We start from the raw sequence: 72089 nt of genomic DNA on the forward strand, positions 1-72089 counted from the left end.
TAGGGTTTTTGCAGGCTCCCGAATTATATCTCAAACAAGTGACCTGGGGACAATCATCATAAATTTCTCTTTGAGAATCAGATTAAAATTTTGTAAAAAGTTACCGAAAGAGGACAGACTGTAGTTATCATTGTATCGTTTCCAGGTCTGAAGGTCAAAACACTGACACGTGGCACTTCTTACAAGTTTGCTCTACTAAACTAATCTATAATCAGGCCATCGTGGGATATTTGGAATAACTCTTCCTTGGAGAATCAAATCTTGATCAAACTTGTGGGGTTGGAAATAGGACTCAGAGGGATACTACAAGAAAAAATTTTAGACCTTGGAGATCTAAAATTACATAGATACAACAGATTCAATATCGAGCTCCTACAAAGCGAACAAAAGTGTGTAGTATTTTTAAAATTTTGCATAAGTTTGGTTTGAAAAATTAGTTTGAAGTAATTCACAGGGCATAGTGAAGCATAATTATCGTTAATTGATACCCTGAAGAAAGAAAATGGAAGCACCTAGTAAGCAACTTGAAATCTCTACCATGACTCGTTAAGAAGAGGAAGAAATGCAACATGATATATCAAAATTACGAGACCAAGTGCAACAAATTTCATTCTCACAAAAAGTAACAGAAGCTAAGATGGATGGTTTAAAGAAAGGCATGGAAGCTAAGATGAAGGGTGTGGAATCTAAGATGAATGGCATGGAAGCTAAGATTGATGGTGTGGAATCTAAGATGGATGGTTTAGAAGTAAACATTGAAGATTTGAAGAAAGACATGGAAGGTTTGAAAGGAGGTTTGACAAAGTTTCTTCAAGAAATGCTTCCTGATGGCGAAAAGGTAGTAGAGAACACTCATGATGAGAACAAAAGAAACGTTAATCATGATTCCATAGAATCTAATGTTTGATTTGAGACCCACCATCTTACAAAGATAGATATGAGGAAGTTTGATGACAAGGATCCTATAACATGGATACTACAAATTGTGCAATATTTTGGTCTCCATAATGTGAAAAACACACAAAATGTACACATTGCAACTATATATTTAGAACCCAATCAGTTTCTATGGTATCGATGGATTTTCTCTCATAAACAAATTGTCACTTGGTCAATTTTTCTGTAGGAAATGATAGCACATTATGATGATACGAAAAGAAACACCTTATTTAGTCAATTGATAAATCTCAAACAAAAGGGTTCAATGGTGGAGCACATTCAGGAATTCCAAAAATTAAATATAAGGGTAAAAAATATTCCCAAGAAGCATAGAATTGATGTGTTCATAGGGACTTTAAAGGATAACATCCAACATGAGGTTCACCTTTGGAAACCTGATCCATTGGAGAAGGCATTTAGGTTGGCAAGAAAAATTGAAAGCAAAATTATGGCAACAAGGAAGCCTACCACTCACAACTATAAAGATGGAAGTGTTGCTTCCCCTAGCCTTCCACAACCTACATGGTTGACACCACAACAATTGGAAGACAAAAGAGCAAAATGGATTTGTTACAGTTGTGATAGAAAATACACTAAAGGTCATAAGTGTGCTGAGAAGAAAATATTTTACATAGATTGTGAAGAGGATGACGAAAAGGAACAAGAAACATCAAAAGAAGAGGATATACACTAGGAACCAACCTTAGAGAAAGAAGAAATGAATCTGAACATATCTTGTAATGCATTGGCAATAATTACCACTCCTCAAACTCTCAAGATAGAAGGACATATCAAGAATAAAAAGGTAATAGTGTTGATTGATTTGGGCAGTACCCATAATTTTATTCATTGTAAGATAGCCAAGGAATTGAATTGCTTCCTATATCTAGCAATAGAGTGTCAAGTGATGGTTGGAAAGTGTCATAATATCAAGCTATCCATAGTAGAATATGTAATGAATAGTTCAATTCTTTCCATTCCAATGGGTGGTGTTGATGTTGTACTAGGAGTCCAATGGCTACAATCTTTGGTACAATAGCTTTTAATTTTAAGAAATTTTCTTGAAATTTTTTGGGAAGGAAAGTAAGTTGAATTAAGGGGTATCGCAGGGAAACCGAGAAAGATAATCAGCTCTAACAACATGACAAAGCTTATAAAGAAAGAACAATGGGGCGTAATTGCATAATTATGTTCAATAGACTTTCCCACATCGAAATCATCTATTTCTCTAGATCTCCAAAAAGTTTTGGACAACCATTCCAAGGTATTTGAGACTCCCAAAGGCCTCCCACCTATTCGTGATCATGATCATGCTATTCATTTGATTCCAAGAAGTGTTCCCCCAAACATCAGGCCTTACAGATATCCATATGCCCAAAAGAGTGAAATTGAACGTATGGTTGCAGAAATGTTAGAGGTTGGTATAATTCAACCTAGTCAAAGTTCTTTCTCTGCTCCAGTGGTATTGGTACACAATAAGGATGGATCATGGCACATGTGTTTGGATTATAGGGAGCTCAACAAGCTTACTATTAAAGATAAATTTCTCATTCCTGTCATTGATGAATTATTGGATGAATTACATGGAGCAATTTACTTCACCAAGTTGGATCTTCGTTCAGGATATCATCAAATGAGAATGAAGACTGAATACATTCCAAAAACAACAGTTAGAACTCATGAGGGTCATTATGAAATTTTGGTCATGCCTTTTTGCCTTACCAATGCACCTTCTGCATTTCAAGGTTTGATGAGCTCCATTTTAAAACCCTTAATTAGAAAATATGTGTTAGTATTTTCTTATGATATACTAATCTACAACAAGTCTTGGAATGATCATGTTCAATATGTTGAAAGGGTGCTCAAACTGTTGGAGGAGAAATAATTATATGCAAAATGATCCAAATGTTTCTTTGGAGTACAAGAGGTGGAATATTTGGGTCATATTGTATCTCATGAAGGTGTTAAGGTAGACCCTAGCAAAATTAAATCCATTAAGGAATGGAAAATTCCCACATCCATAAATAATCTTTGAGGATTTCTCGGGTTGACAGGGTATTATTGCAAGTTTGTTAATAATTGTGGGAGAATAGCAGCACCTCTAACAACATTACTAAAGAAGGATGAATTTTCTTAGACTCCAAAAGCAACGAAGGCCTTTGAATATCTTAAAGAGGCAATGTGCCAAGCACCGGTCTTAGCTATGCCAGACTTCAGAAAAACCTTTATTGTGGAATGTGATGCCTCAGGAAATGGAATTGGTGCAGTTTTAATGCAAGAAGAAAGACCCATTTCTTTTGAAAGTCGTCCAATCAAATGAAAGTATTTACACAAAGCTATTTATGAGAAGGAAATGTTGGCAATATTACATGCACTTAAGAAATGGCGACCTTACCTAATGGGAATACACTTCAAGATAAAAACGGATCATGATAGTCTTAAATACTTTTTAGAACAAATATTATCTTTAGAAGAAAAAAAAATGGGTCACAAAGATGTTGGGTTATGACTTTGGAATCATTTACAAAAAAGGGAAGCAAAATGTTGTTGCATATGCACTCTCAAGAAAGGACGAGGATGTGGAAGCATTGTTTTGTGCCATTTCTATTATCCAACCAGATTGGATTAACGAAGTAAGGGATGGATGGAAGAATGATGAAGAAGTGTGGGCACTTATTCAAAATTTGTAGCAAGATCCCAGTACATCTGATACATTTAGCTAGAAAAATGATTTGTTATGGTACAAAGACCGCCTTTGTAAGAATTCCCAACTCAAACAAAATATTCTTTTGGAATTGCACACCCCTCCCTTAGGAGGGCACTCGGGATTTTTAAAAACTTACCTGGGGTTAAGAAATATTTTTTTTGGGATGGCCTTAAATCTGATATTCAAAATTTTGTGGCAGAATGCTTGGTTTTCCAACAAAATAAAGTTGAGACAATTAAGACCCAAGGTCTGTTACAACCTTTATCCATTCCAAGTCAACATTGGGAGGAAGTTTCAATGGATTTTATCACAGGTTTACCCAAGTCCGAAGGAAAGAGTGTCATCATGGTGGTAGTTGATAGACTTACCAAGTATTCACAATTTTGTGCACTAACTCATCCATTTAAAGCCAGTACATTTGCTACTACATTTATGGAAACAATTCAAAAGATGCATGGAAACCCAAAGATTATTGCAAGTGACAGAGATCTCATTTTCACTAGAAACTTTTGGAAAGAATTATTTTCTTGTCTGGGTATTGAGTTAGCTCATAGCTCATCTTATCATCCTTAATCTGATGGGAAAAATGAGATAGTGAACAAATGTTTGGAAGGATATCTTCGTTCTTTTATCTGATAAACATACACAATGGGTCAAGTGGTTGCCTCTAGCTGAATGGTGGTATAACACTTCCTTCCATACTGCAACAAAAATGACCCAATTTATGGCACTTTATGGATATCATTCATCGTCCATCACATCATCTTTAAAAGAAAATTATAAGGTTTAAGCAGTGGAAGATCACATCAATCATCAACAACAAGTTCTCAAACTCTTAAAGGATAACCTCACTTTGGCGCAAAATAGAATGAAACAACAGGCAGATCAACATCATAGCGAAATAAGTTTTGATGTAGGTGACTGGGTATTTCTACGACTACAACCTATAAACAAATGTCCCTCAAGCAAGCTAAGAAGGATAATAAATTATCACCAAAGTATTATGGTCTGTACAAGGTGTTACAAAATATTGTTACTATGGCATAAAAATTGGAGCTTCCTACATCTTCCTGAGTGCCCTAATTTTCCATGTTTCATGCTTAAATAAGGTTATAGGTGAGAAGATCCCAATTCAAACAATATTCTAGAACTTGACTTGGAAGAACTTACCCACTGAAGATTCCACATGGGAGGATGATAATTTTATACAGAAGCATCCAGAACTACTCAATCGCTGAGGAAAACACTTTTTAAAGGAGAGGGGCATGTTAGGTCCCTACACTACTAGTGTGACCCCTATTATTATTAGTGCAACCCCCTTATTATATTATTGTGCCCTATAGAAGCCCACTAATGTTATTGTTGTGCCCCTACAATATTATTGTTATGTAGGTCCTGGTTGTATTTGGACCACTTAGGCTCCTATATATAGAAAGAAGGCCTTGTCATTTGTATCATCAAATAATTGTTCATTTTTGTAATGTAGAGGAGGTTTCCCCCTCGAAGAGGCTGATTTTGAAGTCGTTGATCTATATTTTCTTCTATTTTGTGAGTTGGTTGCATAACAAGCAGATATAATGGTTGGTTACTTATGTATGCTAGTGGATGTTAACTTCTTATACGGGACTTCAACAAAGATATTGGGACCAAGTTAATGTTCCCAAGTCAAGTTTAATGGGGGGAATTGTTATGGTAGTTAGGGTAAACTTGAATTGGTCATCGAGACTGTCAATTTGAGAAGGTCATTAACCAATTTACCATTGGCAGTTTATGAGCTCGAGGTTTTGGTAGTCTATGGTATTTTCATGTAATATAGCATATTTAAGGGCATGATGACTCCATTGTAAGATGTCTTTGGATTGAAAAATAATAAACTAGTTTTTAAAAGTTTCCACAAAAGTAGTGTCCATATGTTATTACCTTTATATATTACTATTATGTTTTTATTTCGCTCTTTTTATAATGAGTATTATAGATAGATAAATAAATGAATGTTGGATGAGTTTTTCATATCAAATTTAACTATAATATTTATTTTTAATACTTTAACTCATTTTCAAAATTAGTGGTTTTATATGCCATAGTCTAACTAGCCTCTAAATTTACCCGCAAAATCATGGAAATTTTGGCACGATTTTGATAAAATCCGGTAGGAATTTTTGTAAATCCAAGTTACAATTGTTAAACTTCAATATTTTGGGTGCCCCAGCGGTTTTTGATGTTGTTGAGTCCATTTCCGCCATCAAAAAATGATTCAAACACTGCTACTGCAAGATTTTTTGAATTTTTTTTGGCCGGATTCCGACTACCTTTTACCGCCCAGACAATTCCTCTACCTCAATAAACAACATCATTTTATACATTCTCATAAAACAATCATACTTTATAGAATATTGCTAATTTTTAAATATACATTCTTCTCACACTCTTATTTTTGGAAAAAATAAAAATGAAACATTACCTTGTACAAAAGCATGTCAATTACCCTAAATGTATTATGTAAATGCTTTTATGCCTTTTTTACAATTTTCTATCAATTTGTTTTTGTACATGTAGTGAATGGACACCCTAAACATACTCCATGTCTTTCAAAGGGTGTAATAATCGTTACATTAAAATTGCATAAATCCTATGTAAATGGACACCATAAACATATTCTATTTCTTTCCAAGGGTGTTGTAATAATTGTTATATTAAAATTGCATAACTTCTATCAAGATTAGAGTAACGATAGAACAATGCTTAACTTCTAATTTGTGTTAGATCTGTGCTGGTTCATAGTGCTTAATTTCTAGTTTGTGTGAGATATATGAAGGTGCATAGTGCTTGCGTTAAGAAGTACAAATATACAGATTTTTGAAATTCATAATTTTTCTTTTTGTTATTATTTTAACTACTCATCGTTTAAGAAACACTATTAATTGTTTTGTTGATCATGGTTGCAACTCATGTTTTTGATATTTTTTTTTTGGTTCTTATTGGACTTATCAACATCCTTAAGTTTGGGGTTGCAATTGATGAATTAGAAAAATCTTGAACTCGATTCCACTGTAATAGTAATGGTGAGAATGAAAGTTTGTGGGTGTAATACATTTGGAACAAATTTCATAAGAAAAAAACAAATTTATTGGGCACAATATTCATATACAACTTTGTAAGTAATATTGTGGTATTTATAATTTCACTTTTAAAAGAAGAAATTTAAAAGTGTTATTTTAAAATTGAAATTCAAAGTGATGTAGTTATTTGATATTAATAATTATTTGTATATTATGATTTGTAAATTATTATGGATATTTCACTAGATAGTTCATCGTAATAGATCTAATAAAATTGTGTTTAAAATCTGAAATCTATGCTATGAGGGTTTATTTTTCCTTAGATTTATGGATCTATAAATTATTGTTTATTGCATATTCATGCAAATTGTAATTATGCAAAAAATATAGAACAACAAAATAAAACTCACAAACCAAAAATGAATATAAGATATAACCTATGAAACCCTTTCGGGAAAAAACCCAACTAGAAGGTCAGGCCAATCTGCTCTCTTTCTTTGAATGGAAAAAGGATGCACATACGAAGAAGTGAGGCATGTGACCCATGGGATGCTACAATGCATAAATCCCCTTTGTTTTCTTTCTTCGTATCCACTCTGGACTAATTTTTTCATCTATGGATCAAAATACACTTAAGTAGAATGGAACGCCTTTTCCTCCTAGTGGCTTGGTTGTAACACAACCTAATAGCCTAGTAGTGGTTAGGTTTGACTCCTTCAACTGTTAAATAGGGTTACAATATAGACTCTTCTAGATTATTCTTCATCATGATAATGTGGCTAGCCACTTTTCCATGAATAATGGGGGTTGATGTGGCATCCTCTCAAAGTATGGTGGTAAAGAAGGAAGGTTGACTTTTGAGTGGCATAAATTTTCAATACGAACTCCAATTGAGGTAATTCTTATACCATTCAAAGGATCTTTGTTTGTAGAATAGAATAGAAATGTGTGAAACTTAAAGTGGAAATATTTTTGATCCAGGGGATTAAAAATATGCTAAAAAATTAAAGTTCTCAAAATCTCCCAAAACCAACACCAAATCATAGATCTCATCGTTTTGATTCCAACGATGCATGAATCACCTCAATCCAACACTGTATGAGGAAGTTATCACGTGGTTGAAGTTTTTGGAAAACAACTAAAAAGTCAACTTGCAAGGTTGATTGTGCAGTGTAGGGATGCCATGTGGTATTCTGTATGATGACGTCATGCTGAAATCATCCTACTGACAGGGTAGTATGGGATCCAATCAAGAATCAACACGTGGCGCACATGTATTTAATTATAGGTTCCTGAGATGGGCCAATCTCGGGCCACCACATGGGCCAATCAGAGGGTGCTACATGGCTCAATGAGAGGCTACCATGTGGCCCTGGGATTGGCGCAAAAAAATGGTTTGATCGACCGACAAGCCTCCATGGGTTTCGACCCCATGACTTCCCAAATGCATTACGGACACCTGACCAATTAGGTTATACAATGGTTCTTATTAAACACAGTGGGCAATTTATATTTCCTGAGGTATGGTCTGGCGGTTAGGGGAGAGGGTCAGGACGGCAGGCACACCCAACTGGCCCAGCCCTAGGTTTTATGGCGTAATCTAACTCCCAAAAGAGTAAATTAAGGGGGTAGTCATGTGGCATCGTTCCTGCGCCAAAGGAAACGACCCCTAGCCATATCACAATTGATGCGAACATAGGTGGAGGGTTGAGAGGCCTTGGGGCATGTGGCATCACATCACGTCGAAGGACAAAGGCACATGCCACTGAAGGAAACAAGAATGGATGAGCGGAGGGCGCATGGCCTATGGCGCAAGACCCTTGGTCACATGTGGCCCATAAGACTAGGAGTGTAGATCCAGGAGGGGGTTGTAGCCCACGTATAAAAAAAATAATATATATATATATATATATTTATATTTATATATATATATATATATATATATATATATAGAGAGAGAGAGAGATATATAGATATATATTAAATACAGAACACTAACCCCATTGGGATATGTGGATTGAACTCGAGACCTCCGAGTTTCAAATGGTGCCCAAACCAATACACCACAAACCATTTTGTTGCCAAGTTTTGCACAGGAAGCGTTTTTGTAGAGCAGTTAACATGCAACTTTAGAAAAATAAGCCTAACCTGGTCATTTTTAAACCCTTCTTGGCCCAAGAAGAGCTTACACAGGGATTTTTGGGAATTTTGGATGCAATGGCAGTGTTATTTTTGTAAATTGAGACTTTTATGTTGATGTATTGAGCATATAAACATATAATAAAAAAATTCCACCATTGGAAGCTGGACCCAGATACGTAGCTTAGGAGGGGTGAAGTTCGTCATCAATTTGTTGTGTTTCGATGCTACATGTTGTCCATTTTAACTGTTAAAAATTTGCAAAAATTACTTTAGTTTGTGTGATTTTGCAATCGCAATCCATTTCCTAAAATACATAAACTAGCTTGCAAATCATTTCATGAAACCTTGATTTTTAATTTTGGATTAGGTTGGTATCAGAGCATGGTGTTTGTGAAGGTTTGACAGAATTTTCAAGGTTTTTGAATGCTTAAAAGGTCTAAATTGAGAAGAGGAGAAGGATTAGTTGAAGAGCCTAAACCTCAAATTGGCTCAAGGAGGTCACAAACTCCATAAGTCATGTCACATGAAGAAAGACTAGGACAATGGATGATGTCTGAGGATGAGGGATTTTAGAAAGGCTTTCTTTGATATGACTAAGATGTTGAAAGTGTTGTACAACGAGAGAACAACAAGGTTACAAGGAGAAATTTCTAATTAGCCAAAAGGTAATGGTGGTAATGGGAGAAAGCCTCCACCTCCTCCTTCACCTCCATGTACAACTCTATCCTCACCTCCTTCATCCCATAGGCCTACTCCTCCTACATCTCCAAGAGGACATCCTAAGTCTCCTTTGATTAAGGTTGATGTCAAGTTTGAATTGTGAATGTAAAATGGGGAAGTAAATGCTGAAAATTTAGATAATTGGGTTCATCTAATTGAAGTCTATTGCAGGATTCAAAAGATTGATGGTGATGTCACAATGATCCAGCTTGCTTCTCTTCGCTTGGAATGTGCAACTCCCATATAGTGGGAGGCTAGAACTCAATAATATTTGAAGAAAAGTGGTAAAAATATCTCTTCTTGGAATTATTTTATAGCTACATTAAAAAGACAATTTTATCCATTAGCTTACATGCAAAAAAAAATTATGGATTGGCAAAATTTTAGACAAGCTAAGGTTCAAAGTGTCGAAAGTTACATTGATCCATAATTATGCAGGAATGCAACAAAATACAAATATAAACGTAAACCCAGAGATGCAGCAGAAATAAATTTTCATTTCATTAATATCAAAGAACTGAGAATATCCTTACATACAGAATGGAAATAGAATAGCTCGAGCGATGGTAACTTATCTCTTAGAAGAGATGTGGTCGATACATGCCTATGAATTGTGTTACAGTGAGGCTCCAAAGCCTATTTATTATTAAGAAACAATGGAAAACCCTAAAAATCCAAGAACATAACCCTAGGAGATGAAGCGCCAAAAGTTTGTGGGCCCCATTGGGTAAATTGGTACATCAACTTCCCGGGGTCATAACTTTGGAATACGATCTCCATTTGGCACATATGATACCTCATTTGAAATATTTATCTGAGGACTGCAACTTTTGACTCCATCATTAGTAGACTTTTTCATTTTACCATTTTCAAAAGAAAACATCGTTTAGGGCCTCAAAGTGGCTCTGGAAGTTCAGGACCCCAGAAACTTCCAAAAATAGTAAACTATGCTCCAATTATGGAAAATGAAAGAAATAATGGTGGGGGTCCAAGTGGAATAGGTGGGTGGCCACCAATATCCACTTGGGTTAGTCCTCCCCCCTTAGGAAGTAATGGTCCCCATTGCATTGAGTGCCTCCAAGAGATGGGGAAATTTCTGCTAAACTTGGTCCCTTCGGAGCCACTTGACTTAGTGTAGGAGTTGATCATCTTTGATAACCCGATACGATTGGATCTTATGCTAGCAAGTGTTCTTGATTTGCATGTCCATGATCCGATAAATTGTGGCATGTTCCATGCAGTCTAGGGTTAGCGTTGTTGGTGTGAGTTGTTCTGCAATGTTTGATGTGTCCAACAATGGGGGAAAGTATGGCCGCAGTCATTCCACATTGAATATTGGGTGAAGGCCAAGGAACGATGGAATTCTAAGCTCAAAATAATTGTCTCCTACATCCTTAGTAATGGTGTAAGACCCATATTGGAGTGGGTGAAGCTTGCGGTGGGCCCTAGTGAGCTGCTCCTTCTGCAAATGTAACCAAAATTTGTCACCCACCTGGAACTTGTGTGGCACCTAATGTTGATCATGACATTTCTTTTACTTAGAATTTTCTCTATCCAATATGTCATGGACCTATTGGTGGATGTGTTGAATGCATTCAATGAAGATGGTATCTTTTTCAACTTCAGAGTGGACATGAGTTGAATCTATCTGAGTAGCTACAAGTGGTATGGAAACATCAATGGGACATGGTGGCTAGAATCCCAACCCCACCTGAAACGAGTTGCGACCAGTTGAGCTATGGAGAGCTTTGTTGTAGCTATGTTGTACATAGGGGAGGCTTTCATCCCATGTGAATGGATGATTCGAGTTGTGCATGTGCATGATGTGCACAATCATCCTATTGATGACCTTTGTTTGGACATCATTTTTGGGGTCGAAGGTCATGGAATTAGTGAGCTTGGTATCCAACAACGACCAGAGGCTTGACCATAATGTACTTAGGAACATGTTGTCCCAATCTGAGATAATGGACTGTGGGATCCTAAAGTGTATCCACACTCATTCAAAGAAGATTTTGGTAGTGGCTTCTACTGTGAAACTCTTCTTGTAGGCCGTAAGAATGCCATCTTAGAGAATCTGCCGATGACCATGAAACAATAGTCAAATCCATGCTTGATAGAGGGAAATCCTGATATGTAATCCATGGATATGGATTCCCAGGTCCATCTCGGAGTAGGAAGAGGATCATATAGGCCTTGATTTTTTTTGCAGGTTTGGCAATGACAGGTGCAATGCATGATATTATGTACTTCCCAACATCATGTCGAAGGTTCGGCAAATAAATATACTTATGCAACACTATCATTTTTTCTCTACCCTAAAATGTCTGGCAACATGACTATAGTGTACTTACCAAATCATCTTGGCATTATCGCTTGCAGGAACACAAAGGTGTCCCAAGTGGCATAACAGTGCACCTTGGAGGCAAAAGTCTACAACTTGATTTCCTTCCAAGAGCATCTAGTATGTGGTGTCGAATTATGGATCACTCTTGTAAATATACGGCCATCCCAAAGTATTGTGTCCACAAGAGTTGAGCACAATGGCGAACACCATAACTGGCGGTCAGTTGAGGCAATATGCAACATTATTAGTGTTTACCTTCTTGTACTTGATTTTCAAATGGAATTGTTGCAGATATGTGGACCATTTTTTATGGTGATCATTCTGCAACTTTCCTTGTGCTAGTATGAACTGTAGGGGTCAGTGGTTTGTGTGGATGACTGTTTCCTTCCCCATAATGTAATGGTTCCATTGTCAGTAGGCCTACAAAATAGAATACACATCTTTTTCATAAGTGGGATACTTTCAGACTGTCTCTAAAAGTGTCTCAATGTGTGTTGTAGTGGCTACAACCACCCTCCAAAATTTTGGCCTGCACCTAATTTCGAAGCCTCCCTTGAGAGTTTCGCTTGATGACTGCGTGCCCTCAAGTCCACTCCGTGAGCCCGTGGGAGTCTTTTCATTTGCCTTACTTGTTCATTCCACACAAGTTTCTACATGTTGGTGTCTAAGTCATGCTTGCGACTATGTTCTAGCTATGCGCAAGGTCTTTGCTTCGTGTGTACTTGTTGTGTTCGCTATGAAAGCATCTGTCGCACTCACACATAGAGTCACATCCACTGTTGCACAAGCTTCGTCATAGTTGATCAACGATCAATCATGAGTGTCGCACTTATCACTTGCACCATCGGTCAGTTGTGTTGAACATGTATGTCTGAATGTTTTGTGTCATTTCTTTGTCAAGTCATGTGAATGAGAAACATGGCTCTGTTATAGGTAATGTTGTCCATTCGCTCAAAGGCTAATGCTTAGAACCTGGTTCTAGAGCCATTTCCCTCAACCCTTGATAGGCACAAATGACCATCCTTGACAACCTTCCGAGCAAAATAATTACCCTAATCTATGATGAAAGAACCCCATTTGTTGGATCAAGTCCTTGAATTGTGGTCGTTAGATTGTTGTCAAGTGTTTGAAGGAGCCCCCCCATATCTGGAGGGTACTCTCGGGATCAAGAACAATCCACATCATATTAAACAACATATAATGCCATAAATTTGAATAACAAGCTTGGAGGACTAAATATAGATGAGAAATGTAAAGTACATAGATAATTTTAATTAAATTTCCACCCACTGTTGGATAGAGGGATGGACACGCGTAGGGCGTAGATGGATTAGGTAAGAATATATTTTTCATGTCGAGAATGTGTCGTAAGGAGCTGCAGGTCTCAAGATTGCCACACACTGTTGGATAGATGGATGGAAGCATATAAAATAAATATGCAATAAAATTATTTCTCTTATAAATGTTCTACTTGGAAGCATAGAGAAATGTGTAGGGATGTAGTAAATCTGAGACACTTTGAAATGTGTACTCAATATGTTGAATTCTTTTAATTTTTTCAAACATTTTAAAGCAAAATAATCACTGACCATACTTTTTCTTATTCAAAATACTCAAACAATTAAAACCATTTTTAATTAATTACATAATTATTTAATTATATTTATTTAATTGCATAATTATTTAATTATATTCAAATTACAAATATAATATAATTATATTTAAATTAAAATGTTATTATGAAGGGACACATTTACTTTGGTAGATCACATCAAAGAAATACATGCCAGACTATCCCCATATGACATAATAAAATATTTAAAAGATTATATATATTTTTTTTAAATATGCTCTCTAGTTTTATGGATACTCAACACCATATTCTCACACGTTTGGGTGAACCTATTCAATTAGTTGGTGTGGTGAGTTGTAGATGGAATTTCTTCCCAGAGATATGCATGAAAACAAAACACTTAAAAGGGGTTTTAAGGCAACAACCACATCTTAGAGTGTGTATGTTTGAAGAATACATTGTTAATAAATATTTTTTGTTTTTAATTTGAGTTGTAACAATGCATGTAGATGCTCCATTAATATGTGATGGTGATAGCATTAAACAATTACTATAAGGGGACAAATATATATATATATATATATATATATATATATTTGAAGAGGAAATATATTGATTTGACATATAATTATAATTATAATTTTGTCTTTTAATAAATAATCGTTTTTTTATACCTTTGTGGGTTAGAAGAAGTACAAGAACATTTTCAAGCTTATGATAACTTCAATATAACCCATGAAAACTTCAATATAATTACAAAGTTTCGCTTTCAGAAATATAAATTTATCGTTAATCTCCATTTTAATATTATATTGAAAATGTTATGTATCATGTGGTCATCTAAATTATTTTTTCACTATGGGGGATGTGTCCTTCTTAATATTGAAATATTGAACTTTTGTATTATTAGATTATTAATATTGAAATAATGAACTTTTGTATTATATTGATTATTAATATTGAAATAATGAAGTTTTCTATTAATAAGTAGTTATCATTAAAAAAATAGGCCACCTTAACAAGTATAGTTACAAACTTTTTATGTTTGTGTCGATCTTATGATAACTTCAATATAGTTAATAGTTTTTATGTTTGTGTCAAACTTATGATAACTTCATAAATTGAAAACTTTGGCTTTCACAAATATGAACTTATCATTAATATCCATTTTAATATTATATTGAAAAGGTTTTGTGTCATGTGCTCATCTAAATCATTTTTTAACTATGGATGATTTGTCCTTGTTAATATTGAAATACTAAAAAATTTGTATGAACTTTTGTATTATTTTCATTATTAATATTGAAATAATGAACTTTTGTATTATTCTTATATATATATATATATATATATATATATATATATATATATATATATATATATATATATATATATATATATATATATATATATATATATATATAGATATATAATTGAATTAACAATGAGGGTAATTATCATATATTTAACTTGCCCATCTTTGAGAAAAATGTTTCAAAAAATCGTTCTTGCGCAGTGGTTATAAATTTCAATAATTTTGGATTTTTAAGTTGCACTATTTTGTTTAGTCTAATATTGAAGTATATAGAAAGAAAGTAAAGATGAAAATGAATTGTTTTCCTAATCGATTTTCAAATTAAAATAAACAATGAATGTTGTTCCTATTGTCATTAACATTTTTCTTCTTTTCTTTGCAGTAAATTTGGTAGCTTTTCCTTTGTTGCCAGCAAAGGTTGTTGCTTTTGGTATGGATACTGCTATTTGGAAATTTCTCCCCTTTGACATTATTGAGCTTCTCTTTCATTGGCTTCCTTTGTCAGTGTTGATGAAATTTAAGTTGGTTTGTAGACAATGGTGTCTTGTTTTGGAAAACCTTCTTTTTCTTATGGCTTGTGATCGATGTCGTGAGAAAGAGTTAGGATTTATTTCTTTGTCCACTTGTTTTTGAAATGATTTCTTCCTAGCATCATACCTTAACAATGGTGGTCGCTTGTCGACTATGGTGTTTCCTTTTCTTCATTCTGCATACAAAATTGAATGTACAATGGGATCAATGATTCTCTTCAGCACGCCTGGAAGTTATTTTCATACAAAAAACTATTTCATTGTCAACCCTTTTACAAAGACGTTTAGAAATGTTGGACTTCTTAGTGTTGGGGAGCGAGGATTCTTCTCTTTATTTCAAAAATGCAGTCCAGGAAATTATGAATGGGTGTTTTTGAAACATGTTTGTGAAAACATGGACTCACATTTTCTCATTTGTAGTAGTGTTGACAATGTTTGGAAGAGGACAAAGCTTCCATATGGTGGTGTAACTCCACCAAAGGAGGCTATCTTCTTTGAAGAAAAGTTTTATTAGGTATATCTAGACAGAGATTATGAAGATTACCCTACTTATGGTTACACTATCTATTGGTTGGAATTGAATAGAAATAATTGGGGTTATTTGTTTGTTCCTATTGTTGACATACAATGTATGTCATTAGGGTTATATAAGAATCAACTTGTTTGTGTTGTTAATAATGGTGGCACGTCTGTTTGGTCACTTGAAAAGGTAGAGAATTTTGAATTTGGTCGACTATCGAAAGAGAAAAGTTTGGAATATTTTGAAGATGATTGGGGACACAGATGGTCATTGCTTGAATCTGTCTCTTTGGATATAAATACTAAATGTGCAGGGTATGTACCTTTGCGCATAGTTGGAGAAAAAGTCATTAGGGGAATTTTGAGGTCTAAAATGGGCCTCCTAAGAAAAATGTACAACCAAAATAAACATTATAAGAACCAATAGGATTTAAGATGATGATGTCAACCATGGGGGATGATTCACCATTTTTTGAGTAGAAAAGTAAAAAGATTAAAAAATAATAAAATAGTAAAACTACTTTTTCAAATCGTATTTTCAACTTATCTCCCTAAATGTTTACTCAAATTTCAAGTAGGAGTACTCGTTAGATGCAAAATTTAATTCCTCATCCAAGGAGTACCCATGTTGCATACTTTCGATGGACCCTGCTACATGAAAAAACATGATTGCAACCATGTTTTTCATGTATTTCTCATTTTTCGTGTAGCAGGATGCATCTAAAGTATGCAACATGGGTACTCCTTAGATGAGGAATCAAATTTTGCATCCAACATGCATTGTCGCTCGAAATTTGAGAAAACCCATAGGGAGATAAGTTGAAAATACGAGTTGAAAAAATAGTTTTTTTCCTTTAAAAATTGATGATGAAATCTAATCTTATTTTATTATTTCCACTATTATTTTATAATTTCCTTAGGAGGCCCATTTTAGACCTCAAAATTCCCCTAATTCCTTATGCTCAGTTGGTCTGGAGTGCAGTTAAAGTTGTATGATTTATTGAGTGGAATATGCAAAACAAAAATTCTTGATGGATTGTCCATGCTTGAAGCATCATGCTTCTATCTACAAACAGTTGAAGAATTTGATGATGTCATCGAAAAAGGAAAAAAAAACCACTCATTCCTAATGCATATCCTATTGTTGACATACCTCCACTACCTGTGGATGTATTCAATTAGCGTTTGAGGCATGAAGATGTTCTTTTTTGTGTATTACTGAACACCATATGTATGTTTAATGTTTTTAAATATTTTTTTGAACATAATTGTAATTCACATTTTGAAGTTATATTAAGGAGATAGCCTCATGGTTCTATCTACAAATGGTGGATGATTTTGATGATGTCATTGAAAATGGAAATGCATTTCCAGTTATTCATAATGGAGATTGTTTTCTTCACATAGGTGCAGTGTGTGTGGATGTATTGATTTAGCGTTTCAGGCTTGAACATTCTTGTTTTTTGATAATGCAGAAGACCTTTTGTATGCTTGTATTTCCTTGTTTTTAATTTCTTGAACTTGTTGTTATATCGATTATGTGAAAGGGGAACAATTTTGTATGTGTTCCAAGTTTTCCATGGGAAACATAATTTCTCAAATATTTCTTCTCTATACTTTTCTTAGTTTTGAGTTATTTCAAGATTGTAGAATATGTATTAGCGTAAAACGGAATTGAGAAACTACTTTTCAACTAAATTTAACTTTATCATAGAGATTTTGAGTAAAATAAGAAGCAAGAGTGGTGTGAAAAAACCTCCCTCTGCTGCTACACAACAACGATTAAGTGAATACCAATGACAGTGGTATCAACAGAATAAGGAAGTCATTAAATCATGGGGAAGACTTATGCATCAATGAAAGAAAAGAGCTTTAGTGAATGATAAAGAAGGAGGACCTGTAAATCGTAAGTATGAAAAGAGTGGTGAAAACTTTGTTTTGATTTTCCTTTCATTGCATGTTTATCATCTGAAAGAACTTGTAATTTTTGAAGGTTTACTAACTTTTCCCTTTTTTTCATAATATTGTGTTTATAAAGAGATTCTTCATATGAACAACAATGGTATTTCCTGTGAAAACAATGAAAGGAATGCAGTTTTTGGAGTTCATGAGAACTGTAGGAATGAGGAATTTCTTGAAATGGTTGAAAAATTGGGAGACAGTGTTGGTGAAGAGGGTCAGACGTTTCTTGGTAGTGACTATATTGTTAATATAGCTACCCCTCCTGAATCTGTATGTAATGTGTTTGTTGGAACAATGTAGGGAGTTCAATTTTTTTTTCTTTTGCATTTTCTTTTCTTCTGCGTCTAAATTTTTTATTGTTCTTCTTTTACCTATATCGTTTTTCATAATAGTTTCAAAATCATTAGTAACCGACAAATAGATTCAGAAGTAGTCAAACCTTTATTTCTTCTTGAATGTGAGAGTCAACAGCCAACTTTTAAAACTTTAAGAAATGATGAAATGTACAATGACAATAATCGTAAGTTTAGAAAATTTTGTAGGTACATAGCAGAAGATTTTGTTTGCATTTTTGTTTGATTTGTTATTGTTTCTCTCGAAATTTTGGTCTTGTTCCATATATCTTCTCATATGTTCTATGTTTCTGAATATTGTGTTTACATATGGACCCTTAACAGAGATGAGAACATTAGGGGCTATGGAAATGGTGCAACAGATGTTGTAATGGAAGATAGGGAATCTGATTCCAAAGAAGAAGTTGCTGTGTATGATGTTTTTGGTGATAGTAATATACTTGCTAGAATGGTTGATGATTTGGGAATTGTTGGAACCAATTATTGTCGATGTAGCTCTACATAGATTATTGTTGAAGTTGAAGAATATGAGAATAATTTTCCTCTTGGCAGAGCATAGGTGCTTAATGCATATTTATTTTCAAAGGTTTAGTGGTTGACAATGTTAAATTTATATTGTTTTACGAATGTCTTTGTTGATGTTTTTTCGCAATTTTTTTTTCAGATGAATACTAGTCGACAAAGAAATTTGCAAGCAACGCAAGCAATATCAGTTCACCCAATTGCACATGGAATATGAAACAATGAATAAAATGTAAATTATTTTTTGTTATATTAATATAAATTTTATTTTTTGTGTAGATATTTCGTTCTTACAAACGTTATTTTCTTTGCTCGAAGCATAATTTGGTCAATTGTAATGAATATAGAAGAATGATTTCCCATTCTGTTATAGAAAGAAATGATATAAACAATACTCCAGTTCCACGAGTTGTTTCACATGATCGCCAAGCTAGGATGGTGTTTCAAAGAGAAAATGAAAGTGTTCAGTATCATTTTAGTGAACAAATGGTTGATGTGCATAAAAAAAATTGGTCAAGGATTGATAGTTTTTCTTTTGTGCATATGTGCCATTTATGTAATGAATGTTATCCTGGTATACAAGTTGTTATATTGCACGAGGGATCCATTTGTAAAAGATGTAAGTCTGAGAAAGGTGCTCATCGCTTTTCTCACTTTAACAACATGGATCCAGGTGAGCAGCCTGAGGTTCTATTAGTTTTGACACAAGTTGAAGAGATGATAATAGTGCAGGTAAATCCAATATTGCAAATAATGCATGCTCGTGGTGGTCAATATAAATATAGCAGCCACACGATATGTTTTCCACAAGACATTTCTTTGATTGCAAAGAAGCTTCCACGACGTGTTGAAGAACTAGATTTTTTTATTGTAAGAATGTGAGGTGTACAATTTGAATACTATGAATGCTATGTGAAGAGACAAAGTGTGATGGATGTGTTGCGTTATAAAATTGAAATGGACAAGTACTATAGGGATGTCGAAATTGACATGGATTCAGTTTCTTCTCTCCCGGAAAGACCTACTAATGTTTCTAGAAAGTTATGTTGATAGTCATGTTGATGATATACCAAGGATGGATGCAGACATTGAAATAGATGGGGCTAATTGTTTGCACTGTCACCCATTATCCTTTATTCTCGCTTAGCTAATGAATCCTGAGAAGTTGATTGAATCATAAGATTTATTGAAAATGGAAATAACACATATGTTGAACTAATAGATTTGCCAAATATTGGTACATCTCCCATTAATGAATATAATAACGAAGTATTACTGGATATGGCGTTCCCCACTTTATTCCCTACAGGTGATGCTAATTGGTTGCATCCTCGAATTTGAAATGTTCAAATGCATGCATATGGTTTGCATCTATTGAGATTTTATAATCAGAGATTTGGAATCCATCCTCGCTTTTGATATTTCTTGTTGAATATGATTATGCAGCATTGTAGTCAAGGAAAAAATCATTTTTTTGAAGAAAAATATTCATGAAAATGTACTTGCAACTATTCATGAGTTGCATCAACAACTTTCTGATTTGCCAAATAATAAGTTGGCTGAGAAATTAATGCATTTTGGATCTTGTCTTAGGGGTACAAGAGCTTATTGGACAAAGTGTCATTCTGAATTAACTGATATGATCAACCAGTTGGGTTTCCCTACTTTGTTTTTTACATTGAGTGCAATTGACACAAAGTGGCATGATTTGCATAGTGTTATGCCTTCAAGCATAGATTCTGATCGACAAAGTGAGCATGCCAAAAAGATTCAAAATGTTATTTGGTACCCACATATAGTTGTTATGTACATGTACCAAAGATTCAATATCTTATGTGACATAGTCTTGCATAGATATCTTGGTGCTAGAGACTTTTGGTATAGGTTTGTTGTTCTTCCTTTCCGACAATTTTATAATGATTTGACGGAAAATGTATGTTTTTATGATTGCTTATTGTATTTTAACTACATGTTTTCAATCTTTTCAGGTACGAGTGGTAGCATAGAGGTTCCGCCCATATCCACGGTTTTTTGTGGTTGCCTGAAGCATCGGATATGGAAAAATTTTATTGGTCTAGTGCAACTGTTGTTGGTGTAGAGAAGTGGTACTTTGACAAATATGTTACAGCATGGAATTTGCGTGACATACGTCACCGAAATTTCATGATCCCTCGAACTTTAAATGATGATCCATGTGTTTTGAACATTGAATATTTTTTTTCTTGTACTATTGAAGAAGATTATGAGAATTTAGTTAACTCTGTGTAAAGGCATACAAAATGCAGTGTTGATTTTTGTTAAAAAGGGAGAAAGAAGTATGAACCAACACAAAATGATGATCGTTTAAATGTTCACAATGTTGATATTTTAACAATGTGGCAATCAAATGTTGATTGTCATCCAGTTATTTCTCGACATTAGGTTTTAAAGTATATTGCAAAATACGCTTCAAAGGTAGATAGAAGATCTTAAATTTATCACAAAATGTTGACCAGATTTGCTGGTGGGAGTGCGTCTAAGGCTCTTGTATTATCTAAGTATAGAAGGTTCCTTGCTGAGACACTTGTTGAGAGTGACGTTGGAGCTCAAGGGACGTGCCATTTATTGATAAAGATGCCTCTTGTTGTCTGTATTCAGAAATTATTATCCTTGAATGTTGGCAAGAAAGTGTACCAAAGGGTTTCACAGCATTCTGATGAAGTTTTGTACGGAAACAATTTCATTCAGGTTTATCAAACCGACTTGTTATTTTTGGAACATTTATGCTTGATAGAAGCATTAATATGGTAGGACAAATGGAGGCCATGTGATAAGCAAGCTATCATTCATGTTTGGCAACGGCTTTATGTTGTTCCTAATGAGGGGTCAGAAGAGTTTGAAACATTTTTTTGGAGTGATTTTCTTTTATACAAGTCATTTTGTGACATTGGTTTAGATATTGGGTTGTCTACTGAATGTATTGTTGAGAGTTTGAGAAATTGGATATATCATGCATGGCATGTTTATCAAGGCCCTTTGCCAAATGAAGGTGGTGAAGAGGATGTGGAGCCACTTATACATGAAGAAAATTTTGATCGATATTTTGAAGAGTAGCATATTTTTTCGTGCTTAGTTCCTCCAAGTTGTGTAAACATTTCAAACCTTGATAATGTTGGCCGAAGGGACTTTGATGTTGATTATAATTGGAAGGAAATGATGGTGTCAAATGATTTCTTAAAAGAAGGGGTTAATTTTGTAAAACATGCATAGTCTGCAGGTGTTTTGAATTTTGGGTTCATTGCAGTTCGTCTCTATCAGAAAAACAACTAGTTGCTTTTGTAATTATTTTTCGACACTTTGCTAATGGTGAAAGTGATGGTGCTTGAAAATGATTATTCCAATTACTACTGGAACATGGAAGTCATCTCTCATTGGGTGTATTTCTCATGCTCTTTCTAGTGAAACAACGAATGGAAAAAGTCCATTGTTATTGCTTGCTCTAACTAGTATTGCTTCTTTTAACATACGTGGGAAAACAATACATTTTGCTTTAAAAATTCCTATAAAAGATATGAAGCCACTGTGTGGGAAGGCTTTGGCAGTGTTCCAAGAGAAAATGAGACATGTTTGATATATATTGATTGATGAGATGAGCTTTATAGGTCCAAGGCTATTCATACAAATAGATTCTCGTTTGCGAGAAGCCTTTCCTGAAAATAAGGGTTGTCCTTTTGGTGGTAGGTCCATCATTATTGTGGGTGACCTTGCCCAGCTGCCTCCTGTTAAGGATAAACTGTTGTATGCAGGTAGAACAACTGGAAAAGTTTTGTGGGAAATCTTCAACATTGTAGTGGCTCTAGAAAAAATATATATGCAACAAGGAGATGATCGCAGAGAAGCATCTTTTCGAAATCTTTTAACCAATATTAGAAATGCAAAGCCTTCTCTTGTTGATTGGGATTTTCTTATGACTCGTGTTGATACTTTCTTGGATCGAAAACAAAGGATTTTGTTTGATTCTTTTGTTCACTTATTTGTGGCGAATAATCTCATCAATTTGCATAATTGAAAAATGCTTAAATCATTAAATTCTCCTATTGTGAGATGTGTTGCAGAAAGTAGTAGAAGAACAAAAATAAGTGATAGTGATGATGATATATTGGAGCGTGAAGTACTGCTATGTCATGGAGAGTGTGTGATGTTAACGTGTAATTTGTGGGTTGAAGTTGGTCTCGTTAATGGTGCACTTGGATATATTGAAAATATTTTCTTTGCGCCTGGTTCAAAGCCGTCGAAACTTCCACAATTTGTTATAGTTATGCTTGAAAAGTATTATGGAGTTCTATTTGATAAGGATTTTCCGATTCTTGTACATATTCTGCCTGTTCTTAGGGGAAATATGAGGCAAATTCCTTTGAAAATGGCATGGGCATTGACAATACACAAATCATGGGGGGTGACTTTGAAACGAGCCATTGTAGATATTGGAGACAGAGCAAGACAAGGTCTAACATTTACAGCTATATTGAGAGTTAAATCAATAGATGGTTTGTGGATTTCACTGCCTTTTTCTTTTCAATGTTATGCAAAAATGAAAGATAGTGCATATGTTACACTTAGAAAGAAAGAGGAGCAGTTAAAGTCAATATCATTTTTGGGGTATTTATCTTCAATATAATTTAGTGTTTATGAATTATTTTTTAAGTAAATTGACTATTTCAGAGCAATTGTTGTTTGATTTCTATCCTTCTTTTGAATCCTTTTATATTTATGTTTCAATATGAAATAAGCAAAATCATAAATGAATAGTTTTGTTTCTGTTAATTTGTTGTCTTTGAATATACTAATTTTAATTCTATGTTTTTGTCAATGATTCACAGATATGGAGAACATTTATGGTAATTATTACATCAGAGCGATTAATTCAATTACAAAAACCATTAGTTTTGTTACTTTTATTTGTGCAAGGTTTGATAGAAGACATAGCTTCCATCCTCATTTTGTCGATGAGCATATCTGTGTTTTGAGTGGAATGAAATCAGATGTTCAAACTTTATATCATTTGTGCCAAAGAGAATCAATGAGGAAGACGAGAAGGGACTGGCTTGAAAGCATGAAGTAAGTATCGTGATCATTATCCCGTTGATTTGAATTTGTGTTACTTTTCCCACTACTCTGGGTGTATTTTAGAAGAGGCTGCTATGAAATAATTGTGTTGTGGTCGAGTGTTGAGAGTTGAATTTTGTTGTCGAATGTGGTGTTATTGTTATTATTATTTCTTTCAATGTTACTAAACTTTGGATTGTTGTCATTGGTCTTGTAATGTTTAAAATGTCATCTCATTTTTTTGTTGCATTGTGAGCAACATTGTTAGAATTGTCCTTTCTTAACTATCATGAATGTTTGTTAGTGACTGACAACAATTGTTGTTGATGTTGAAATTTATGTTCTCTTCAATGTATTTAGTTTTTCCTATGCTTATACTTAATTACATTATTTTATATTTTTAATTACTAACATTATTTTAGCAACAATTCACATTCGCTAATGTTATTGTTTTGTATTTCTATTTCAACAGTTAATTTTTATCATTAATATTTCATTGTTAATTTAATTGTTTATTTTAGTTTCTATTATAAATAATGTTATATATTTAGATTATTAATTTTTATTAATATGTTATATTTAACTATTGAATTGAGGCTTCTGTGATCCATATCAAGTTAATGAGAGATTTTTTCGGCATAAATCACATGATATTTCTTTTGTCGACGCGTTTCGAACCAACCAGTGTGGTTCATCATCAGGACAAGTTGAAAAATCAGATCTGGATTGCATGTTAAATAATCATAGTAGAATCTCCAATGGCTATAATCTCTAACCAGGCAACGGCTATATTGACTAACTAACGGCTATATTGACCCACTAATGGCTATATTTGACCAGGAATCGGTTAGTAGGACCGGACTCAGGAAAAAATAAATAAATAAATAAAATAAAATAAACTAATTATTAAATTAATAGTTAGTTATACTACTAAAAGGTATTAATAATTTACACACACACACACACACACATATATAAAGAGTATAACTCATTAATATTTTATTTTAATCTCATTTATTTTATTTTTATTTTCTTTTTTTATTTATTTTAATTTTAATTTAATTAACTAATTTATTTATTATTATTAATAATATTATTATTATTAATTATTTTTTATTTTTTATTTTTAATCATTTCAATTATAAGGTAATAAAAATATATTAACATAGATCGATTAAAATATTAAAGTAATTATTTTTCTTTTATTAATTAAGTTACAATTAATAGCATAAACTAAATGTAAATAACACATCTAAAAAACAAAGGCAAGGGGGGAGGGGTGGGGGGCGGGGTCGGGAAGGCCAGGGGGAGGGGTGGGGGGCGGGGTCGGGAAGGCCAGGGGGATAACGCAGGGATAACTTACTAATGAGAAAACCACAACCAGATATAAAAAGAGGGAGGGGAGGAAAAGAAGAACGATTAGGAAGTGAGGGTTGGGATCCAACAACTACTGATCTTTCAGCCATCCTCCCTATTGAGATTGCTCGGCCTTTTTTCTATTTCAAGGGCTTCCCTGAATTTACAATGATGGAATTGTAAAACCCTAGCAATAACACTGGCCTCCTCTATACAAACACAATGTTTGGTTTTTTTCGCATGCTCTACTAAAGCGGAAGACTTGATTCTCCTATGTTTAAGGTCAGCTGCGTGCTCACTAATCCTTTGATTAATGGAGCGCCCAGTTTCACCAATATAGGGGGTCCCACAGGAACATGGAATGATATAAACCCCCTGTCCTTAGGGTCTATAGGATCCTTCACTGATCTGAGGGACTTACGAATGGTGTTAAGGGGTCTAAAGGTCGAGGGAACATTGTGCTTCTTAAGGATCCTCGCAATCCTATCTGTGGTCCCTTGCACAAATGGAAGATGGACACCTGGGGCCCGCTCTTTTGGTTCTCTTTTAGCTACCGAATTTTTGGCAGCTTTGAGGAAAGCTTTCTGACCCAAGTATCTACTATAACCATTTTCAACAAATACATTAAGGAGGTGGGATTTCTCTTTCTCAAAGCTCTTTTCATCAGAGATCCTTAGGCACAAGGATAACACCCAACTTCTGAGCCAAAAAATGGTGGGAATTGGCATGAAAATACTGCTCCGTATGTGTTTTCTTACAAAACACTTGGAAAACACATACGGAGCAGTGTCTTCATGCCAGTTCCCACCATTTTCCGACTCAGAAGTTGGGTGTTCTCAACACCCTCGCCACTCGTGCCCTAAGGATCTCTGATGAAAAGAGCTTCGAGAAAGAGAAATCCCACCTCCTTAATGTCTTTGTTGAAAATGGTTATAGTAGATACTTGGGTCAGAAAGCTTTCCTCAAAGCTGCCAAAAATTCGGTTGCTAAAAGAGAACTAAAAGAGCGGGCCCCAGGTGTCCATCTTCCTTTTGTGCAAGGGACTACAGATAGGATTGCGAGGATCCTTAAGAAGCATAATGTTCCCTGGACCTTTAGACCCCTTAACACCATTCGTAAGTCTCTCAGATCAGTGAAGGATCCTATAGACCGTAAATACATGAACGGGGCTTATATCATTCCATGTTTCTGTGGGACCCCCTATATTGGTGAAACTGGGCACTCCATTAATCAGAGGATTAGTGAGCACACAGCTGACCTTAAACATAGGAGAACCAAGTCTTCTGCTTTAGCAGAGCATGCGGAAAAAACCAAACATCATGTTTGTATAGAGGAGGCTAGTGTTATTGCTAGGGTTTCGCAATTCCATCACCGTAAATTCAGGGAAGCCCTTGAAATCGAAAAAAGGCCGAGCAATCTCAATAGGGAGGATGGCTGGAAGATCAGTAGTTGTTGGATCCCAGCCCTCACTTCCTAATCGTTCTTCTTTTCCTCCCCTCCCTCTTTTTATAGCTGGTTCTGGTTTTCTCATTAGTAAGTTATCCCTACGTTATCCCCCCTCTCTCTTTTGCCTTTGTTTTTTAGATGTGTTATTTACATTTAGTTTATACTATTAAGTGTAACTTAATTGATTAAATTAAAAATAATTACTTTAATATTTTAATTGATCTATGTTAATATATTTTTATCACCTTATAATTGAAATGATTAAATAATAATAATAATAATAATAATAATAATTAAATTAAATTAAAATAAATAAAATTAAAATAAAATATTAATGAGTTATACTCTTCATTCATTCATTCATATATATATAAAATTTATTAATACTTTTTAGTAGTATAACTAACTATTAATTTAATAATTAGTTTATTTTATTTTATTTATTTATTTTTATTTTATAGAGTTCAGGCTTTTGTGATCCATATCAAGTTTGTGAGAGATTTTTCGGCGAAAATCACATGGGATACCATTTGTCCATGCGTTTCGAACCAACTAGTGTGGTTCATCGTGAAGACAAGTTGAAGAAACAAATCCAGGTTAGCAAGTTAAATAGTCTGAGCAGAGCCTCCAACTGCTAACTTGACCAACGGCTAGTTTGATTCTAGGACCGGGGTCAAAATTATTTTATTAATTTAATTAGTAATATTTAGGACAAATCCCTTAAAAATATAAAAAATATTTTTAATGGGTATTTAGTTCAAAAAAATATTATTAAAATTATAAGTTAAATAGTATTTAAAAGGAAATTTAGTATATTTTATTTTTGTTCGTGAGTCCGGTCGTTGGGATTCTATTATAATTATTTAACATGCAATTTAGATTTGATTTTTCAACTTGTCCTAACGATGAACCACACACTGGTTGGTTCGAAACGCGTAAACAAAAGAAATATCATGTGATTTACGCGGAAAAGATCTCTCATTAACATGTTATATTTAGTTTCATATTTTGTTTTACTAAATTGTATTCAATTATTTTTTATAATATTTACTTCTATGTATTATTATTAATTTCTGAAGTTATTTTAACCTTTTTTATTAATAATAATAATAATAATATCCATTTTTAAGGTCACAGCCAAGCCAGACACCAAATTGGTGTATGAGACCCCCTTGTTTGTGGGACAAAAAAATCTCTCATTAACATGTTATATTTAGTTTCATCTTTTGTTTTACTAAATTGTATTCAATTATTTTTTCATAACATTTACTTATATGTATTATTATTAATTTCTAAAGTTATTTTAACATTTTTTTATTATTAATAATAATAATAATAATAATATCCATTTTTAAGGTCACAGCCAATCCAGACACCAAACATTAACATGTTATATTTAGTTTCATCTTTTGTTTTACTAAATTGTATTCAATTATTTTTTATAATATTTACTTTATATGCATTATTATTAATTTCTAAAGTTATTTTAACCTTTTTTTATTAATAATAATAATATCCATTTTTAAGGTCACAGCCAATCCAGACACCAAATTGGTGTATGAAACCCCCTTGTGCTAAGTCTGCTAAGACTACGAAGACATACATACTCTAACCCCCTTTGGTTTTGACAGTTTGACCTCTTAGGAGGAAACACATACTCTTAATCATTAAGCCCACTCAAACTATAATAATATAAATTAATATTATTAATAATTTCAATATTAATATTAATTTAAATTATTATATCATATGCTTATCATTGTTTATCAATCACATTTATATTAATATAAATGTGATTGTACTAATATAAAATAAAATAATACTACATTTTAATTTTACTTAAATTATTATTTTAATTTCTAATTATATAAATAATATATTATATATTAATTTCTTCACTTCCGATAATTTTTTATTTACTATGTTTCTTCTCTCTAGCAAATCCTTTCTATCATGCAGTAATATCTTTTTGTGATATTACAAAGTGATATAATTTCTTATTTTCATTTCTTAGATGGATATCTTTCTATGATGTAATAATATCCTTTTGTGATATCTTTCCGTGATGTAATAATGTTTTTTTGTGGTACTATCAAAGTGATGGATAATGCAATAATCTTTTGTGATATTAATAAAGTGATATTGGTACGATCTCTGATATTATCAGAGATTTTATAATTTGAATTATTTTGTTATTTTTTTAAATTTATATAAATCATATATATTTAAGATTATATGATGTGAGTTTAATAATTAATTTTTTATAAAGATGATAAATATTTTTTTAGAATAATTACATTTTCAAGATTAAGTGGATGTTTCAACCAGCTAATATGATTTTTTTATAACCCAATTAAATTAAAAATACTCAAAACCATAATTTTTTTCAACCAAACTGAATTAAAAATGCTCAAAAGCAAACCAAATTATGACAAAAGTTATATTATTTATAATGTTCAGAATGATACAGAGATTCTTCTTTGCGTCAATCGAAACACATACGCTCTGCCTTACCGTGCTTCCTCAATCTTGCAGAAGATATTTGAAAAAAAAGCATACAGGGTACAATGGCCGCTTCGCCGAGTACAAAATTGTTTATACTAACACCTTGCAAGATCTGGTCGCCGGATCCCACATAGCCGGCAGGAGAAATTCCCGCCCATTGAGTCCATACGCATTGTAACTTGCCTGCGTTCTTTTATCCACCAGTAGATCCCGGCAACCAATAAATCCCATGCTATTGGGTTTTTAAGACTCTTAAGAGTACATTTGGTCAACCGAAATACATCTCTGCATTCGTATGGGCATGAACATGGCAAGCGATATTTAATGTGATTTTTCAGCGTTGACGTGACATCCATTTAGATGGTAATACATACATGGCATAACATGTATGAGAGATGGTCGGCTTTCTTGCCGAACTTTCCGATGACCGCCAAAACAATCCCCGATACTGTCCACGTTTCCATACGCCGTCAGCGCAGACCACCGCAATTAAAGCATTAATGTATGGATCAGCGACTATTCGTAATTTAAATTTTGAATTTTCAAAATGCCGCGCATAGCTACATGAACACTAGAGAGACAGGATTTTTTGGCCTGGATTTTTGTCAAACATAGTGCCCCTGTTTCAATGGCTCGGCTGTTTAGTCTAAAATGAACTCAGAATTCTGCAGGAAGGATATATTGAGCGCTCTGCGTAGCGCTAGCAGTGTTGAATTATATTGATGGGGTTCAGAGATCGATCCCGCGGCCGTGGAGATTATGACGAAGAAACGCTGTATGGAATCATCTTCGAATTTAGCATAGGCGTTCCCTAAGCTGCCATGCGCCGGCAGCCACAGCGTTGAAGAATTCTTTGCTCTGCTGCAACGGATCGAGGCCACCCAGAGGCACTACTGGGCGAGAGATTATAACCCTACTTTTGCAATGATGTATTTAATTGAGACATTCCTATTTCGTTCGTATGTGTTGTTTATTATAAGCTTATAATTTTAGATTAGTTTTCTATTCTCTTAAATTCTGTTGAGAAGTCGGTCAAAAGAGAGCAACATATCTCTCTTGTTAGAGCTCCATTTAAACTGTGAGATACAACAACAAAAAAATCATATGGACATATTTTTTTTTGCTATACAGAACCAAAACTGTTTTATTTCATGGAATTTTAGATTTTGTTTGCCCTGAAACTTTTGCTTTTGCAAAATGTATTGCTTTCATGTGCATGTAATCAGTGTCATATTCATCAAAGTTTGAGAAAATAAACAACTTTTTTTAATATATATAGTGTAAAATATTTAATGAATGGTAAATCTACGGGTTTTAACATTAAAATTGTAAAATTGTTTGAATTCAATTTATCTTATGACGATACTCATCATATGTGTTATGAGTCTTGAACAACAGGATTCTCAGCAGACACGCAGGCTAAAACGCTCTGAGATTTCATATAAAATCTATCGTGAGTTATTCAAAACCGTATTATACCTTTCAAATTTATATACTTTGTATGCCAAACGGCTTGCAAAATTTGAATTTTAATTTGAAATTCTGTATCTCAACTTTTTAAAAGTTACAAGATTTATATATTTTTCTAATTGAAAAATTGTGTTTTGTTGGGCGTTAAAAGTTACAAGATTTATTAATAAGATTATAGATAAATGGAAGTTGATTTTGCACCCTTAGAACCATCTCATTGGTTACAAATAAAACTATTTTTTTTTAAGAAAAGGTGTATTCTTATTTTTAAATATGTTAATCTTCGAATTTTAAAATATTATTTTTATATAATTAAAAATTTAATTATTAACTAATTATAATTTTTTATTTTTTTTATTTTAATAGAAATTTTTAAAATATATTATTATATTGTATTTTAACAATTTTATTTTTAAATTTAATATATTTACATAATTTAAGATACATTACAAAAATACAAAAAATTAAAGAGTTTGACGTAAGTAAAATTGATTCCAGAGAGACCTTAAATTTATTTTTTGAAATTGATTTCAAATTCTTGAATAGTATGTAATTGAAAAATTAATTTATGTTTTAAATATTTTGATTTAATTAATAATTTTTCTATTAGTTAATTAATAATTTATCATTTATTAATTTATAGTTTATCTTTTAATAATTTAATAGTTTATTAATTATTAATAATTCAAATTTAATAATTATAAATTTGATTGGTTATTTAATATTTTATAAGTTGAGAATCATATAATTTTTTAATAGTTTATTAATATTAATTGGTTTTATGAGACCTTAATATTTTTTATGTTTTAGTAATTAATTAATATTTAATAATATTCTTATTAATTATTAATACTTTAATAGTTTATTGTTTATAATTTAACTTTTAATAGTTTATTATTGTTTTTTCATTAACTTAGATCTTAATTATGAAATGAATAGATTTAATATTTTTAATAAATACTAACATCTAATATGAAATAGCCCACGGGGCTTTGGATTGACGGTGAATGGGTGCGCTGTTAAGGCACTCCTTGCGATAGGTCACTGGTTCAATTCCCCGTGGGTACTTAGTTTAGTCTTAACCTAGAAAAAAAAAAAAAAACATCTAATATGAAATAAATAAATTTAATATTTTTAATAAATTTTAACCTCTAATCCCTAACTTCTCTCGTGACATCACAGTTTTTAAAAAAGATTGGTATCTATTTATCTTCTTCTTTGCTCCTGTTTCATATTTTTAAAAAAAATGTATAACCATTGTTAAATATGTATTAAAAAATAATTAATTAATTATTATTATTATTATTATTATTTATTAATATTTTGTATTAATATAAATATTGTTTTTATAAATATTTTTTAATATATATATTTATTAGTATAAATATTGTTTTTAAATAATCTACATTAATAATTTTTAATTAATTAAATGCAACCCAAGGACTAATATTAAAACCCTATGAATAACATTATACCTTATGAATATCAACCCTTAGAGTAATAAACTGAAGGGATTGATATTATAAACCCAAGGAAATAATAAACTCAAAAGATTTATTCTAAAACCCCAAGGGAGTAATATTAGACCCAAGGGAAGATATCTTATAATTAAATATCCTTCCTTAATATCTATATTATCAAATAAAGCAGAGGCCTATAGACAGATTTCTATCCCTATACTTGTTAAAAATATTAAATTTATTTATTTATTTCTTTAATAAATTTTAACCTCTAATCCCTAACTTCTCTCGTGACATCACTTTTTTAAAAAAGATTGGTATCTAGTTATCTTCTTCTTTTCTCTTGTTTCATTGTTTTTAAAAAAATGTATAAGCATTGTTAAATATGTATTAAAAAATAATTAACTAATTATTATTATTATTATTTATTAATATTTTATATTAATATAAATATTGTTTTTATAAATAATTTTTAATATAGATATTTATTAATATAAATATTGTTTTTAAATAATATATATTAATAATTTTTAATTAATTAAATGCAACGCAAGGACTAATATTAAAATCCTATGAATAACATTATACCCTATGAATATCAACCCTTAGATTAATAAACTGAAGGGATTGATATTATAAACCCAAGGAAATAATAAACTCAAAAGATTTATTCTAAAACCCCAAGGGAATAATATTAGACCCAAGGGAAGATATCTTATAATTAAATATCCTTCCTTAATATCTATATTATCAAATAAAGCAGAGGCCTATAGACAAATTTCTATCCCTAACACTAATTAAATGTTGGAGAGGTACTAATTTAAACAAATTTTTTAATTAGCTAATCTCAGTGATGATAATAACTTTGTAGAGGCTATCAGGGAGATCAAAACTCAACCTAGCTTTATCCAGTAATTTTGTTTTTATATCAAATATATGAAGAATAACCAAAATGATTACACAAAGGAGACTCATATGAACACAAATGCTGCTAGAAATTGAAGCCATGAGCCTTTAATTATCTTCAAGATTTCCAAAACATAATAATGTGGTTGGTTCTATCAAAGTTTCAACCCTTTTTACTTCAAATTACAATGTGTATATATAGAGTGTAATTCAAAAATATTAATGTTTTACAACCTTTTACATAAAATATGTTTTATCCAAAATAATTTAGATACTTCTAATTACTACAACTCAAAATAGAAATTCTGGCACTGATTTGTTTCAATTTGTACATTATTCTGTTGGAAATATTGAGAGGCGGGTGAATTTGATTGCCTCCATTGCCAACTTATGAGTGAATTTGATTGCCTCCATTGCCAGCTTGTGATGAAGAACTACTATTGTTGTAGTCATTCCTATTGGTGAATCTGGATATAGTGGGAATTAAATAGGTGGTTGATTCAACCATTCTTTGTATTCTTCCTCTCGATTCGTGATTTTAATGCACATTTTTATCGAGTTGACTTTGTGGTGGGGTGCACTGCAACATGGTAGGTGGGTTGCTCTTCATCGCTAGAATTTTAATTTCAAAACTACCAATGTTATTAGTAAGCACATCAATGCAATTGGTTTATTGAAATTATATTATACCAAACAATTATTACCATCGTTGATCCAGGATTGCGGTTGGAAGATGCCATGTTCTAAATGGCAAGGTGAAAAGGCTATCCATTTTCATCTACCAACCACTTGTGATATGCTGCTTTGGTGTTAGGTAAACTTGACTCGGGATAGAGTCAAAAGTTGACCAGGGTAAACACTGATGGTTTTGGGGCACATGGTATTGTGCACCCATGGTATTACGCTCGTGGTATTATATGTAATGGAGCCTATAAAAGGCTGGAAGGAATTCATTGTAATGAAAAGGTCTGGAGGTGAGTGGTGAAGGCTCACTTGGCCGGATTGGCCAAGGTTTTGGCCAAGGATAATGAAAATTCATTATGATTGGGTTTTTCCCCGGATTTGGGGTTTTCCTGGATAAACATGTGTGTTTATGTGTTTATGGTTATTGCTGGTTAATTTTATATTTATTCCTCTCAGTATTTATTTATGTTATGCAGTAAATTTCTTAACAACTGGTATCAGAGCTAGATATTGGCTTCAAAGGGATTCTTTGATGCCAGGGGTTTATAGTGCCTAATGAGATCAATCCAGCGTTTTTCCAGATCTAGGTCTGGAAAATAATGGTGGAACAATTGTACGCGGAAGAACCTCGAGGAGAATGTGCGGAAGATAGTGTCGTAACCGCCAGTCACAGTGCATTTGTGATATTTACCAGTTTGGAACATTCTGATGAATTGTTCATGGTTCATGCAGCTTCAAAAATTGTTCGTTTTCTGCTACGTGAGGCCACTGGTGCTGGAATCTACGAGGTTCTCATCAGGCTCGCAGTTGGAGCGGTTTGATAGAAGTTTTTGAGCAAATCAAATTGAGAGAGGATGGATCAGAATCACAACAGCAAAAAAAATAAAAAAAATTAATGAAGTCAAAATTATTGCATGTAAATGGGCATACTACTATAAGACCTGGTAAGGCATGTGTACCCCTTGGTGATCACCGGTAAAGTCTGGGTTAGACCTAGGTGATAGGGGGGATGTCGAGTTAACAATACCCCAAGTAAAAACTCTAAGGGGGTAAGAGCTAGAGTGAGCGGGATTGGCTCACTTAGCAGGTTTGGCTGGAGTTAGTCAAGGAACCCCAAGTCAAGTTTAAGGGGGGAATTGTTAGGTAAACTTGACTCAAGATAGAGTCAAAAGTTGACCAGGGTAAACAGTGATGGTTTTGGGGCACATGGTATTGTGCACCCATTGTATTATTCCCATGGTATTATATGTAATGGAGCCTATAAAAGGCTGGAAGGACTTCATTGTAATGAAAAGGCCTGGAGGTGAGCGGTGAAGGCTCTCTTGGCTGGATTGGCCAAGGTTTTGGCCAAGGATAATGAAATTTCATTATGATTGGGTTTTTCCCGAGATTTGGGGTTTTGCCGAATAAACATGTGTGTTTATGTGTTTATGGTTATTGCTGGTTAATTTTATATTTATTCATCTCAGTATTTATTTATGTTATGTAGTAAATTTCTTAACAACATTTGGAAGATGCCATGTTTTAAATGGTAAGGTGAAAAGGTTATCCATTTTCATCTGCCAACCACTTGTGATATGCTGCTTCTGGTAAGAGCTTCCAATGCTTTTGAAATGGATGAATATTTGATCTAGGATTGCAGTTGGAAGATGCCATGTTCTAAATGGCAAGGTGAAGAGGCTATCCATTTTCATCTACCAACCACTCGTGATATGATGCTTCTGATAAGAGCTTCCAATGCTTTGCCATGTTCTAAATGGCAAGGTGAAGAGGCTATCCATTTTCATCTACCAACCACTCGTGATATGTTGCTTCTGATAAGAGCTTCCAATGCTTTTGAAATGGAGGAATATTTTCCACATCTGAACTCGATTAGAATCAAGATCCTGCGAATTTGGACATTTTTATTCAATTGACATTGAATAATAATAAAAAAAAACTCAATTAAATAATTGAAACATAAATAAATTTAATTGAGTTTTATTTATTTATTATTCCATGTTAATTTGAAAAAAAATGTCCAAATTCGAAGGATCTTGATTCTAATCGAGTTCAGATGTGGAAAATATTCCTCCATTTCAAAAGCATTGGAAGCTCTTATCAGAAGCATCATATCACGAGTGGTTGGTAGATGAAAATGGATAGCCTCTTCACCTTGCCATTTAGAACCTGGCATCTTCCAACTGCAATCCTAGATCAAATATTCCTCCATTTCAAAAGCATTGGAAGCTCTTACCAGAAGCAGCATATCACAAGTGGTTGGTAGATGAAAATGGATAGCCTTTTCACCTTACCATTTAAAGCATGGCATCTTCCAGATGTTGTTAAGAAATTTAACATAAATAAATACTGAGAGGAATAAATATAAAATTAACTAGCAATAACCATAAACACATAAACACACATGTTTATCTAGCAAAACCCCAAATCTCGGGAAAAACACAATCATAATGAAATTTCATTATCCTTGGCCAAAACCCTGGCCAATCCAGCCAAGTGAATCTTCACCGCTCACCTCCAGGCCTTTTCATTACAATGAAGTCCTTCCAGCCTTTTATAGGCTCCATTACATATAATACCATGGGCATAATACAATGGGTGCACAATACCATGTGCCCCAAAACCATCACTGTTTACCTTGGTCAACTTTTGACTCTATCTTGAGTCAAGTTTACCTAACAATTCCCCCCTTAAACTTGACTTGGGGTTCCTTGACTAACTCCAGCCAAACCTGCTAAGTGAGCTAATCCCGCTCACTCTAGCTCTTACCCCCCTAAGAGTTTTTACCCGGGGTATTGTTAACCCGACATCCCCCCTATCACCTAAGGCTAACCTAGACTTTACTGGTGATCACCGAGGGGTACACATGCCTTACCCGGTCTTACAGTAGTATGCCCATTTACATGCAATAATTTTGACTTCATTAATTTTTTTTTCTTTTCTTGCTACTGCAATTCTGATCCATCCTCTCTCATTTTGATTTGCTCAAAAACTTCTATGGCCTCACATAGCAGAAAATGAACAATTTTTGAAGCTGCATGAACCCTGAACAATTCGTCAAAATGTTCCGTAAATATAGAAAATGCACTGTGATCCATGGCGGTTATGGCATTATCTTCCGCACATTCTCCTCGAGGTTCTTCCCCGTACGATTGTTCCACCATTATTTTCTAGACCCAGATCTGGAAAAACGCTGCATTGATCTCATCAGGCACTATAAACCCCTGGCATCAAAGATCCCTTTGAAGCCAATATTTGGCTCTGATACCAATTGTTAAAAAAGTTACTGCATAACATAAATAAATACTGAGAGGAATAAATATAAAATTAACCAGCAATAACCATAAACACATAAATACACATGTTTATCCAAGAAAACCCCAAATCCGGGGAAAAACCCAATCATAATGAAATTTCATTATCCTTGGCCAAAACCCTCGCCAATCCGGCCAAGTGAGCCTTCACCGCACACCTCTAGGCCTTTTCATTACAATGAATTCCTTCCAGCCTTTTATAGGCTCCATTACATATAATACCACGGGCATAATACCATGGGTGCACAATACCATGTGCCCCAAAACCATCACTGTTACCCTGGTCAACTTTTGACTCTATCCCGAGTCAAGTTTACCTAACACCAAAGCAGTATATCACAAGTGGTTGGTAGATAAAAATGGATAGCCTTTTCACCTTGCCATTTAGAACATGGCATCTTCCAACCGCAATCCTGGATCAACCATGGTAATAATGGTTTGGTATAATATAAGTTCAATAAACCAATTGCATTGATGTGCTTACTAATAACATTGATAGTTTTGAAATTCGAATTCTAGCGATGAAGAGTAACCCACCTACCATCTTGCGGTGCACCCCACCCCAAATTCAACTCGAGAAAAATATGCATTAAAATCAAGAATAGAGAGTAAGAATACAAAGAATGGTTGAATCAACCACCTATTGAATTCCCACTACGTCCAGATTCACCAAATAGGAATGACTACAACAATAGTAGTTCTTCATCACAAGCTGGCAATGGAGGCAATCAAATTCACTCATAAGTTGGCAATGGAGGCAATCAAATTCACCCGCCCCTCAATATTTCCAACAGAATAATGTACAAATTTCAACCAATCAGTGCCAAAATTTCTATTTTGAGTTGCAGTAATTAGAAGTATCCAAATTATTTAGGATAAAACATATTTTATGTAAAAGGTTGTGAAACATTAGATATTTTTGAATTACACTCTATATATACGCATTGTAATTTGAAGTAAGAAGGGTTGAAACTTTGATAGAACCAACCACATTATTGTGTTTTGGAAATCTTGAAGATAATTAAAGGCTTATGGCTTCAATTTCTAGCAGCATTTGTGTTCATGTGAGTCTCCTTTGTGTAATTATTTTGGTTATTCTTCATATATTTGAGATAAAAACAAAAATACTGGATAAAGCTAGGTTGAGTTTTGATATCCCTGATAGACTCTACAAAGTTATTATCATCACTGAGATTAGATAATTAAACAATTTGTTTAAATTAGTACCTCTCCATCATTTAATTAGTGTTAGGGATAGAAATCTGTCTATACGCCTCTGCTTTATTTGATAATATAAATATTAAGGAAGCATATTTAATTATAAGATATCTTCCCTTGGGTCTAATATTATTCCCTTGGGGTTTTAGAATAAATCTTTTGAGTTTATTATTTCCTTGGGTTTATAATATCAATCCCTTCAGTTTATTAATCTAAGGGTTCATATTCATAGGGTATAATGTTATTCCTAGGGTTTTAATATTAGTCCTTGAGTAAAATATAAATTGTTGCATTTAATTAATTAAAAATTATTAATGTAGATTATTTAAAAACAATATTTATACTAATAAATATATATATTAAAAAATATTTATAAAAACAATATTTATATTAATATAAAATATTAATAAATAATAATAATAATAATAAGTAGTTAATTATTTTTTAATACATATTTAACAATGGTTATGCATTTTTTTTTAAAATATGAAACAGGAGCAAAGAAGAAGATGAATAGATACCAATCTTTTTTTAAAACTGTGATGTCACGAGAGAAGTTAGGGATTAGAGGTTAAAATTTATTAAAAATATTAAATTTATTTATTTCATATTAGAGGTTAGTATTTATTAAAAATATTAAATCTATTCATTTCATAATTAAGATCTAAGTTAATGAAAAAACAATAATAAACTATTAAAAGTTAAATTATAAACAATAAACTATTAAACTATTAATAATTAATAAGAATATTATTAAATATTAATTAATTACTAAAACATAAAAAATATTAAGGTCTCATAAAACCAATTAATATTAATAAACTATTAAAAAATTATATGATTCTCAACTTATAAAATATTAAATAACCAATAAAATTTATAATTATTAAATTTGAATTATTAATAATTAATAAACTACTAAATTATTAAAAGATAAACTATAAATTAATAAATGATAAATTATTAATTAACTAATAGAAAATTTATTAATTAAATCAAAACATTTAAAACATAAATTAATTTTTCAATTACATACTATTCAAGAATTTGAAATCAATTTTAAGAAATAAATTTAAGGTCTCTATGGAATCAATTTTACTTATGTCAAACTCTTTAATTTTTTGTATTTTTGTAATGTATCTTAAATTATGTAAATATATTAAATTTAAAAATAAAATTGTTAAAATGCAATATAATAATATATTTTAAAAATTTCTATTAAAATAAAAGAATAAAAAATTATAGTTAGTTAATAATTAAATTTTTAATTATATAAAAATAATATTTAAAATTCGAAAATTAACATATTTAAAAATAAGAATACACCTTTTCTTAACAAAAAAAATAGTTTTATTTGTAATCTTATTAACTTCCAAAATCAACTTCCATTTATCTATAATCTTATTAATAAATCTTGTAACTTTTAACGCCCAACAAAACACAAATTTTCAATTAGAAAAATATATAAATCTTGTAACTTTTAAAGCCCAACAAAACACAATTTTTTAATTAAAAAAAATATTAAAATTAAAATTAGTGCGAAAATAAATAAATAAAAAGTTGAGATACAGAATTTCAAATTAAAATTCAAATTTTGCAAGCCGTTTGGCATACAAAGTATATAAATTTGGAAGGTATAATACGGTTTTGAATAACTCACGATAGATTTTATATGAAATCTCAGAGCGTTTTAGCCTGCGTGTCTGCTGAGAATCCTGTCGTTCAAGACTCATAACACATATGATGAGTATCGTCATAAGATAAATTGAATTCAAATAATTTTACAATTTTAATGTTAAAACCCTTAGATTTACCATTCATTAAATATTTTTACAAATTTTTTTAATGTTAAAACCCATAGATTTACCATTCATTAAATATTTTACACTATATATATTAAAAAAAGTTGTTTATTTTCTCAAACTTTGATGAATATGACACTGATTACATGCACATGAAAGCAATACATTTTGCAAAAGCAAAAGTTTCAGGCCAAAGAAAATCTAAAATTCCATGAAATAAAACAGTTTTGCTTCTGGTTAATATACAGCAAAAAAAAATATGTCCATATGATTTTTTTTTGTTGTATCTCACAGTTTAAATCGAGCTCTAACAAGAGAGATATGTTGCTCTCTTTTGACCGACTTCTTAACAGAATTTAAGAGAATAGAAAACTAATCTAAAATTATAAGCTTATAATAAACAACACATACGAACGAAATAGGAATGTCTCAATTAAATACATCATTGCAAAAGTAGGGTTATAATCTCTCGCCCAGTAGTGCCTCTGGGTGGCCTCGATCCGTTGCAGCAGAGCAAAGAATTCTTCAACGTTGTGGCTGCCGGCGCATGGCAGCTTAGGGAACGCCTATGCTAAATTCGAAGATGATTCCATACAGCGTTTCTTCGTCATAATCTCCACGGCCGCGGGATCGATCTCTGAACCCCATCAATATAATTCAACACTGCTACCGCTACGCAGAGCGCTCAATATATCCTTCCTGCAGAATTCTGAGTTCATTTTAGACTAAACAACCGAGCCATTGAAACAGGGGCACTATGTTTGACAAAAATCCAGGCCAATTTGACAAAAATCCAGGCCAAAAAATCCTGTCTCTCTAGTGTTCATGTAGCCATGCGCGGCATTTTGAAAATTCAAAATTTAAATTACGAATAGTCGCTGATCCATACATTAATGCTTTAATTGCGTTGGTCTGCGCTGACGGCGTATGGCAACGTGGACAGTATCCGGGATTGTTTTGGCGGTCATCGGAAAGTTCGGCAAGGAAGTCGACCATCTCTCATACATGCTATGCCATGTATGTATTACCATCTAAATGGATGTCACGTCAACGTTGGAAAATCACATTAAATATCGCTTGCCATGTTCATGCCCATACGAATGCAGAGATGTATTTCGGTTGACCAAATGTACTCTTAAGAGTCTTAAAAACCCAATAGCATGGGATTTATTGGTTGCCGTAGATCCCCAGGGAAACCAGGATAAGCCCCCTTTCCATATATCCCTGGGCAGGCGGAGACGGCCTCTAGAGGTGCAGCAGCGTCGCCCTGGAAGTAGCCGGTGTTGAAGGGGTTGGTGACTGCTCCTGCAAGAACCGTGGCAATGTCGATGATCATTCCATCGATGCCAATGTCACCGTTTGGTGCCACGAGGGGAGGAGTCTGGGGGCCGTACAGGGGCTGATGAAAGGGCCACGCGCACTGCCCTGGACATTGAGTTTCAGAGTTCCCAACCCAGGCATATCGCAGAAGAAGCTTCTTGGCGGCCAAGAGATTAGCATGAAATCCACAACTCATACAGAAGCCCTCCACAGTAACGTTATCGGACGTGAGAACCAAATACACGGCATTGCCATTCTCTGGCACTGCTCTGGAAGCAATGGCCCTCTCTACCAGAGCGGCAATGTGGCTCCGGTTCAGTGACTTGCCTAGAGAATAGCCATCGTCCAACATCTGCCCGCCCAACCTTGTGTTTGCCATGGCAGGGGCCTTGTTGGAGGCACCACTATATCTCTCAGTGGTTTTCCACCAACTGTAAACAGAGGGCTCCATGGCTTTACTGGCTTCCAACGACTGCACAAAATCCGCCACAATGGAACGCTGGACAGGGCTGAATCTACCATACCAAATCACATGAACATCTACAGTGGGTATGGTGGTGAGCAGGGGACCATGGTGATAAGTTAAAACGAGAGGCTGTTGCTCCACCAATTTGGCGGAACACAGATCAACCAGAAGAATCAGACATACAAAAATCTTAAACCCAGGACCACCCATTCTCAACATGAATGCTAAATTCTGACAGCTGTTACTGTAAAACATGAAATTGCAGAACGCTTATGCGGAGTGTGAGACCTTACCCACTTGCTACACTTGGAAAGTTCCGCTTGTTGAGCGTGTGGGAGAATGGTATTTGGGAACCAATATAAATAGGGGAGAATATGGGCGATAAGCATGAGATTGGCTTTGGAAGGAAAGCGCAGTGACAGCGAGGCTGCCCTTCTGGATGTCATCATTTACCATAATTACTTTGAAGTTTCCTCACGTTTTCCACAGTGAAGGGACAGGATCGAGTCACTGATACAAATAATTGCATACATGCTATCCCGGCGATTTTAGGGGACACGTCTCCCAATCCAATTCCTCTCAACTGGCATATCATCCCTGGCATGTTTATCGAGGCCCTTTTCCAAATGAAGGTGGTGAAAAGGATGTGGAGCCACTTATACATGTAGAAAATGTTGATCGATATTTTGAAGAGTGGCGGATTTTTTCACGGTTAGTTCCTCCAAGTTGTGTAAACATTTCAGACTTTGATAATTTTGGTAGAAGGGACTTTGATGTTGATTATAATTGGCAAGAAATGATGGTGTCAAATTATTTCTTAGAAGGGGGTTAATTTTGTAAAACATTTGGGTTTGTTATATAGAAATATTTGTTGCCTTTATCTCTATTAGAAAAAGAAAAACAACTAGTTGTTTTTGAAATTATTTTTTGACACATTGCTGATGGTAAAAATGATGGTGCTTTGAAAATGATTATTCCAAGTATTGCTGGAACATGGAAGTCTTCTCTCATTGGGTGTATTTTTCATGCTATTTCTAGTGCAACAACGAATGCAAAAAGTCCATTGTTATTGCTTGCTCTAACTGGTATTGTTGTTTTTAATATACGTGGGAAAACAATACACTCTGCTTCAAAAATTCCTATAAAAGATATGAAGCCACTGTGTGGGAAAGCTTTGGCAATGTTCCAAGAGAAAATGAGACATGTTCGATATATATTGATTGATGAGATGAGCTTTATAGGTCCAAGGCTATTTATACAAATAGATTCTCGTTTGCGAGAAGTCTTTCTTGAAAATAAGGGTTGTCCTTTTGGTGGTAGGTCCATCATCCTTGTGGGTGACCTTGCCCCGCTACCTCCTGTTAAGGATAAATTTTTGTATGCAAGTAGAACAACTGGGAAAGTTTTGTGGGATCTTCAACATTGTAGTGGCTCTGGAAAAAAACTATAGGCAGCAAGGAGATGATCTCAGACAAGCATCTTTTCGCAATCTTTTAACCAATATTAGAAATGCAAAGCCTTCTCTTGTTGATTGGTATTTTCTTATGAATTGTTTTGATACTTGCTTGGATCGACAGCAAAGGATTTTGTTTGATTTTTTTGTTCACTTATTTGTGACGAATAATCTCGTCAATTTGCACAATCGAAAAATGCTTAAAGCATTAAATTCCCCTGTTGCGAGATGTGTTACAGAAAGTAGTAGAAGAACAGAAATAAGTGATAGTGATGATGATATATTGGAGCGTGAAGTACTGCTATGTCATGGAGAGTGTGTGATGTTAATGTGTAATTTGTGGGTTGAAGTTGGTCTAGTTAATGGTGCACTTGGATATATTGAAAATATTTTATTTTCGCCTGGTTCAAAGCCACCGAAACTTCCACAATTTGTTACAGTTATGCTTGAAAAGTATTATGGAGTTCTATTTGATAAGGATTTTCCAATTCTTGTACCTATTCTGCCTATTCTTAGGGGGAATATGAGGCAAATTCCTTTGAAAATGGCATGGGCGTTGACAATACACAAATCACAGGGGATGACTTTGAAACGAGCCATTGTAGATATTGGATGACTTTGAAACGAGCCATTGTAGATATTGGAGACAGAGAAAGGAAAGGTCTAACATTTATAGCTATATTGGGAGTGAAATCAATAGATGGTTTGTGGATTTCACTGCCTTTTTTTTCAATGTTATGCAAAAATGAAAGATATTGCATATGTTACACTTAGAAAGAAAGAGGAGGAGCAGTTAAAGTCAATATCATTTTTGGGGTATTTATCTTCAATAAATTTTTAGTGTTTATGAATTATTTTTTAAGTAAATAGACTATTTCAGAGCAATTGTTGTTTGATTTCTTGAATTGTAGTTGTTTGCGTTTCTTTTTCTTTTTCTTTTGAATCCTTTTATATTTATGTTTCAATATGAAATAAACAAAATAATAAATGAATAGTTTTTTTTATGTTAATTTGTTGTCTTTGAATATACTAATTTTAATTGTATGTTTTTGTCAATGATTCACAAATATGGAGAGCATTTATGGTAATTATTATATCAGAGTGATTAATTCAATTACAAAAACCATTAGTTTTGTTACTTTTATTCGTGCAAGGTTTGATAGAAGACATAGCTTCCATTCTCATTTTGTCGATGAGCTATTTGTGTTTTGAGTGGAATGAAATCAGATGTTCAAACTTTATATCATTTGTGCCAAACAGAATCAAGGAGGATGACGAGAAGGGACTAGCTTGAAAGCGTGGAGTAAGTATCGTGATCATTATCCCTTTGATTTGTATTTGTGTTACTTTTGCCACAGCGAGTGTGTTTTAGAAGAGGCTGTTATGAAATAATTGTGTTGTGGTCAAGTGTTGATTTTTGTTGTCGAATGTGGTGTTATTGTTATTATTATTTCTTTCAATGTTACTAAACTATGGATTGTTGTCATTGGTCTTGTAATGTTTAAAATGTCATCTCATTTTATTGTAACCAACACTGTTAGAATTGTCCTTTCTTAACTATCGTGAATGTTTGTTAGTGACTGACAACAATTGTTGTTGATGTCAAAATTTATATTCTCTTCAATATATTTAGTTTTTCCTATGCTTATACTTAATTAGTGACATTATTTTATATTTTTAATTACTCACATTATTTTAGCAACATTTCACATTCGTTAATGTTATTGTTTTGTATTTCTATTTCAATTGTTAATTTTTATTATTAATATTTCATTGTTAATTTAATTGTTTATTTTATCATATTTTTCTATCATAAATAATGTTACATATTTAGGTTATTAATTTTTATTAATATGTTTTATTTAATTTCATCTTTTGTTTTATTAAATTTTGTTAAATTATTTTTTATAATATTTACTTATATATTTTATTATTAATTTCTAAAATTATTTTAACTTTTTTATTAATATAATTAATAATTTCATTATTAATATTAATATAAATTAGTATATCATATGCCTATCATTGTTTATCAACCATATAAATATGATTAAACTAATATAATATAAAATGATACTACATTTTAATTTTACTTAAATTATTATTCTAATTTTTAATTATATAAATAATTATGCAGTAAGGCGTTCCCTCTGAGAAAGACATCCCTAAAATGTGATGTGTGCGATTCTGAACCATTGATTCTTGTGTTAGACGATTGAGGTGTTTTCTGCCGTTGATTTAATCTGTTTTTTTCATAGAATGATTTAATCTGGTTTTTTCCACCAGCTGTAAGACAGAGAGGGAGGATCTGACAATGGGCCATGAAACGCCAGGCCTCCTGGCGATGAGACTCTTCGCAGTGACTGAACCGAAACTCTTCGCAGTCACTGAACCGAAACGTATCTTCGCAGTGATGAAACGTGTCTTTGTTCTTGGTTTCCTGTCTTTCTCCCTGCCTGAGGGCCGCGTAGCCAGCGCAGATAACAGCACTATTTCTACTGTCTGCTTCACACATGGGATTTCTACTCTTCTGGTTGCAAAATTCTTAGCGGTCAGTGTTTCTTGCCCTTCTTTCTTTATGCTTTCTGATTTATGTAAGCCATTCTTCCTCTTATGGTTTCTGATTTATTCTTTTAAAGCTGTTATGGTTTGATTTGTTCTTTGCTCTGCTTTCAGTAAGCCCTGTACTATGTTTTCTATATGTGCAAATAGCTTGAATCATGAAGACAATATGTACGTTTAACCAGTGGTGTCAGCCTCGCTGCAACCATTTTGAAAAATTTTGGGTTTTATTTGTGATTGATGATGTCTGTGGGTTAAATCCTTTTGCTTTAACTCACATATTTGATAAATTTTCTTATGCGTCTCTAAGGATGGATCCTGAATGTTTTATATAAAAATGCTTTCAATGTTTGCGTTCGCCTGTTTTGAAACAGATCTCGTGCTTCGGAACTTTCCCTACCCATGCCAAGACCTGGTCAAGCACCAAAGAATCAGGTTTCAGACTCAGAGAATACTACTGCTCCGCATGTCGGTAGTAGAATATTGATGGATAGTTACAAACCCAAAAATCTCGACCATAAATTGACTAAGAGCCCATTATCTGAAGTTTTATCTTCTTCCCCTATCTAGCTGTTTTAAACAAAAACATTATCTGAGGGTTTATTTTCGTACTCTGTCCACTAGTGTTTTAGAATTCCTCGTTATTTGACGTTTTATCTTCGCGAATGTATATAGTATGCCCCAGCTCTCTAGTAAATGTTCCTGTGGTATTGTTGGAGGACAGATCGATGTTTGATACTTCCAACAGTCTCTAACTCAGTTTCGAATTCCCGCAAGCTTTGTGGATAGTGTGTGTATAGTATTTTAATAGCAACTGAGTTACAGTTCTTAAGATCACATCTGTAAGCTGTGCTTGTAGCACCCTTGCCAATTATGAATTTCTCATTCAACTTTTCGGTCTTTCTCATTATATCATCATACATGTATAGGGCCATATCCATGTGCAATATTACAAGCCTTGGAGAACCTGGTCAGGACATGCAAGAATCTTTTAACAAGAGGCATAGATATTTATGTTTTTAAATATGAAGGTCTTACAACAAGCTGGCTGGGACCAGTGATTCTGTCTCATAAATATTCAACCCTTAGCAATCTAATAACCCTTAAGTCAGATTCATAATAAGTCCTTAAAACCTTCAATATTCATTATATATTTCAGGACTTAGCGGAGTTAGGGAGGTCACCCTTGTGTTCGCACTACACCATCCTCAAGTGAGGGAAGATGTTGCTCACGTAACAATGATGACTCTTCCATGTTCCACTTGGATTTCTCTTAATGAAGACTTTACACATAAGGGATGGTTTCAGTTATGGGCCCTTCAGCTACATCTCCCCTGCCTTACTGAGATTCCTATTTTACTGATTGGGCATATTGCTACTTGCAGTGGAGGAAAGTACAAGAAACATTGATCTTTCTCTTTGGGTTGTCTGGCAGATATCCCACAAAGTACAACCTTATATTCTAGCTATACTCTCAATTACAGAGTATAAGTAGGGTAAAATGTTTTTAAATATGAAGGTCTTACAACAAGGTGGCTGGAAGTTCTTGTAACGAGATCCAATCTTGTTAACTTTGGAAGTAATTTGACTCATAAAATGTATTTATATATTTTACTTCTGAAATCACTATTTAAGTTTGCAAAGTTATACATATTCTATTTTTAGTGTGCAAAGTCATGCATATTCTATTTGTAAATTTGAATTGATAACTTTTGAATGATGCAACATATTTTTTTAACCATCAAATTATATTAAAAGATGATATTAAACTACTTGTTCTCGGATCATCTTGCATGTAGTTTAATCTCTGTTTTGTTATTGAATTTCTCCCTACCTTTATCTGACAATATCCATTTTTTACTATATGTGAAGCAGTTGCAAACTAATTTGTAGTTGCTGTTCAACTTTCAGCATTGAAGGACATTTCTGGACGTTCTCTGTATTGCTTCAACTCCGGTAACAACCTTAATCTCCTTTCCGAGTTTTTGCTTCATTTCTATTTCATCCATGGACCATGATAGAAAATCCTCTTCCATCAATTGTACATTAGCCACTCAGCAACTATAATATTTTACCCTATTTACAAGAACAACATTCCTTAGTTTTTTTTTTTCACTTTCTTGTTTTTTTTCAATACGTATTTCTGTGTGGCCCTAAATAAAGAAACAATACGTTACAAATTTCTTAGAAGAGATGGTATTATTTCCTTTTTTGGTCCACACAACGGGTTCCTTCAAGACTTTTACAAAGTCTTCTTCTTTGCTGACCCTAATGACCTTATTATGACACTCTGCCCTAATCAACATGGCAACTTATATTTGGCAAAATCTGATACAAAAGAACTCTATATGCAATGATTACCATACAGAGAGTGGTGCCTTTAAGTTTTGCTTACTTATCTCCATAGGATGAAGAGCTTGTGGAGTTATAGTTTGCAATAGGGATCATCTAAATGATATTGCTGACACTGTTATCCATCACACTCCAGCTCTATCCAAAACAGTCTAGAAAAACTACATTTGTTGCATCTTAATCTAAACTGAAATTTCTGAGAACAAAATCTTCATTTTTCAGTCATAAGAAAACTTTTACAACTGAGATTTATATATGCCCAGAAATTCTCTTTATTTCAGCACAAGGGATCTTAGAAATTACAGCTTTTATTCTACACTTAAATCTACTCCTAAGACTGTACAATTCATTAGATAATACCTGTAACATCTGACCAGTGATTCTGTCTCATAAATATTCAATCCTTAACAATCTAATAACCCTTAAGTCAGATTCATAATAAGTCCTTAAAACCTTCAATATTCATTATATATTTCAGGACTTAGCGATGTTAGGGAGGTCACCCTTGTGTTCGCACTACACCATCCTCAAGTGAGGGAAGATGTTGCTCACGTAACAATGATGACTCTTCCATGTTCCACTTGGATTTCTCTTAATGAAGACTTTACACATAAGGGATGGTTTCAGTTATGGGCCCTTCAGCTACATCTCCCCTGCCTTACTGAGATTCCTATTTTGCTGATTGGGCATATTGCTACTTGCAGTGGAGGAAAGTACAAGAAACATTGATCTTTCTCTTTGGGTTGTCTGGCAGATATCCCACAAAGTACAACCTTATATTCTAGCTATACTCTCAATTACAGAGTATAAGTAGGGTAAAATGTTTTTAAATATGAAGGTCTTACAACAAGGTGGCTGGAAGTTCTTGTAACGAGATCCAATCTTGTTAACTTTGGAAGTAATTTGACTCATAAAATGTATTTATATATTTTACTTCTGAAATCACTATTTAAGTTTGCAAAGTTATACATATTCTATTTTTAGTGTGCAAAGTCATGCATATTCTATCTGTAAATTTGAATTGATAACTTTTGAATGATGCAACATATTTTTTTGACCATCAAATTATATTAAAAGATGATATTAAACTACTTGTTCTTGGATCATCTTGCATGTAGTTTAATCTATGTTTTGTTATTGAATTTCTCCCTACCTTTATCTGACAATATCCATTTTTTACTATATGTGAAGCAGTTGCAAACTAATTTGTAGTTGTTGTTCAACTTTCAGCGTTGAAGGACATTTCTGGACGTTCTCTGTATTGCTTCAACTCCGGTAACAACCTTAATCTCCTTTCCGAGTTTTTGCTTCATTTCTATTTCATCCATGGACCATGATAGAAAATCCTCTTCCATCAATTGTACATTAGCCACTTAGCAACTATAATATTTTACCCTATTTACAAGAACAACATTCCTTAGTTTTTTTTTCACTTTCTTGTTTTTTTTCAATACGTATTTCTGTGTGGCCCTAAATAAAGAAACAATACGTTACAAATTTCTTAGAAGAGATGGTATTATTTCCTTTTTTGGTCCACACAACGGGTTCCTTCAAGACTTTTACAAAGTCTTCTTCTTTGCTGACCCTAATGACCTTATTATGACACTCTGCCCTAATCAACATGGCAACTTATATTTGGCAAAATCTGATACAAAAGAACTCTATATGCAATGATTACCATACAGAGAGTGGTGCCTTTAAGTTTTGCTTACTTATCTCCATAGGATGAAGAGCTTGTGGAGTTATAGTTTGCAATAGGGATCATCTAAATGATATTGCTGACGCTGTTATCCATCACACTCCAGCTCTATCCAAAACAGTCTAGAAAAACTACATTTGTTGCATCTTAATCTAAACTGAAATTTCTGAGAACAAAATCTTCATTTTTCAGTCATAAGAAAACTTTTACAACTGAGATTTATATATGCCCAGAAATTCTCTTTATTTCAGCACAAGGGATCTTAGAAATTACAGCTTTTATTCTACACTTAAATCTACTCCTAAGACTGTAAAATTCATTAGATTGATAGCAACACAACCAATTTGATAAATACAAGCACTGCACTTTGATTTTGGCAGTCTATAATAATATTACATCTTTACATTAATTTTGGTTTGAACCTCTGAAGCTCAAGGCCCAAATAACCCTTATAGGATAACTAGCTCCAAGAAAACAGAGAAAAGAAGGAATTAGAAAACCTTGGAAAACAACGGAGAGCGGACAGTCGCCAGAGGGAGTACTGATAAATCAAACAACAAAGAACTATGCAATGCGCAGACAAACTCAAATATGGGGAGAGCCCAACAAATTAGTTAAAAATCAGTAGAAGTCTCTTGGCATTGAATCTTGGAACTAGAAAGGAAGGAACGGAAATCAGTAAAAGTCTCTTGGCATTGAATCTTGGAACTAGAAAGGAAGGAACGGGGACTGTTACAGTCTTGGTATACGCAGAAAGGATAGTTAGACTATGACCTTCTTCTCTGCTATTATAACTATATGAAAAAGTGCAAAAAGATGAGTTGGACGGAGCCTCCTGTTTCAAATATGCATATGCATAAGCAGATATTGTTTCTTTCTCCTGTTCGGTCACAAAGATAATGTAAGTTAGATTCTCTGCCACCCGGTATGGTATTTATAATCAACCATTGACATCAGAAGTATAACAAGCTCCTCGCATGCCTGCTGCAATGATCCCAACGGCTTTGATCTTGGAACGTCCAAATGAGGAAGATACCCTTCATGGCACACACTCTAGCATACTCAAAACACCCATAGGCACCAAAATCCTAACTGCAATTACACCAAACCACTTAATGAAAGCAAACCGAAGTTACTCCAAACCTTTTGACACATCTCCTCTTGGCATTGAATCTTGGAACTAGAAAGGAAGGAACGGGGACTGTTACAGTCTTGGTATACGCAGAAAGGATAGTTAGACTATCGTGGGGCAAACACGTTACCAGGTCTAACTGACCTGTGAACTTTTCTGAAACAATGAGGCATGCACAAAAGCCGGAATGCCAGACAGTTCCCTGGAATCATTTTCTGATTACCATACAGAGAGTGGTGCCTTTAAGTTTTGCTTACTTATCTCCATAGGATGAAGAGCTTGTGGAGTTATAGTTTGCAATAGGGATCATCTAAATGATATTGCTGACGCTGTTATCCATCACACTCCAGCTCTATCCAAAACAGTCTAGAAAAACTACATTTGTTGCATCTTAATCTAAACTGAAATTTCTGAGAACAAAATCTTCATTTTTCAGTCATAAGAAAACTTTTACAACTGAGATTTATATATGCCCAGAAATTCTCTTTATTTCAGCACAAGGGATCTTAGAAATTACAGCTTTTATTCTACACTTAAATCTACTCCTAAGACTGTAAAATTCATTAGATAATACCTGTAACATCTGACCAGTGATTCTGTCTCATAAATATTCAATCCTTAACAATCTAATAACCCTTAAGTCAGATTCATAATAAGTCCTTAAAACCTTCAATATTCATTATATATTTCAGGACTTAGCGGAGTTAGGGAGGTCACCCTTGTGTTCGCACTACACCATCCTCAAGTGAGGGAAGATGTTGCTCACGTAACAATGATGACTCTTCCATGTTCCACTTGGATTTCTCTTAATGAAGACTTTACACATAAGGGATGGTTTCAGTTATGGGCCCTTCAGCTACATCTCCCCTGCCTTACTGAGATTCCTATTTTACTGATTGGGCATATTGCTACTTGCAGTGGAGGAAAGTACAAGAAACATTGATCTTTCTCTTTGGGTTGTCTGGCAGATATCCCACAAAGTCATCCAATCCAATAGCCACAGAGACCTGGATTTCCAACAAAACTGAGGCAAAAATCGTTCCCATCAGATAAAATGTACAGACTTGAGAATATCAAGAAGAAAACTGAATTTGATCTAGAAATAAAATGTGTTCATTATATCTATACCTTTCTGGGGTAAACCTTGTAAAGTTCTGTGTGGCAGGAATATTCCCAGACAAATTGTTGTGGCAGAGGTTTCTGTAAAACAAATTGATCGTTTCCAGTATGAATAAGTACGAGTTGATATACAAGGATTGTTTCCTCTATAATTTCACAATGAAATGAACAAAAAATAGCACCAATTCAGGCAAATTCTTATAGAGTAGTAAGGCTAAAGCAGCTGTTCAATTGCCATGGCATCTCCTCTGATAAACTGTTTTTATTCAATATCCTGTATATTATCCACTTACAGAGTTATTTTCAGAATAATTGTGAGGGTATTAATAAATTGTAATTTGGGGACAATAAAGAATGTAGTAAATGATATTTATAGACAATATCCACACTAAAGAATAGTTAGGGCTCAAAAGTTCCCCAGTTTGATAAATTTTGACCATCCTTCTAGCCATTTCTGAGCTAGAGTGATGTGAAGAGTCCAAGAAGCAAGCTATGGATGAAAATCCATTGTGACTGATCCTAAACCTGCAAGTTATGGATGGAGGCATAGAACCTTGAGGATAAAGAGCCCTCTCCCAATGTGGGCATGATTCCAACAACTTCTTGATATGACATATTACTATGGTTAGCTGGCCTGTTATCTGCATTAATTTATGTTTTTATGCCTTGGGAGTTATGACAGTTAAAGAAATATTATAGTGTTCCTCGTGAATTACGGGTTACTTATATATTGTGTTTTATTTTGCATTCTCTTTTCAGGGGCTAGACTATGCATATGGTTATTTTCTGCTTTTGCATGTAAAATATGTGAATTGACATCTTCAAGCACTCATTTCAGCTGGAGTTTGATAGCACATCATTGTTACATTGAATTCTATTCAATGGCTAGGCTATGCATATGGTTATTTTCTGCTATTGCATGTAAAACTTGTGAATTGACGTCTTCAAGCATGCATTTCAACTGGAGGAGTTTGATAGCACATCACTGTTAGGTTGAATCAAATAGCATTAACAATTTCATGATTTCTGTTGGCACCTATTGGCACCATACTACCATCTCCAAGTCTGCTTCAAGAGAGGCTACAATGTTGCTCCAAAAGTTAACCCAAGGTCTGCCCCAAAAGGTACTTCTTCTACTTCTGGTTCAAGATTTGTTCACTAGGCTTCAAGATTTCTCTTAAAAACTCTCAGAGTGATGGTGATTACACACACTAATATCACTAAACCTAATGAGATGCAAACAATAGCTGTTGTTCACACAGAAGCTGTCCATTTACACAATCAACTGTGCAGCTTATGTTGGGGTTGTTCCGGAACTAATGTATACAGTCTTTATAGATTTTTGAGGCTATGTCTACCCATATGTTTTTTATATACATCCCTTACCAAACAATTTGAATACATCAATCTTACCATGCCATTCTCCCTGTGGAGTTTTTGTCTTATTAGATTACCCAGGATTTTTAGGATTGCCTAAATATGGAAAAAAGTTGTTAGGCAGGGAATTTTCGTGAGCCCTAGAACTTGGTCAATAACATTTTTTCTTCATATTCGTGCTTCAAAACTTCTAGGTACGAATTTTCAATGTCCACCCTTAACAGGGATGCTCCTATTTCATTCTGGAAGGTGTCAAAACTGCCTGTGTATCTCTGCCCAAATCATAGTTTAAAAAGAGTGGTTTCATATTGAATAGGATTCAAAAACTTATAACCTTTTTGTTAAAGATTGTTAGATTCATTATAATTGCATTTAGAACAGATAGTAACAGGTCTTGGGAAGCGTGTTTCAAATTTGTCTTGATTTACATGGCTGCTTTTATTCCACTCTGTATCTTTGTAAAAATATTACGTTAATAAAAATAGTTTCAAATTGAATAGGAATTCAAAAGTTTATAACTTTCTTGCTGAAAATTGATAAATTCTTTATAACTGTATTCAGCAGATTTGCCTTAAAGGCAGATCATAGCTCTGTCCCCTCAAAACAACCGACATAAATACATCGATATGGTGGTCCCAGCCTTGTCACCACTTCTTTCTGATTCAATTCCATTCTAAAGAGGTCAAAACTACCTGTGTCTTTGTCCAAATCTTAGTTTTAATAGAACAGTTCCATATTGAATAGAATTCAAGAGCTTATAACCTTACTGAAAATTGTTGGATCCTTTACAGCTGCAATAAGAACCGATAGTAGCATGTCTTGGGAAATCCTGTTGCAAATATTCCGTGTATGAATTGTCAATGTCTTGACTGAAGCCATTCCACTCTGGAAGAAGTCAAAAGCTACCTGTGTGTTTACTAAACAAAATCTCTTTGAGGACTCTGTTTTGAACTATGCTCTCAGGTTATTCAATCAGGCTTTGATGTGCATATATATATATATATATATATATATATATATATATATATATATATATATATATATATATCCCATGTAACGAAGTACAACCTTATATTCTAGCTATACTCTCAATTACAGAGTATAAGTAGGGTAAAATGTTTTTAAATATGAAGGTCTTACAACAAGGTGGCTGGAAGTTCTTGTAACGAGATCCAATCTTGTTATCTTTGGAAGTAATTCGACTCATAAAATGTACTGATCCTAAACCTGCAAGTTATGGATGGAGGCATAGAACCTTGAGGATAAAGAGCCCTCTCCCAATGTGGGCATGATTCCAGTAACTTCTTGATATGACATATTACTATGGTTAGCTGGCCTGTTATCTGCATTAATTTATGTTTTTATGCCTTGGGAGTTATGACAGTTAAAGAAATATTATAGTGTTCCTCGTGAATTATGGGTTACTTATATATTGTGTTTTATTTTTCATTCTCTTTTCAGTGGCTAGACTATGCATATGGTTATTTTCTGCTTTTGCATGTAAAATATGTGAATTGACATCTTCAAGCACTCATTTCAGCTGGAGTTTGATAGCACATCATTGTTACATTGAATTCTATTCAATGGCTAGGCTACGCATATGGTTATTTTCTGCTATTTCATGTAAAACTTGTGAATTGACGTCTTCAAGCATGCATTTCAGCTGGAGGAGTTTGATAGCACATCACTGTTAGGTTGAATCAAATAGAATTAACAATTTCATGATTTCTGTTGGCACCTATTGGCACCATACTACCATCTCCAAGTCTGCTTCAAGAGAGGCTACAATGTTGCTCCAAAAGTTAACCCAAGGTCTGCCCCAAAAGGTGCTTCTTCTACTTCTGGTTCAAGATTTGTTCACTAGGCTTCAAGATTTCTCCAAAAAACTCTCAGAGCGATGGTGATTACACACACTAATATCACTGAACCTAATGAGATGCAAACAATAGTTGTTGTTCACACAGAAGCTGTCCATTTACACAATCAACTGTGCAGCTTATGTTGGGGTTGTTCCGGAACTAATGTATACAGTCTTTATAGATTTTTGAGGCTATGTCTACCCATATGTTTTTTATATACATCCCTTACCAAACAATTTGAATACATCAATCTTACCATGCCATTCTCCCTGTGGAGTTTTTGTCTTATTAGATTACCCAGGCTTTTTAGGATTGCCTAAATATGGAAAAATGTTGTTAGGCGGGGAATTTTCGTGAGCCCTAGAACTTGGTCAATAACATTTTTTCTTCATATTCATGCTTCAAAACTTCTAGGTACGAATTTTCAATGTCCACCCTTAACAGGGATGCTCCTATTTCATTCTGGAAGGTGTCAAAACTGCCTGTGTATCTCTGCCCAAATCATAGTTTAAAAAGAGTGGTTTCATATTGAATAGGATTCAAAAACTTATAACCTTTTTGTTAAAGATTGTTGGATTCATTATAATTGCATTTAGAACAGATAGTAACAGGTCTTGGGAAGCGTGTTTCAAATTTGTCTTGATTTACATGGCTGCTTTTATTCCACTTTGTATCTTTGTAAAAATATTACGTTAATAAAAATAGTTTCAAATTGAATAGGAATTCAAAAGTTTATAACTTTCTTGCTGAAAATTGATAAATTCTTTATAACTGTATTCAGCAGATTTGCCTTAAAGGAAGATCATAGCTCTGTCCCCTCAAAACAACCAACATGAATACATCGATATGGTGGTCCCAGCCTTGTCACCACTTCTTTCTGATTCAATTCCATTCTGAAGAGGTCAAAACTACATGTGTCTTTGTCCAAATCTTAGTTTAAATAGAACAGTTCCATATTGAATAGAATTCAAGAGCTTATAACCTTACTGAAAATTGTTGGATCCTTTACAGCTGCAATAAGAACCGATAGTAGCATGTCTTGGGAAATCCTGTTGCAAATATTCCGTGTATGAATTGTCAATGTCTTGACTGAAGCCATTCCACTCTGGAAGAAGTCAAAAGCTACCTGTGTGTTTACTAAACAAAATCTCTTTGAGGACTCTGTTTTGAACTATGCTCTCAGGTTATTCAATCAGGCTTTGATGTGCATATATATATATATATATATTTCCCATGTAACGAAGTACAACCTTATATTCTAGCTATACTCTCAATTACAGAGTATAAGTAGGGTAAAATGTTTTTAAATATGAAGGTCTTACAACAAGGTGGCTGGAAGTTCTTGTAACGAGATCCAATCTTGTTATCTTTGGAAGTAATTCGACTCATAAAATGTATTGATCCTAAACCTGCAAGTTATGGATGGAGGCATAGAACCTTGAGGATAAAGAGCCCTCTCCCAATGTGGGCATGATTCCAACAACTTCTTGATATGACATATTACTATGGTTAGTTGGCCTGTTATCTGCATTAATTTAGTTTTTATGCCTTGGGAGTTATGACAGTTAAAGAAATATTATAGTGTTCCTCATGAATTACGGGTTACTTATATATTGTGTTTTATTTTGCATTCTCTTTTCAGTGGCTAGACTATGCATATGGTTATTTTCTGCTTTTGCATGTAAAATATGTGAATTGACATCTTCAAGCACTCATTTCAGCTGGAGTTTGATAGCACATATCTAATTGTTCTTGCACTTTGTCATGGGATAACTTGACAGTAGCGGCCCAACAACTGTAATTAAATTTTCTTTTGGTAGGGAATACAAAAATTAGTTGTCTAGCTGTTGGTTAGTGTAATTGTGCATCTTGAAATATAAAGTTACTAAACTAAGTAAATAATATTTTGTCAGTGGTTTATCCTATGCTTTCTGCCAAATTTGTGCAACATTAAATATAAATCTAGGCTTCAACTTGGTGTTTTGAACTATGCTCTCAGGTTATTCAATCAGGCTTTGATGTGCATATATATATATATATATATATATATATATATATATATATTTCCCATGTAACGAAGTACAACCTTATATTCTAGCTATACTCTCAATTACAGAGTATAAGTAGGGTAAAATGTTTTTATATATGAAGGTCTTACAACAAGGTGGCTGGAAGTTCTTGTAACGAGATCCAATCTTGTTAACTTTGGAAGTAATTTGACTCATAAAATGTATTTATATATTTTACTTCTGAAATCACTATTTAAGTTTGCAAAGTTATACATATTCTATTTTTAGTGTGCAAAGTCATGCATATTCTATCTGTAAATTTGAATTGATAACTTTTGAATGATGCAACATATTTTTTTAACCATCAAATTATATTAAAAGATGATATTAAACTACTTGTTCTCGGATCATCTTGCATGTAGTTTAATCTCTGTTTTGTGATTGAATTTCTCCCTACCTTTATCTCACAATATCCATTTTTTACTATATGTGAAGCAGTTGCAAACTAATTTGTAGTTGTTGTTCAACTTTCAGCGTTGAAGGACATTTCTGGACGTTCTCTGTATTGCTTCAACTCCGGTAACAACCTTAATCTCCTTTCCTAGTTTTTGCTACATTTCTATTTCATCCATGGACCATGATAGAAAATCCTCTTCCATCAATTGTACATTAGCCACTCAACAACTATAGAGTCTTACTTGAAACCAGAAAGTGTTTTTCATATATTTAACATTATGTATATTATAGAAGTAAAAGATGAGTCTTTTATCATATTGTTCAGGTTCCTTTGGAGACAATGCTTAATAGTAAGTGGGTATTATGGTAAACATTTTTATTTGCTGGGGCACCCACATTTGCCTAGGATTTTATAACATAAGAAAACCTTTAAATCCCTGCAAAACCTTCCTCGTGAGGATTAGATTGTGTGGATTATGTTGGGTTTTCTTCTCGTTCCATCTTGACTGGTATTGCCTCAAACTTAGAAAACCACTTTTGGAGATTCTCTCCCATTGGCCTTGGAATTTCACACAACATGGCAGTGGATTAGACTTTTGAAAAGTTATGCATATTCTATTTTTAGTGTGCAAAGTCATGCATATTCTATCTGTAAATTTGAATTGATAACTTTTGAATGATGCAACATATTTTTTTAACCATCAAATTATATTAAAAGATGATATTAAACTACTTGTTCTCGGATCATCTTGCATGTAGTTTAATCTCTGTTTTGTTATTGAATTTCTCCCTACCTTTATCTGAAAATATCCATTTTTTACTATATGTGAAGCAGTTGCAAACTAATTTGTAGTTGTTGTTCAACTTTCAGCGTTGAAGGACATTTCTGGACGTTCTCTGTATTGCTTCAACTCCGGTAACAACCTTAATCTCCTTTCCGAGTTTTTGCTTCATTTCTATTTCATCCATGGACCATGATAGAAAATCCTCTTCCATCAATTGTACATTACCCACTCAGCAACTATAGAGTCTTACTTGAAAGCAGAAAGTGTTTTTCATATATTTAACATTATGTATATTATAGAAGTAAAAGATCAGTCTTTTATCATATTGTTCAAGTTCCTTTGGAGACAATGCTTAATAGTAAGTGGGTATTATGGTAAACATTTTTATTTGCTGGGGCACCCACATTTGCCTAGGATTTTATAACATAAGAAAACCTTTAAATCCCTGCAAAACCTTCCTCGCGAGGATTAGATTGTGTGGATTATGTTGGGTTTTCTTCTCGCAAAGACTATTAATTTGCATAGCACTGTGCAGCTTGTGTTGGTTACTCACACAACAATGTTAAATACAGATACTTTGCCTTGGCCTACTCTGTTTTGTCACTGGGCAATCCAACTTTCAGCATTGACGGACATTTCTGGGCATTTTCTGTATTGCTTCATCTCCGGTAACAACCTTAATCTCCTTTCCGAGTTTTTGCTTCATTTCTATTTCATCCATGGGCCATGATACAAAATCCTCTTCCATCAATTGTACATTAGCCACTGAGCAACTGAAGAGTCTTATAAATTTCATTCAAAATTATTTTCCGATTGAAATGATTCAGTTATATATATGCTTTCTTAATAATTTAAACTTTATTCCTTTGTGTTTAACTAATGCAAAGTGGTGCCATCGTGGCTGTCTTGCTTTTTTAGTGAACAGACTCTAGAAAATCTTAGATACAAACTTCAATACCTTTGCTTATGTCTGTCTGAATTCTGGACTAGTCATATCCCTGTATTGATATTATATTCCACTTGGCATTTTTTTTGTCATCCACACATTAAGAAAGCGGAAAACAAATACATGCATGTACATTTACATTTAGAATGCATGCGGAAATTGATTTAGGACTTTGCGTGTGCTCTCTGCTCTATGTTCAAACAGTTTCGCTTCTCTTTCCTTAGTAGCTAGGATTTTCACTGCAAAAAAGAAAGTAAACGATTGTTTATCATCTTAGATTGCATATTTAGGAATTGTATATGTACATCATGCGATCAACCTTAAAGGAAAACTTCTTAAGAAAGATCAACTGTAAAATACATTTCAATAAACATAAAAACGCTTTGGAACCTAACGCACACCATTTAGAAGTCTAGGCTAGAGACGTGTTCCGGCGTCGTAAAGCCTGGTAACTATCACTTTCATCGTAGGTTGGGTGATTCCTCCTCTTTGAAATGACAAGTGCCAGTACGGACTTGTGCTCCCACGTACCGTCGAGTATATATTGGGAGACCACAGTAGGCTATATCCTTTATCCTTAGGAAGCCGTGTCTGCCGCCCTATCGATCGCAATGCACTGAACACAGCATTCGGGAAGATTGACTGCCGTACCATAAAAAGTATTCTGCAGTTTTGCGATTGGTTTGGTAATCCCCCTGTCTAGATATCCAGAGTAGTCACTTTCGTTCCTTTTCAGACTCCTTAAAAGAAAAGGACCATCTGAGCACTTGTCACTTCAGGCTCGTTAAAAATCGAAGGCGACTAGAGTCATCTTTAGCTTTTTCTCGACTCTTAAAAAATGAAAAAGCAAATTGTGTCAAAGTGTCATAAAATTTATTTAAATCAGAATAACCTCACTGTTCCCTCGTTGGTCTTAGGGTAGGAAAATGGAGTCCACCATTCAAGGATTTCCCCATGGAGGAATCCTGCTCCCTTTTCCTCTAGGGGAGATGTTGGTGCACCTCATATGGCTACATTGACCCTTCCAGGGCTTGCAATTGGCCTGCCAATATGCTTTTTCTCGACCTCTGCCGTTCAAAACACCGTGATTCTCGAGCAATCAACTCAGCAACCAGATGATACTAGAGTTGCCCAAATCGAAGGCGACTAGAATCGTCTTTAGCTTTTTCTCGTCTCTTAAAAATTGAAAAAGCAAGTTGTGTCAAAGTGTCATACAATTTATTCAAATCGGAATAACATCACTGCTCCCTCGTTGGTCTCAGTTTGACAAAATGGAGTCCACCAATCAAGGATTTCCCCTTGGGGGAATCCTACTCCCTTTTCCTCTAGGGGAGATGTTGGTGTACCTCATATGGCTACATTGTCCCTTCCAGGGCTTGCACTTCGCCTGCTGGTATGGCTTTTCTCGACCTCTGTCGTTCAAAACACCATGATTTTTGGGCAATCAAATCAGCAACCAGATGATACTAGAGTTACCCCCAAACCTTCTATTTCATTTGTTTCTCCCTCTCCTTCCTTTGCGCTTCGTGGAAGTATGCTTAAAAAAAAAGAACGTATAAAAGTTGTTGTTATAAATATCTTTCTTCATTATGTTTACAAGCTTAGATGCCCACTCATTTAGAAAAAAACTAAACATGCTTCTTTCAACATTTTTGTGTTTTGTTTTGTACCAGAAAATGACATCAAACCTCACTGAAAATGCAATTTCCTCAATGTTATCTGGATCAACTCATATTCAACCATACCTACAAATTGCTGAACTTGAGCCAATACAATCAATGCAAAATTCAACTCCACGATATCGTACTGCAATTTCAGACGGAACACATAAGAAACACATCATGCTTCCAAAAGATTTCAATGATCTCGTAGCAACAGGCTTGCTACAAAAGGGTTCTATTATAAATGTTAAAAGTTGGACTACCTCAGCTATTGGTCCTTCAACGTAAGTTTGTTATAAATTTCTTATTTCAAATTTAACATTTTTTTACTTATAACACAACCGCTTCTAACAGTTATTCCTTTGACTCTCATTTGTCGTGTAGGTCTATAAAGCTAATAGACTTTGAAATATCTACTTCATTTGCACCCTTAATTGGCAATCCAAAAACTATGAGTATCCCCATCACATCTGATGAAAACTCTCCATCCTCATCGGATCCACATCCTCCATCAAAAAGGCACTGCCCTCTTCCAACTGCTCTAACCCCGTCCGTTCAACCGGTTCAAATTCCCATCAAATCGTTAAACCCTTACCACTCAAACTGGTGCATAAAAGGATACGTCCAAAGGAAAACAGCTCTTCGACAATTTCAGAATCAATACGGACCCGGTAAAGTGTTTGGTTTTGACCTGTTCGATACAGAGGGTGGAGAAATACATATTACATGTTTCAACAATGTCGCAGATTATTTTTTCGACAAAATCCAAAATGGAAATGTCTACATTGTTTCTAAAGGGAATGTGAAAATGGCTAATAAGCAATACAACCACTTGAACAATGACTGGGAAATTTTGTTGAATGCAACATATACCATAGAACATGTTGCCAGTGAAAAAAAACATAATCCAACAGTGCAATTCATTATAAAATCAATTGATGATATCAGAACAACAAATGTCAACTCCATTGTTGATATTCTTGGTGTTGTCACAGACATTTCCAGTGTATGCACTATACGTAGAAGAGATGGCTCTGAAGTCAATAAACAAACAGTAAAACTTCAAGACATGTCAGGGTATAGCATAGATGCAATCTTTTGGGGAGATAATTTTAATGCCGTTTCACAGGAAATCTCCTCCCTATGTGCTACAGGAAATAACCCCATCATTGCAATCAAATCTGCACGTGTTGGAGAATTTAATGGGAAAAATATCGGCACTACAACGAGATCCATTGTTCTTGTAGATCCTGACATTGAAGAGGCCCATGTGCTAAAGTCGTGGTTTAAAAAAGAAGGCTCGACTGCTGCTTCAACATATTTGACAACAAGATCTCCTTTTTGCCACCAACAAAAAAAAATAACAATTGCTGACATTTACAGTATGGATTCCTTAGAGAAACCAACATTTTTCCAATTAAAGGGCACAATAACAAAAATTGGTATGGATAGTTTTTACTACATTTCTTGCCCGTCGATTGTTGGTGGGAAAAAATGCATGAAAAAACTTATTCCACAAAATACAGGGGTGTGGTTCTGTCCAAAATGCAACGCTGAAGTAAGCGACTGTGATTACAGATACTTATTGAAAATCGACATACAAGATCACACTGGTGAATTGGCTTCAACTGTTGCTTTCGAAGACGCGGGCTCTACAATTCTTGGAAATAATGCCAAAGACTTCTATCTATTATCTTCAGATCCAGAACTAATCAAGGAAATTGTCTCTAGAGCTCTATGGACAGATCATATCTTCACACTATCGGTGAAGACAGAAACTTTTAAAGAAGTCCCACGATTGAAATGCGTTATCATAAAAGAAGAAAAACTGCATTTCACGACAGAATGCAAAAACATCCTTCGAGAAATTCAGAGCATCTCGACATTGTAGATAAATATTGCAGAATGTGTTCCTTGCTTTTTGGCAATTCCTATTGTCCAATTTTATAAATACAACTTTACAAGATATATTGTTGCATGTCTTCTTATGAAATTTTCTTATATACCATTGAAATAAATATTTGTTCTCCATTGTATCTAGCATTATGTTAGTAGACAAAATCACATTTTTTTTTCCTTTTATCAGCTTTACACATGAAACTACCTACATGTATGCAGAAAAAATACTAATACGTTCTTTCAAAAACATTTCTCAAATAAAAAAATTCACATGGCACTGTTCAGAACTTAGATTTTTTTCCCCTTCTTTCGCTTTCGCTTGCATTTTTTACCCTTCTTTCGCTTTCATACAATAACGTGGTTGTTGTCTCCAAATAACATTCTTCTTTTCCCCTCCCTTGCTTATAGGTACCATAAATTTTGCGAATGGCTTCTTCTTCTAATAATGAACGTGCTCGAAGATACTATGCAACAAATAAAGAACGAATAAATGCACGGCGCCGTGAGCTTTACCAAGCAAAAAAAAACATCATAGAATGTCAAAAACACAAAAAACAAAAGGGTGACCAACCTTCCTCGTCTGAAATGGCCCACCCTGAAAACAATCCTCCCTTGCAATTATCAGACTCTTTATCTTCTCAGCAAACCTCTCAAACAAATACATCCATGCCTCATTGCCCTAACCCCTCCTTTGCACATGCTTTCAGCAACGTTTATACTGATCAAGCACATCGAGATTTCCGTTCAAAGCTTGATAAAATTCCACCTAAATGCCCATGCTCCATTTGTCTTGAATCATATCCTGGAATACATATCCGCAATTCCAACCACATGTATTGCTGCTCCAGATGCGCCTCTGAAACAAAGGGTCATCGCTTCTCATTATCAAACAACATGGACCCTGGCCCTCAACCAGCTGCCCTTACGTCTCTTTCACAAATAGAAGAAATGCTCATTACTAGGGTTAACCCTATACTGCAGGTAACACATGCACGTGGTGGCCAGTATAAATACAGTGGCCACACAATTTGTTTTCCTCAATACATAACAAAAATCGCAAACATGTTGCCATGACGTGTTGAGCACTTGGACATCCTAATTGTCACGCGTCATAGTAATGACCTGTTGTGGTAAAAATACAACACCCCCCATTATTGATGCGTCCGCTTCAAATAATGGGGACCCTTTCTATAAAAAATTTGGCTAAGCACCTTTTTGATTTTGATTTTAATTGATTGCCCTACGCTTTCGTTAATTTTTAGTTTTCTTTGGATTCTTGTTTTGATTGCTTTGTTAGAATCGATTTTTTATAAGCTTCACATTGACGCTTGTTTCACCTCATTTGGTCAACTGGTTTGAAAATGGCACTCCTTTGAAATCTCATCATTTATCTAGCCTGGGTTAAAAATGCATAAAATGTACAATATCGCATTTTGTAAATAAATTTGTCCAATAACGCATTCAGTTTAAGTATTAACTCGTAGAGGGTTTTACTAACATTTTTCAGTATGCAGCCAAATAATTAAGCATCGGGACTTAAGAAATTCACTCCAATTTTCTAATCAAATCTTAATCTCGAAAAACCAAACATTCAAGTGGCTGTAGTTTATTTTTATTATTTTTCATTTATTTTCTAAGTGGCTGTAGTTTTATTTTTAGCTATAGTTTAAAAACTTATGTTCATAAAAACAAAACAAAAAATGAAAATCTAAGTTTAAAATTAAATTTTAAATTAATTAATATATTATATAATTAATTTAATTAAATTAAAATTTAAAACAAACAAAAAAAATAGAATATAAAAAAATAAAAAAATAAATAAAAGATCGTATCGGGAGTGCTATTCGCAACCATTTTTAAGGAACCCGACAAACCTATTAGTCACTCCCGATGCGATATATCGCATCGGCATTTCGCATCATTTATATATTGGCATTTCGCATCATTTTTTTATGGACCCCGATATCCCCTTCTTCCCGATTCGCCGATACAAAGGAGCATAACGCATTAACCCGTCTAATATCAAAAGGTTTGACATTTGTTTTTTATCATACATTTTATGTTTTGAAACCACTCACGTAGGAGTGGAGTATGGTAATATGGTAGGTTAATAATATTAATTAGTTCATATATTATATTATTTAAATATTATTTTAATTAATTCATATATATTATTTAATTAATAAATTTTAAACTAATCATATTAATTAATTTATAACAGTTAATTAATTTGATTAATTTAAATTTAAATATTAATTAATATTGATTAGTTTTTAATTAAGAATGGATTTGTTTATAAATCATTAGTTAGTTAAATCAATAAATAGTTTAGTTTATAATTAGCAATAGAATTAATTAAGGACTAATTTAGGATTTAAATTTTAATTCAAATTCTCATTTTTTAGCCCAGCAACAGAATTTCCAGATTTACATCAGATTTGACCCATCAACTTTGGAAGCTCATAAATTGAGTTATACTTGGCCAAATGAGGCCCAGGACGGCTCATTGGAAAGAGAAAATCAAGCAGAACATTTTGAAGGAGGTTTCACCAACAGATTTGATCATTTATTGGGCCAAAAATCAGGCAGAAGATCAGGCTCCGAATTTTGAAAACAAAATCAATTTTCTGAGTTATTGTTTTCAATTTCATTGGTCCAAAGCCTCTTCTAATTGCAGATCCATTGGTCAATAATATCATTTACCAATCAAACCATTCCAAACATCAATACAGAGCTTATATTTTGTTTGTAATTATTTATTTAAATAGAATTTGATTGGGTTTGATTTAATTGCCAGAAATGATATTTTGATTGCATTTTAATTTATTTTGATTTCTTTTGCAGGAAAACAGTGGAAGAAATATGGAAAAAGAATCTCAATCAATGAGAAGGCTCCAGCAATTGAAGATCAGAATTAGGAGCAAGTAAAATTGGATTTAGCAGATTTCTCTTCACCAAACTTTCTTCTCAAGAATTCCTTCACAAATATTATAAATAACAGATTGCAGAATGGAATAAGGGCTGCTCTCCTCTGCAATTTTAGAGCTTCTAAAAGCACTATTGTAATTGGAATTTAGAGTTGTAGGAGGGAGGAGTGAAAAATCTCAGATCTGGGGATAATTGAGGATTTTCCCTTTGTATATTGAATTATGCATGAAGAACAAAGCTTGCACTATTGTGGCTCTAGTTTAGAAGGCAGAAGTTCAATCAATGTAAAGGGCTGTTGGAGACCAAGGACAGAGAAATGGATGCAATAAATTGGTATTTTTAATACTACTGTTTTAAATATCAGTTTCATTTTATGGTAACAGGAATGTGTCATTTTATTCATGTTTGTGCACTATTGTCAATATGGATAATTTGTCTCAATCTTGTTATTATGTACCTCTGTTTTTATGGATTAATTTCTCATTTTGGAGTAACTACTTACTCTGAAATCTGTCTTATGAAATTGATTTATTGAATAATAATGTGTGTGAACTATTTCTACATATCATTATTCAATTATTGGATTTATTGATTTGATAATCAATATCATTTTGAGAACTACTTCCTGAATGTTGTTGATTTATTATTTCAGTTTTAAGGTCTCAATAGAATGTGTTTTGGTAACTATAATATCAGTTAATTGAACTACTTCATTAACTTGATATTCATTATAAACAAGACATATTTAAATCCCAATATTTTAATTATCTTGCTCTTAGTTGGGTTAGATCTATATCTGCCTAATTAAGATAGGATTTAGATTAGTTTATTTTGCTTGCATCATAGAATAAGCTTGCATTTAGAGTAAATTCTACATCCTTTTAAGTCCTCTCCTCAAAGAGGCAAAACTTTAGTTGTGGCTTGGCTGAGCCCAAATCAGCTTAAGGGTCATTCTCTTGCCTGATCAGCAAGAAGAAGTGATCTGATGTCCCTGTCTATTGGTAGTTAAAGGTACATTATAAACCAATAGCAATAGGGAGAAGGTAACTGGACCTAGATGAACAGTCGGAGCCACCACACCAAACGGAAAAGGAGCTGCTTTTAAGGTCCGGACCGGGTGGTTATCCCCCAATGTTGTTGCAGCGATTTTCGAGGCATTAACATTTTTGGCGCTAGAAGGAGGGCCTGAGAAATTTGTCTGTTGGAGTCTTTTCAATTTTAATATTTTATTTATTGTAATGACTCCTCTTAAACTTCCAATTTGGAGTTGTATCCATGGACGTGCATCCTCCAATACTCCACCCGAGGTGGTAAGACTCTTGTCTCAGGCAAAGTTTAATGGTAAGAGAAATTGTTCTGCTTTTAACCATGTCTTTCAATTTATTCAAAATGTTTCAAATTATGATTTTCAAGGAATTGATGAAGGCATTGTATGCAGAATTTTTACTCTCACATTTGCGGCAAAAGCCAGAAACTGGTGCAAAACTCTTCCAGTTGCCTCAATCCATAGCTGGGATCAATTTGTTACAATTTTCATTTGTAAATTTGACGGCTACGATTATGAACAGGTATGTCAAGAAATTGAATATCTACGAAGGTTTAAAAATGAATCTGTTAATGATTTTCATATTCGATTTCACTTGAATTGTTTAAGATTTAGCGACGAAGATAAACCTACGGAAGAAGAATCATTAGATTGGTTTGAATATGTATGTTCTCTGCCTCCCATTCCCAATCCATATGAAATTAGTTCAAGTTTTGTTTCATCCCCTTCCAACATAAATGAAAATCCCAACACGGATGTGCAAATAAATGCTGATGAAGCGGTTTCACAAAGCTTGGAAAATATTTCCATTCAAATGCAAGAAGACAACAATAGCAATTTTGGAGAAAAAGCCGCCTTGAAATCTGAAAGCTATTTTGAAGTAAATTCGGAAAATCAAATCGCAAATCAGCAAGTACAAGCAGCAATCAAAGTAAATAAAATGCAAACTGCTGTACAAATTTCTGAATTTCTCCATGATGAACAAATGCCGAAATCAGAGCAGCGAAGCAACGTTCTTCAAGAAAGCATATGCACGCAAAGGAATGATCTGCAATCTGAAATTTACAATGAGCATAATGCACAAGAGCTCTCAAATAGAGACAGTTTTAAATGCATTGTTTCAGGTTCACACTTTTCCCTTTATCCTGATATTTTCAATAATGGTAATATTTTTCCTCTTGATGTTAATGATATTCCAGAAATTAAAGAGGCTGATCTAAATGAATTACCATTAAGTTTTTATCAAGATAAAGAAACAATAATTGATCATTCTTTTGCCACTGATGAACATGAAATTCTTGTCCCTCCTTGTTTTGATATATTGGATGAGATTGAAGGGAATTCTAGAGAATCTTGTGAGGTCATTTATGATGATTACTCTGATATTGAGGATGTTGATTTCAATTTTTCTCAAAAGAATCCTCATGATAAAATTCAAATAACATATGAGAATGAGGAACGCTTCAATTTAGAAATTATCCCAACCAATCCTCATTTTAGAGTAGCTAATTATCTTCATGATCTCACCATTCAAGAAATCATTCCAATTTATGATTCATATGAGGATCAAACTCCCATTCCTATTCATAATCACAATTCGTTTTCTATTTCACAAGTTGGAATTCGAAATTACCCAAATTCCATAATTCTGGCCATTCCTTGTGAAAATGAAATCATTTCAAAACGATCCCAAATGTGTTGTAACATTAGTTGTACAAATAGTGACTTCATTTTAGTTTTTCTTTCACAGCTATTTTGTTTAAACTTAGATTTATTTTCTGATTTTATTTTGCAAAATTTTCACACTTTTCGCTGGCATATTGAACACCTTACTATTAAACACTCAATTGATGCATTGCCCGATTGGGAAATTGAAGTTTCATATCATAATCATGAGCATCAAAAGATATTAATATTTCAATTTCAATCAATGCTAATGTTTTATCAAAAGATTCTATTTTTTCAAAGGCAATGTCAACAAGAGAATGTATTTTTGCAATCTGGCCAGCAATTCCATTCAATTAATAATTTTCCATTGCATTTGAAAGATTTCCATCCATTTTTCATTAATTCATTTGAAAAATGTTTGGAAATTTTTCTCTCAAAGGAAATTGTTAATAGCTTAACATTTGTACATAACACTAACAATTTTTTCTAGGCCTTTGAATTTAAAAGCTCATCTTCACAATCTGGCATGTTATCTCTTCCTTTGAACATTTCTCAATCCTTAATAGAGGTCCATCCACATTTCTATGATCCAATTGGTAGTCAATTGGAAAGGAAATTTGAAGAGGAAGGGATTTTAATTAAGTTCCTAACAATAAATGTACATTCTGATTTCATATTTATTTTCTTTAGTTTAGTCAAATCTGTATTTTTATTACTAACATTTGAACTGTACATAAACGCGGGAATAAAAATGAGAGAATGGTTACACTGGAAATATGACTATACCTAGTCATTTTCATGTATATAGTTAGAATAGGAGTAGAATTAATTTAGTTAGTTTGTTTTGTATAGTTAATTTGTTTTTAACAGTTTTGTAGATTTAAAAATAAAACAAAGCAATCAACCATTTTCATACATGTTCAGTCAAAACATTTTTCCCTATCAGAAAATTTTAATTCTTGCTTTCTTTTTTGAAATTTCTTATAGCGATTTCTCTACTCTGCCTATTTTGAATAATGTCTTGATCAAAGTCAATTAAAATTGCACTTGGCATCGATTGCCTCAAAGCCACTTTTCTTCATTTCGGGATTTCCTTCTAAGATTTTCTTTTGAAATTTATATGGTAAGGATTTGAGGATATAAAAGCTTCATGATCCCATTATCCTATGAGATGTATGATTGACTATGATAAGCCTAATTCTAATTCAATCATTATCAATCAATCTAACCTGTCACAGCAATCATATGAAGTTCATATTATATTCCTCGGAATTTGCCAAAAGCTGATCTTAAGGATGCCCATTTTGCCAAGTGCACACATTTAAATCTGTTTTGACATTTTTCTACAATTAGTGGCTTAATCTCATTCTAATCTTTAGTTTATTATCTGATGCTGTAAAAACGCATCATGTCTATTTACTAAAGGCATTATTAAAAAGTCACTATAACAATACAGATTTTTCTCAAGATTAATTCGGAATGAGCAGAGGTAATAAATTGTTACTTCACTTCGAAAGGAAAGCATAGTTTCATATTTCTGGTAAATTTTATATTCCATGAACATGAATGATTGATTTCATTTAGGCTGATTGCGCACTTAGATTTAAAATAAATAATGAGATGATTTTAATCAAAGGAAGAATTTGAAGATTTATCAGGTAAAAATTACAGACAAATTCTTTTCAGGTACGCATTTCTAAGTTCGTTCTCATCTCTTATTAGTTTCTATTTTTCTTAGTTTATTTTTGATTTGTGTTCTGTTTTATTTGCAGGTTTTCATTTGTTTTCAAAACATGAAGTAAGCAGCAAACTCATTCCAAATTTGCAAACAGGTTCAGGGAAATTCAATTCTGATTCATTAGAATTTAAGCATTTTTTTTAGCTTTGCTTTCATTCATTAGAAAACCCATTCGCATCATAAGATTTCATCGGAAGTAGTTCTTAGTATTTCTTTTGATAAAGAATTGTTCATTAAAGACCTCCGATGTATTATCTTACTCATATGCCATATCACATTTCACATATCGGAGCTTTCCAAGTGAAGTATACTTCCATGAACATGCATCGCCTATCTCCGATAATCGACTTTACCGATATTGCGATAAACACATAATTCCGGACCTGATATGAAATTCAAATCAAATTCATAAAATATCGCGTCCGTTCAATCGCAATAATGGTAGGAGTATAACTTTAAAGGAGGCCGATGTTTCGGATCCGATATGTTATCAAATTTTCAACATAAAATTATCGGGTCCACTCTTCATCACATATCGGCATATTGAGAATTGTTAAATCATGCGCATAACATTGCCGATCGCGATCGCCGATTAGCCACGTCATTCATCGCATATCGGCATCGCAGCAATCATATTGTGTTACATCGGGTGCTTAAGATTGCCGATCGCCGATTTACGTCATCCATCGCATCGCCGATATCGCAATCGCTTCCTCGCAGTTTTATTTATGGCCGATGTCTCGGATTCGATATGTTATTAAAATCCCATCATAAAAAGTAATCGGGTCCGCTCTTCATTGCATATCACCATCGCAAAAAATATACTGTGTTACATCGGGTACCCAAAGTTTCCCGATTGCCGATTAGCTACGACATCCATCGCATCGCCGATAGTGCAATCATTTCATCACATTTTTATGCTCACGTCACTTCTCTGAATCTGCGATGTGCGTTTTGCGATACGGGAAGCACAATGTAAATATTTTCTAACCCCCGATATAATATTTCTTTAATGATGTGATCGCTTCATTTCATTGCACACGTTCTTATCAGCAATTTGCCATTGCAATCTCCGATGCAATAGCTCCCAATGCATGCCTTTGAGCCATTAACATTTAATCGATATATGGCATGGCAACAAAAGTGAAGTCTTGCAAATTAAAATTCAAGCATGGTGAAGAGACATTTGATACGAATCATCCGATGAGGCGATGTGTTAAAGCGAGCTTGGGTAACCACTATGGTAAAAAGGCAATTGATGACAAATTTGCAGCATACAAAAATCATTTCAATTTCTCATACATTTTAGTTTTAAATATATAATTCCATAATTAAAAATGGAATTCAAGACCTTTATCTTTATATTTAAATTTTATTATCTTGGATTTGGTCTTGATTCTGGACAATTTATCAAATCATGGAGTTTATATTAAACTTATAATATTTTGAGGAATAGTCATTACTGCAAATTCTCATTCTCATCTCTGATGCATTTCTTTTATTTTAATTCCCCTGAGCACTAAGCATTCTATTTTTACATTTTACTGCTTGCTTTAGTTTAAATAAAATAAATAATGATTTTGGGGTTATATGATTTTGGTTAGTTTGACTTCTTTATGTTTTTAATATTAATTAAAATAAGAAGTCAGCCACTTTGGAGAAACTGATACCTTTCAGGTAA

The 72089-nt window shown here is 33.6% G+C and overlaps 1 protein-coding gene and 2 long non-coding RNA genes across 6 annotated transcripts; 2 read left to right on the forward strand and 1 right to left on the reverse strand.

Annotated features, from left to right (window-relative positions):
• Positions 1-29001: 29001 nt before the first annotated feature.
• On the reverse strand, positions 29002-42065 carry LOC149227472 (protein EXORDIUM-like 2). Its single transcript, XM_089375511.1, has 2 exons — positions 41123-42065; positions 29002-29292 (listed from the first exon to the last, which is right to left on the reverse strand). Exons 1-2 carry the CDS (start codon positions 41973-41975, stop codon positions 29171-29173), a joined length of 975 nt encoding a protein of 324 aa, XP_089231637.1. The 5' UTR covers positions 41976-42065; the 3' UTR covers positions 29002-29170.
• A 3250-nt stretch (positions 42066-45315) lies between these two features.
• Positions 45316-49405, forward strand: LOC149227473 (uncharacterized). Of its 4 annotated transcripts, none has more exons than XR_016247137.1 (3): positions 45316-45724; positions 47611-47691; positions 49318-49405. It is a non-coding gene; the product is annotated as an uncharacterized LOC149227473 (long non-coding RNA). The 4 variants fall into 4 exon arrangements; XR_016247140.1 differs by having other exon boundaries at positions 47647-47691; positions 49318-49362; XR_016247138.1 differs by lacking the exon at positions 49318-49405 and having other exon boundaries at positions 47611-48191.
• A 6727-nt stretch (positions 49406-56132) lies between these two features.
• On the forward strand, positions 56133-56387 carry LOC149227474 (uncharacterized). Its single transcript, XR_016247141.1, has 2 exons — positions 56133-56174; positions 56285-56387. It is a non-coding gene; the product is annotated as an uncharacterized LOC149227474 (long non-coding RNA).
• Positions 56388-72089: the final 15702 nt, after the last annotated feature.

The sequence above is a fragment of the Pinus tabuliformis genome, chromosome J (genome assembly GCF_031772625.1).
Source record: "Pinus tabuliformis cultivar Carrire ecotype Pingquan chromosome J, CPIR1, whole genome shotgun sequence".
Classification (NCBI taxonomy): Eukaryota; Viridiplantae; Streptophyta; class Pinopsida; order Pinales; family Pinaceae; genus Pinus; species Pinus tabuliformis.

Bases quoted from the DNA above. Each gene is read 5' to 3' on its own strand.
- LOC149227472 (XM_089375511.1), bottom strand. From the start codon at position 41,975: ATGTTTTACAGTAACAGCTGTCAGAATTTAGCATTCATGTTGAGAATG. The intron at 29,293-41,122 runs GGGATCTACGGC...TTATTGGTTGCC, and splicing joins GGCTTATCCTGGTTTCCCTG to GGGATCTACTGGTGGATAAA.